General features: G+C 44.6%; 1 protein-coding gene across 3 annotated transcripts; it reads right to left on the bottom strand.

The window, feature by feature from the left end:
- Positions 1-41,216: 41,216 nt before the first annotated feature.
- LOC142784058 (uncharacterized) lies at positions 41,217-52,190 on the bottom strand. Of its 3 annotated transcripts, none has more exons than XM_075882715.1 (3): positions 51,388-52,190; positions 46,275-46,337; positions 41,217-44,118 (listed from the first exon to the last, which is right to left on the bottom strand). In XM_075882715.1, the coding sequence occupies exons 1-3, from the start codon at positions 51,542-51,544 to the stop codon at positions 43,877-43,879; spliced, it is 462 nt and encodes a 153-aa protein (XP_075738830.1). In that variant the 5' UTR covers positions 51,545-52,190; the 3' UTR covers positions 41,217-43,876. The 3 variants fall into 3 exon arrangements, with proteins under 3 accessions (XP_075738830.1, XP_075738833.1, XP_075738832.1); XM_075882718.1 differs by having other exon boundaries at positions 51,398-52,190; XM_075882717.1 differs by having other exon boundaries at positions 46,275-46,329; positions 51,398-52,190.
- Between the last annotated feature and the right edge of the window lie 19,899 nt (positions 52,191-72,089).

Raw genomic sequence — 72,089 nt, 5'->3', positions numbered from 1 at the left:
TGCGCAGTTACATCGCTGCATCTGACACCTACAACTTATTTGCATATTTACATTGCTCCCTTAGGACCTAACACACAAACTTGTTGTTTTCATTGTCACTTCATGAATATCGAGTGGTAAAGATACTGAGTATATGTGGAACAAGAATCTCTGCTTATTACATGAAGACATATGAGGCCTTCGATAAAACGAGTTATACCTTTATTGGGCTTGCGTACTCGTCGGGGCAATTCATACATGCAGCTTCAGCAAATGGTATCTTCCAGCCCGGTGACCATGCAATTTTTTTCTGCTCACAGCGCAAACACTGAGATGTACCCATTCGCAGATGGTCGCGTCAAGTGCATATTTACCTTGACTAAAATGTCGAATCAAGTTTTTTCATCGACCCGTCCCTGCCATGAGTGCTAATGTCTTCGCAAACAAGACACATTGTTATTGACACTGCACACACCACACACAATATTCTCAGTTGAACCAATATTCTCAATACCTTTCAATGCACACTACATGCCGTAATCAACAGTGCACATTTTTGAAGACTATGCCACTGTTCCTCACACAGGCCACCACGTGTGTTCACTTCTTCAAGATAAACAGACAGCGTGGCAAATATTTTACCACACAGCTAGATGTTTGCTGACACATACTACAGCTAATGTCGACATTGTAACGTGAAGTGTAAGCTTTGAAAAATTACAACTTGCCCCAAACACCGCACGACTGTACCGGGCTGAGCCACCAGCGGGAGTGTTTTTCCAGCCACACCTTTTACATGTGCCAGTGACATCATTCTGTGACGTACCTCGGTAGGGGACTATCGCTACATACTTTATGTGAATGAGGGTCCTGTTAGTGAAAGCAGGCATTGTTGATTTCGTAGCTTGTTCATTCCCAACTGGACCTTCACTTGCACGAGTTGTCTGACTGATATTCAGGCGAACTTTTGTGCAATAAATTATACAGTTAGGAGTCTGTGCTTGCTCCATACTGTTTGTTGTTACTGGTGTTTCTTGTTGTTACTTTGCACTGCTCATTACTGCTCACCTACAGAAACTAGCCTATCTTGCTGCTGTTTTGGACAAGATGCAGCTGGCAATTGCGATAGTGTTCATAACTCTAAATTCTCAAGCAAAAATTATCGTTTTATATTCAGTTAGTTCCATTCATATCAGTACATTATAAGAAATCATTGATTAAACATTAATCTGTGTTCCTTCACATAATGCTCACAACTTTGATATCAAATTGAATGGTGTTTATAAAAAACATGGGTTTTAGCTAAACTTCATGCTCTTTTCTTGAAAAGCTGACAAAACGCTATTGAATGCTTACTTGCCATGAATTGGACTGTGTTTGAAATACATTGCAATTCTTCACTGGACTGCCAGTACACTTCACATTGGGGGAACACTTATTAACCATGGATTGATTAATTAAGAACGGAAAGAAAAAAGCGGCAGGCCGGGATACTTGATATTGGCATTCGTTTCGCTACCCAGCGCATTATCATGCAAACTTCCTATAGAGTGGTTATGCGTCTTGCATGTGTGTCTGTAAACCAAGAACTTTGGGTAGAACTATATTTATCTTACAAATGGTTGCAGGACTGTGGAGGCTGTAGGGCTGCTTAGGAATGGTGGAATCCCTGGACATGTGTTCAACCTTGCTGCATCAGCTCCTTGGTGTTTTCACGGCATATTTACAAATGTGTTGGGTGAGTAAAGCAAGCAGGTTTCAACACAAAAAAAAGTATAATATGGCAGCACCTCTTGTGCGTGCCTTACATCCCAAGTATATCAAATATTTATCTTGCACCTTGTGGCCTGTAATTTTTAAAGAGACACTTCTTTTTGCTTTATATTTGAGTCTTGATGCTTCGACAGCAATGTATTTGTGTTTGACAGCAAGTGTTCTTGAACAAATAACTGATCTCAATAATGACAAAACACCCTTCATACTTGGTCCTTAGCATAAGCTAGCACATACCTGTAGCAGATTCAATTATTCATTTTTTGCTGGGATGATAATGGGCAACTAGCAAAGGCAAGTTCAGATTGGAGTGGTCGGTGACGTCTATTTAGGCTCTGCCATATTGCTTTGGAACCAGAGTTACTTGTAGCCACATATACAATGAAGCCACATGACGTGCATTCTAAATGAGATTACCATATCAAATTTTGCTGCATCTCAATGTGTGCCAAACAAATGCAGATATCATTAGCTTGCCACTATAAAGGGATACTAAAAAACCAACACAAGGTTGAACTTTAGTCGTGGTGTTGCAGCTGTGTATGACTCTACAATGGATGCATAGCCGTGATAATTTGTCTATATGTCGTCACAATAGTAATGTTACACACATTGTACGATACAAAAGAGGTGCTCGCTTATTTCGCTTTTTTTCGCAATGCTTCTTTCTTGTCTCTTCTTGCCATGTGCTCCTCCTCACTGTACAAGGAGCAAGAGTAGTGGGCGCACATACACGTATTAAAAAAAATGTTGTATGGTGAGCACTGAGAAGCTGAACACTTCCGAAAGGCTCAAAGAGGTAAAGGTATTGTTTCTAGCTACTTTTTGGGCACCCACAGCTAGTGGTGCTGCTGCAGTTAAAAAATGAGTTAAATGTTAAAAATTAATTGGAGGTGGTTTGGCACCCATAATTGCAGTTACATACAGAAGTAGGTTTCAATGCGTAAGCAAAATCTGTTCACTCTAAATCAATCCTAATGATATCTGAAATTCAGGAAATATTCACAGAAATGCTCAGGAAAAGGCTAAGTGGTTGCCCCTTGAACGTGAAGGAGATACCCTTCTTCTAAAAGGTCAATAGACAGTCTAGTAGTCTCGATATTACATGCACTATAAAATATTCTGGTGTGGTGCTTTTCATGCATGTTATAATGAGAGGGGTTTTAATAGAACTGTTGTCACTTTGCCCTGCGTTGCTGAAATTGTTCACATAGTTATAATACATGAATCACTTTATGCCTTTTGATTTTATACAAATGGTTTGCTTACCCAGTCGGTTTAACTCGATTTGGATAAAAACATAAATGCTCTAAACTTTTTTTTATTATACAGCAGGTTTATTTTTAAAATACGCGACCATTGATGTGAACACAGTTGGTGGCGTGCTTGATTAATCCTTCACTATCACCACTCTAACTACACCTCCGACAGTGCATAGTGTGACAAAAGTAATGGTACTTAACATTACAAGCAGCATACACTTTTATGTCTCAAAATGTGTTAAAAAGCCTGGTAAAAATGTGTGTACATTTTTTTTTCGCTCCAACTAAATATTCTGGTCTACTCAAAGTAGCTTCTGCTCTTTTAAGGTCCTCAAACTATTAGGTGTTCAAAAGAAGTATCAATGCCATATATGCTTTCTTTGTCAGCCTACTCACCACTCTAATAATGAGAATTACGCGACAATATTACCCAGTAAAATATAGGGATGTTATAAAAAGTAATGTCAATTCAATTGTCAAAAAACGTTGCCAAGTTACGTTTTTGTTCACTTTTCTTTTCACAATTTTGTTAAAGTTACTTTTTATAACATCCCCTATAGTTTCTTTGGCATCATTTTCTGCTAGTTCTCATTATAATGTGTTCAACAAAGACAACAAACCCTTAAATTTGTAGTTCTTTCCTTTACTCATGAATCTGAAACAGTGAATCTCAGTAATCTTAGCAGTGTGTGACTTGTTTTTTTTTTTGATCAGTTGTGCATGTGTTCAAATACATGCATTTAGGTGAAAGGGTGAACCATTGCCACCTCCTGTGACTAGCAGATTTTCTGAGAACCGACAGATGCATAATGCTGCCAAAGAAGTATAGGGATATTGGAAGTAATCGTAACGTAATTGCAATCGTAATGTAATCACCAGTAGGCAAAAAAAAGCTGTCCCACACTCGCCATAATGGTAACAAGCAGCGCTGACTGACTCTTCCATGTATAAATGCACATATATACCGTACAAAATGGAAGAGGGATAGCCGCCATGGTAGCTCAGTTGATAGAGCATCGGACATGTTATTCGAAGTTTGCAGGCTTGGTCCCTGTACAGGGCAGGTTATCTTTTTTTCCTTCTACTTTTATTTCTTCACAATTACAACACTTCTATTCTTCTTGAAGACTTTCTGGTGTAAAAAAGGTACCTTATAATCTGAAGAGGCAAACAGAATGTGCCAGTGCACGAGTTTGCTCTTGTAGTGGTTACAAGTAAGATATGTTTTGAAGAATAAATCATTCTGCCACTTGCCTAAAGAATGGCTACAGTACATGGCACTGGATGCACTTTGTTATTTTTGAATCAAGCTATCTTGTATTCTATTTTTATAAATTACATGGAATACACATGCGGTATCACACACTTTAATGCCACAAAGATTATGCAGCGAACAATGTTATAAATGCGAAATTGCATAAGGATAAGGTGAAAACTGCACCCTCAACGAGAATGTACAGGGAGCACAGGGTGCAGGCGTCATTCCTTCTGCCCGTGCTTTTCAAGTGCGAGCTGTTTTCACCTCGTTCTGACCAACTAACTAAATTGAGATGTGTTGTTATAGTGCAAGAGTATGCTCCACGGGAAACTAGGTTTGTCTCAAACTCTGTGTGTGTCTTTCAATCTATATGGTGCTCGGTTCAAGAGTTCATGCAGACCAGATCGTGTAAAATAGGACCGTGTAAAATGGACCGTGTAAATAAAATAAAATGGACCATGTAAATAAACAGGATCGCGTAAAATGTCGTTTTCGTGTGCAACTGTAGTTGTGGTTGTGCTGAATGACCTTTCTTTATATACACTACATAACAAACTTGCTCCTTTAGAGTCGAGTGCATCTTTGGATCGATTGTACATGTTTGCATATGCGAGGACTTAAGTTTTATACGAAATTCCTCAGTGTGCCACGAGGAAATGTGTGTTCAGCAAAAATTCGCATATCATTATATACAGCTCTTAAAGCCTCGTCTACAACTTTGTGCAGGTTGACCTTGAGCAGAAAACGAGAAGCGGCAGCAGCCCCCAGAAAAGAGCAAGCACCCTCCAAGCTCCCGAAGCTCTCTTCGACAGGAACATCATGGTCACTGTGTGGCATTGAAAACCATTGCAAGGAGTGCCTTATCAGTACACTGTGCTGCTCTTTCATCGCAGAAGACGAAGTTGACCACTCCAGAGGAACTTCACGCTGTGTATTGTGAGTGCTTCAGTGGTTTTGTTTTTGTCCAGCCAGCAGTTAAGAAATCATGTGTCAGATTCAGCCGGGATGGCTAGAGGGAGTCGGGCAGGCATGTTTGGACATTTGTCTAGCCAAGTAGTGCCAATTTTCGCACTGGTCCTGTTGGAGTTACTGCCACAATCACAGAAGCTACGTCACCTCTCTAAATGTACAAATGTGTCGGGGAAGATTAGCTGCATTAGGTTTTTCTATAACTGATAGCTGCCAACATTCTTCATTATAGAGGAGTTTTGTTCCTCACTTATGGGTGTAAAGCCCTCCACAGGAAAAATGCAACACGTCTACTTCCAGAAGGCTCCAAGGCCCTACTTGTAGGTTTTTTCGGCTTGCATCATAAGCACCTCATTTTGGCGTACATGAACATTTTATAAACATGTACAGCGAAAAATTTGGGTGGCCGGTCGTTTTGTCGTTATCGTGTTCCTCGCAGTATTCTTAAGCATGTTGTGCATTACGTTGTCAATCTGGTTCATGTGCATAGAAGACATTACGAAGTTTCAGGCTACAGTCTAAAAAACCTGGAAGCAAGCTATCAATAATTTTTTAACAGAGTTGCTTAATCTCATACATGATACATCACTAAACTTTCGTGCGTATTCATCAATGTAAGCTCGTCTTAGTGTTATCCAAAATGAAGATGTGAGTCGACAGATGGAAACATCTAGTGGGGTAATCAGGGTGAACAGTGGAAGTGCCTCGCCCGTAGGGGAGCCTGCGCAAGTAGGCGTTTGGTGTGTAGCGACACCACGGACCCGAGCTAACGGGGGAGTTCTACTCCCTCCCACGCCTAGCCGTGCGTGGCTTTGCCGTGTCCGTGGAAAAGGGGATCCTGGGGGTCGTCTGGGTGTTGTTTGTAAAAAGTAAAAAGTGTTTCAAAAATACTGCCTCTTCTACACCAAATTTGGTCTAGGTATTAAGTAAAGGTGATTGTGTGTAGTGCATGAAGCTCAGTAATATTAGTGCAATTTTTTTGCCACATCAAAAGCAAGGAAGCAGTTCTCTTTATATGGCAAGTTATATGATTACACTTTGTCTTAAAGTAGAAATGAATTTTTGAAGTTTTATTATGATGGCTGTTTTCTGCATTTGATATACGACAGCTTTCGTTCCGAAGTTCTCCATGGCCCTCAATAGGAGACTTCAAAGATCATTTTCCTCATTTAAACAAAAATTGTAATGATAACACTTGCCATATAACAAAAACTGTTTATTTGCTTTCAACTTACACATAAAAGTAATTTTCAATTAGACAAACACACAGCTCAAGTTGCATCTCAATGTGGACAAAAACGATTATATAGTGATATTTGTAATCTGGACCTAACACTATTTTTTTTCGTGAAATATAACTTCTGTGCAGTGAGTATTTGTGGCTCAAATATTCATACAAAGTGCAGTATTGCCATACAAGAAATGCAAACGATAAACAGTTTGGCTGAATTCTTCAAAGCCTAAGTAGGGGAAAAATTGCACTAATGTTACTCGGCTTCAAATACCTCAAGAAGCACCTTTACTTAATATGTAGATCAAATTTGATATGGCAAGAAAAAGCGGTACTTTAAAATTTTTCTCACAAATAACACCCGCACGACATTCTGCGAAATTCTGAAGGTACCCACGTGACCACTACTTTTTTCTCTTCAAAACAATTCTGCAAATAGCTATTTTTAGAAGAGTAAATTACCATCATTTTTTAAACTATGCATCTGTGATGGTCGCCAGGCAGTATGGTTTTGTATGTTTGGTGTAGAATAGCCCAGTGCGAAAAACAACAAATGTCTGAGCATCCTTTGACGCTCGGGCAATTTCGAAAGCATTTGTTTGTTAGCAGCAATTCAGTTAAGCCCTTGTCTTTATGCTTAGGCCCAGAAACAAAACACAAGTAACCAAAGTAGTCCTAAGAGTCATGCAGTCTCGCTGTTCCAAGGCTTGTGGAGCCTAATTTAGTGCAAGGTTCACCATTCTTTAATAATTCAGATTCAACCAACAGGTTTTGGAGGCACTGTGCATTTTCAGCTAACTTGTTTTACACCAGTTACTTTGATAAAAAGTGGGAAGTAGAGGTAAAAATACCATTTTAAAGGCATTGTAGATAATAACAAAAAGGACTGCTTTCTTTTTTTGTGTGGTGCTTTGCCTGAATGCTGTGCTTTTTGTGGTATAGTTCATTGTCTAGTGAACATAGGCCTTAAAAACTAACATTAGCCATGTTGAGGTCGATTTCTTGGTTATAGTCATAGTAGCCATATTAAAAATATATCACTTCAAACTTGATTGTTCTTTTGAAGATGTTTTCTCGCATAATGATATTTCAGAGTCTTAGTCAATTTTGGTATAAGAAAACGTGATGTCATAACAGGGTCACTTTTTGTAGAGTAGTTCAGTTCTACCTTACCTTTTACATTCCTAATAGAGCAGTTATTTTCAATATCAATATTTAAAATGGAATGAGCATGCTGTATGTAGTAAGGTGTAAGCACTTACAGATAGCACATGCACCCAACTTTTCTGTTGGCAGTTTATTTCTGTTATTCTTGTTTTATATGTGGGGTTTCACGTCTGAAAACCACGATATGATTATGAGAGACGCCGTAGTGGAGGGCACTGGAAACTTCGACCACTTGGGGTTTTTTAACGTACACACAAATCTGAGCACACGTGCCTACAGCATTTCTGCCTCCATCGGAAATAGAGCCGGGATTTGATACCGCGACCTGCGGGTCAGCAGCCGAATTTCTGGTACTCTTGCTCCCCTATATGTGTGCAGTTCGGTTAGAGTTATCTGGCTTGCACAGATTTTTAATGGCACCTGCCTTGTCCTGCTTGCTTTCATGGTATTTTAACCTTCATAAGTTGCATAGGTTTAACTCTCAAAATTGTTCATGATGCCAATTTTGTGCACAAACTGTATAGTATAAAGGCAGCAGATGTACATGCACACACTATTAAATGTACATTGAGAGCTTTCACTTGCAGTTCCTAAAGTTTTACTGTGCAGGAAGCATTTAAACCATAATTTCATAAGGACATAATAATCGATTATCTCTACCATTGAAAATCATGACAACCTAGTTATTTTCACTGTGATAAGCATGCTGTTTTCTTTGATGTGGCAGAACTAATTTATACACTCATTCCTTCTATTATTCACATTTGCATAACATGAAGGATTGTGTGCCTTACATTTTCAGTTTCATTCTGTGTGTTATATTTCTTGTGCATGTGAACTAATGTGCTAACATGTGTCTCTGACATTATTTGTGCCAATTATTTTCATTTCCAGGTGCCTTTGAAGGACACATAAGTTCTATGGCAGTGACCTTCCAAATTTACAGTGGTGCCGGAGCCTGAAGCAGCATTTCGCCGATCTCCACAAGGCGTTCATGAGACAAACACAGCGCCACACTTTCACAGTGCTATGATTATTATTTATGTTGAAACATTTCGTTCTAAAATTGCTGTTACATTGTGTTTCGTGCCACCATCCTGTGGCTTAGGTGGAGCTCGTGAAATTACGGTGTAGTCACCTCATTTGTGTACCATCAACACTGCAATGTCACCATTCACAGCTGGAGCATACAGACAAATAAAAAAATATACTGATTGTAGCAGGGCTGGTGTGTACAATAATGCTTCTCTAATGATAATAATAACTTTATAAGTTCTTTAGGTCTTGAATAGAACACTGCATTAATGTGTTGCAATGTAACCACCATTTATGACCGCTAGCATGTTAATTCAGTAGTTTTGTCATGTATTTTATTTGAAAGATAATTTTGCTTCCACATCACGACAATTAGAAAGATGCCGATGAACAATCCCTCATTAAGTAGCCTCTTAACACATTTGTTTCTTTCAAGCCTTTGTTTACTCATCAAGGCTGTTTCAGATAGCAAACATATTTCACCTTCATGCAACATATTAAGAATGAAATATTCATATATATTTCTACACTGTACTTGCTTTTGTAAACAACGTGAATGGCCAATTGCTTTTACTCGAGATCTAGGATGTCCATTTGATCTTTGCAAGATGCAGCAGATAGATGCATGGTTTCTGCATTATGCTGATTTCCGTAAGCTGCTTATCGGGTAATTTAGCATGATATGGCACTTTCCGTAAGCTGCGGATGTCCGCATCTTTTCGCATGATATGGCGCTTTCCGTAAGCTGCGGATGTTCGCATCTTTCCGCATGATGCGGCTTTCCGTAGTCCAATAATTGCGTATGTACGGATCCGTATATGCGGAACGTTTCAGTAGGGACATCAACAACATCATATCATCTGCGAACAGATCCCTCGGTTTCTTAAAGCGTCATTTGCGTCACGCAGCGCTAGACATAAAACTTCTGGCTTACAAATCGCTCATTCGACCTAAACTAGAATATGCAGCGCCCATCTGGAGCCCGCACCAGATATACCGAATAAACGAAATAGAATCTGTACAAAATCGTGCCACTAGGTTCATTCACTCTTCACATTCATACGACATAAGCATATCCTCCCTAAAACGTGACACTGATATTACTAATCTTTCTGTGCGTCGCCGCATCGCCAGCCTCTGTTTCTTTCACAAGTTCTTTCACAGTTCCCTTAATCAAGCACCTTACATCATCCCACCAACGCGCATACCTCACCGCACAACCCATCCTTTTTCAATCACACGCGCACACGCTCGCACTACTACTTTTGCTGCCTCATTATTTTTTCGCACAGCAGTGGACTGAAATGGCCTTCCCCGTGACATTGCAGCCATCACGTGTTCATCAACGTGTGCGCAAAACATAAATACATATTGTTGGTCAGAAGATCACTCTCTGTAACCTTCATTTGTTAACCCACCCCTTAAGTAATATCCCCTCACCGCTGTCTTTAAGGTAATAAAGTGAAGTGAAGTGAACGTGAGGGAGCACTGGAGTCATCGTGCGCACTGGCGCACGAGCGAGTTTGTCACCGAGGTATTTTTTATTTTGCGGTAATTTATAGTTAGCAGCAAAACACTAATACTTAACAGATATAATGTTCGAAACTCTTCAATCAGAGATTTTGCAGACCGATCTACAACTCTCTGATAAAACTTTTTTATCCATATTCATCCCTTTTGGTCGCATCGTAATTGCGAGTGGCGGTATGCTTTTAAATTCTTGCTAAATATAGCTGGGGCACCCTGTATATGAAAAATATAATACTGATGATTGAGAAAAAAATACAAACTGTAAAACATGTGTATGTTCCATATAACTTTACAAAAGCAAGCTTTAAAGGTTACGTGAACTGCCCTAAAATTTCTTTTTTTGGTGGAGTAAAACGTCTGTTCCTAGCATTTCAAATACTTTAATGTTGTTGGCACTATGTAACGGATGCGTTGCGTCATATGGTACGTTGTATAGTATAGTGGGAGGAAGGACAGGAAGGTTAGCCAGTTCTCAGGCCGGTTATGAATAATATTTGTACGTGGGCTGGTTTCCAGGGCTGATTAAGACATCGTAGTAATTGGTTAAACGCGTCCACGTTCAGATGGTTTTTTCCATGCCGGTATAAAATGTTGAAACCATAGGCTGATACACGACATGGTCATCCGTGGTGAGAGGACTTGAGCCGTTGACTTTTCCGCACTCAGTATTCGGAGCTGTGCTGAATGATCTGTGAAGCAAGTAACCTTTTTTGCACCAAATACAGTTGTGGAACATGCGGGCTGTTAACACTACATCAAGGCCTTCTCTGTTTAACTGAGCATGATTGCGCTTTTCTAGCGTCAGAGATACAGAACCGGTAGGTGCCTTTATATTGTGGTCATCACGTTGAGACAGCACAGCTCCTGTACCGTAAGGTGAAGCATCGCATGAGACGAGCCGCTACTCGTGTTCGTCGTAGTGTGCCAGTACGGTCAGACTGACGAGTAATCTCTTAGGTTGTGAAATGCTTCTAGCTGCTTTGTCTTCCATCTCGAGGTAACGTCCATTCGAAGGAGCTGCTGCCACCGATAGCGTAAACGGTAGAGTACCGGCACACAGAACAGCGAAAAAAAAGGGGGGGAAACAAGTTGGGAAAAACGGGTTCAATCGATTGCCACAAGACCCAGCTTCCGCGAAGTAGTTGTAGTGATGGAAGGGAACCAAGCAGCCGGTGCTACAAGCGCAAGTAGCCACCGGGTGCGATATATCCTAGCAGAAAAGTTACAGCATGTGATAATCGCTGGGGACTCGAATCTAAATCGATGCCCAGAAGCAATCAAAGAGAGGGAAAGAGGCGGCAAGAGGGTTTCACTAGGTACGTTCCCTGGACACAAGCGGGGAAGAATGTTGACGCAAGCGAGCGCAAAACTCACAAATAAAGCTGATCTACGAAACCTCATGATATGTGCGGGTGATCTAAACGATGTCTTGAATGAAAAATCAGCAAGGCTAGCGACCATATCGGTGAAGGGGGTCGATGGCATGCGCGCCATTTCTCCTCAGGTACAGGTAGTGGCATGCGCAATACCAGAGGTACTGGTGCGTGATGGCAACCTGGAAGTAGCGGTTGTCGAGGCAAACAAAGAGATTTGGCACATGAGGCGAAAGAAAAGCTTTGGGGTAGTGCAAATAAACAGAGAGGTGCATAGGTGGGGTAGTTTTCAACAAGACAGAATCCACTTCCATAGGAGGCTGGGTCATTAGGTGGATTGGCGAGTTGCAGGATGCGCAGTAGCTTTTTGGGAGGGCACGCGGGCCCTTCGTGGTCCAGTATAGCTGGTAGCAAGAAAAACAAGGGGGACTTTTTGACAGGTGGTATAGCCAAAAACGAGAGAAAAAATAGAATAGAGGAGAAGGTGCGTCTTGCAATTAGTTGCATCTACATGCAGGGTGGCAGAAAGAAGTCAAAATGGTTAGAGATTGAGGAGCAGTTAACAAGGAACATAAAAGTGTGTATGTGGTTACAGAAACACCTTGGGAAGAGCCACAACAGATTATGAATTATACTTTGGAAGGATGCAACAGTATCATATACGAAAGGAAAGGTGGGGGCTTTGGAATGCTAATTTATAGCAAAGCCAAATCGGATAGAGTGAAGCAAAGATGTTCAGAGCACCTCTGGGTTTTGCGCTCAGTATGGGGAAAGAAAACGTGGCTAGGTGTAGCTTACTTGTGAATTGGGAATAACTGCAAGAAATAGCATTTAGAGATAGCGTATTGCATAGGTGCCAATATTGAAGGGCTTGGTCATGGGGCTGAAATAATCCTTCAAGGGAACAGGATTGCTCACAAACAGGACTTTGACGGATGCTCAAACACCAATGGCCGCGTCTTGCTAGATCTCTGCGAGCACCATAGTCTTGAGATAGTTGGCGTGGGGCCTAACTGTGAGGGGCGGATCACGTGGGAAGTGGGACGAAGGCAATCGAGCATTATTCAATGCCTCACGACAGAGGGAATCTATGACAAATTTAGAAAGATAAGAGTAGACAATGAAGGTATTAATAGCTTGGGTAGTGATCATAAACGCATAACATTACATATAGTATATAAAACTCATTATCAGAACACGTAATCAAAGATTGCAAGCTCATATATAAATGACACACAAATAAGAAATGTAGCAGGAGGAGTCGAGGATGAAGTACGAAAACAACCGGGGCGAAAGCTGAGAGTATAGTGAGCTATTACATTTAATGACGACGGAGATGGAAAAAGAGAAGAAAACTCAGATTTATCCAAATTTCCACGTTATCCACATTATTCACGTCTCAGATTTATTCATATTTCGGAAATTATTTCTGGATTCGCTTTTTTAGTATTTGTTAAAATGGGCCTTATGTTGAAAAACGTTTAGAGTCTTAAATGATATTACATACCGCATCGAATGAATATCCGTGCCAATTTCGCGAAACAGAGCCACCAAAATTTAGACCATTTTTGTGGATAAGTTTAAATCTAGCTTCGCTAATGGATCAGCTATAAGTCTTTTCCTACTTACTGCATAGTTATGAGATGAGCCAAAATAATGTTCGATAGTTTCTGATTCTTCGCAAAACAGACAAAGGGGGGAAAGTGTCAGACCAGGTGTGTGTAAATAAAAATTTATTGGGGGAACACGGCACCGGACGGAACCTGAAGATATCAAGTTTTTTTGACGGACTCAACTGAGGTTTCCGTGGAAATTTGACGTGCTGAAAGTCTGTTCATTTTGTGATATTTTCCAAACTATCTTTGGAAAATATTGAATTTTCTATATCCCCCTTTTCTATTTACTATTTCCCGCCTTTGTCCCTGGGCTGCTTTTTCGCCTGTTTCCTTGTTCTTTTCTTCTTCGCCCCTGTTTTCTACTGTTTCTCTCGTCGTTCCAGGATTTTCCTTCACTATTTTCTCGCAGCACCGGGTTGAGAGTTTGTCTGCTTTTCTTTAAACTTGGCTTTGATTTTATCCTTCTCTTTTGGCTTTCGTTCGCCCACAGCTTCGGCTTTGCCCTTGTCTTTTGACTTTCGTATTGCTCTGGTGGACATCTTGAACTTTAGATCTTCGCCGTCTTCTGTTGTCAATGCTTCACAATCTCCGGACTTCTTTACATGTGGTGGAGCTTGTTGGAAAAGCGGGTTAACGTGTTCTTTGGGGACTGTAGCAGGCGCCACTTCTGGCTTCTATAGACCCGGAACGTCGTCTGTTTTCACCGTGGCGCTGCCAGTCGAGAGCTGACGATGACCAGTCGCGTAAACTCTGCAGCCGTACTTGACGAAGGTACGATGGAAACGTACCTCGAAATCCTGCCACGATGTGATTTGGGAGCTCCTCGAATGATACCAATAATTCGCCGCTCCAACCAGTCCGGAATTGGCAGTTTCCAGCGTGTAGGCAGCTGACCACGCATGAAAATTAGACGTTTAACGAATGCTTTCGATCTATTCACGCGCTTCAAAACCATCTTCGGAGGAATTGACGGCACTGATATTGCGACTTAAGTCGGTAACCATCCGGAACGTTGGCGCTGGCTGAGGTCGTGCTGCGCCGTCAAAAGACAGTCGTTCCAGCAGCGTTGATAGCAGACGGTACTTGAAGCATTTGTAGAAGCTCAGGAGCCGTGATCGTGTCTCCGAGGTTGGAGTCCGCGTCTCCACCACCAATCAGATTGACATCTTCGTTGAAGCGTTCCATTAGGCTCACGTTAACAGGCTTCGTAGACTTATGGAACTCACACTTTCTCTCCGTGGCGATTGGATGGCGATACCACTTCTTGGGCTTTGGATCTTCACCATCCATGGTTGTCTGCTGTTGACCTCGTGGCGTCCTTGAAGCACACGAGACCTCGTAATAAAGAAAATAATTTACTCACACAGGCTATAGTGACACGCCACACAGGCTACCAAACGTCACACCGGCCACAACTGCACGAGAGTTTCTCTGAAGGTCGTCCTCTTCCTTCAATACCTATCAAAAGGGCACGTGCATTTCTAACACACAAAAGGTATTTATTTATTTAGTCAACACCGCCGACTGCTATGCGAAGTATAGGCACATAAAAAGGGATGCGTCGAAACTTAGGAATATTGAGAAAATCAGTCAATGTAACACGTTTTGCACCTTTTAGACATAATGAGCTAGTTTCACTACTGTTTGGCAATTAACCGTTAGTCTAATATCACAACGGGCCGCACTCCCTACATTAACCTCTTCACGCTGTCTTCACAGTCACTGTAGTGGTCGTCGTTGAGGTGGTGTCGCTGCGCGTGTCCCGATGAAGGTCGCGATGGCTCGCCACCGCGTGCACCTCGGTTGTGACAGGTCGGCAGGGAGTAGTGACGGCGAGTTCATACCATGTTGTTACCGTGCCTGGCTGGTGGTTAGCCAGCCGCTTTCAGCTGCATCATCGCCTCTGGTCGCTCCGGGACACCTGCACCAGGCTGCTAGGGCAGCAGGTTGCTGGTGCACCAAGGAGTCAAGGTCGGGATTTCGGCGCCGCTGGAACAGTCACATAAGGTCGCTCGAACAGCAGGCTGCTGATGCACCAAGGAACTTGACAAACTGCTGACGCCGATGATGATGACGATTAGTAATATCGTGATAGTGCTCCTTAGAACACTGGCACCTACCCACTCATGGGGATCGGCTATGATTCGGGTGGATCATACATACTCGACTTATGATTAATATTTAGCAAGAGCTAAAATATTTTATATATAGTATATATATATATATATATATATATATATATACATTTCATACAGTCCGGCGATGGCGTAGTGGTTAGAGCATCAGCCTCGCATGCAAGAGGTGCGTGGTTCAAATCCCGGTACCGCGCAGTTCCCAACCGAATTAAAAAAAATCTGCGTGTTGATGGAACTGCATTAAGAGGCCTGGGGTGCGGCCTCACCAGTAACCAACGCCGGGATCGCACTCCCTCACCAGAAAAGAATTGGCCACCCTGGTGCAGTATCTGGCCAATACCTCCCACATGCATACGTAAAATAACTCACGGCCCTCAGTTCCCAGCAGCTGCGAAGCAACTGACCACGGCGGCAGTCAGATCTGCAAGGCAGCAGAGGGTGCTAAGAATCTCTAGATCCGGACAGGCTGCCATTGGAACCTGAACTTGGCAACGTTTAACGCTAGAACCTTATCAAGTGAAGGAACTCTAGCTGCACTATTCGAGGAGCTAGAGGGTGTTAAATGGGATATAATAGGGCTCAGTGAGGTTAGGAGTACAGATGAGGCCTATACGGTGCTATAGAATGGGCACGTCCTTTGTCATCGGGGCTTGGCAGACAGAAGAGAACAGGGAGGGGGGTTCCTAATTCACAGAAACATAGCTGGCAAGATAGATGAATACTATAGCAATAATGAAAGGGTGGTAGGTATCGTATTACACTGAATAAAAGATACAAGATGAAGGTAGTACAGGCCTAGGCGCCTACATCCAGCCATGATGACGCTTCAGTTGAAAGCTTCTATGAAGACGTGGAATCGGCAATGAGTAAGGTAAAAACACAGTGAATTATAGTGATGGGCGACTTTAATGCAAAGGTAGGTAAGAAGCAGGCTGCAGACCAGGCAGTAGGAGATTATGGCATCGGCACAAGAAACGCCGGAGGAGAGCTACTAGTAGAATTCGCAGAACACAATAGTTTACGGCTTTTGAATACCTTCTACCGAAAACGAGAAGACCGCAAGTGGACATCGAGGAGCCCTAATGGCGAAAATAAGAACGAAATAGACTTTATAATGACTGCACACCCAGGAATCGTGCAGGATGTGGAAGTAGTTGGCAAGGTACGCTGCAGTGACCATAGAAGTGTACGGTCTTGAATTCACCTAGACTTGTAGAAGGAACGACAGAAACTGATACGCCAGAAGCCAATCAATGAGCTAGCACTGAGAGGGAAAGTACAGGAATTCAGAGTGTCACTGCAGAACAGGTACTCGTCTCTTAGTGAGGAAACCAACCTTAGCGTAGATACAATGAATGATAACCTGACGAGTATCATTACGTAGTGTGCAGTGGAAGTTGGAGGCAGGGTAGTTAGACAGGGCACTGGCAAGCTTCCCCAGGAAATAAAGAAACTAATTAAGAAGCGTCAAATCATGAAAATGTCAAGTACAACAGACAAAATAGAACTGGCAGAGCTTTCGAAGTTGATTAATAGACGTAAGGTATGCGATGTAAGAAGGTATAATATGGAGAGAATTGAACACGCTCTGAAAAACGGAGGAAGCGTCAAAGCAGTGAAGAGGAAACTTGGGATAGACAAAAGTCGGATGCATGCACTAAGGGACAAAGAAGGCAAGATAACTATCAATATGAATAGGATAGTTAAAATAGCGGAGGAGTTTCACAGAGATCTGTACAGTAGCCGAGACAACCACGACCCTAATACTATAAGAACTAGCAGTAACCCAGATGACACCCCACCAGTAATGATAGAAGAAGTCAGAAAAGCTTTGGAGAGCATGCAAAGAGGCAAAGCTGCTGGTGAGGATCAGGTAACATCAGATCTGCTAAAAGATGGAAGACAGATTGTGTTAAAAAAACTAGCCCCCCTGTTTACGAGGTGTCTTCTGACGGGAAGAGTACCAAAGTCTTGGAAGAGCGCTAACATCATCTTAATACATAAGAAAGGAGATGACAAGGACTTGAAGAATTACAGGCCTATCAGCTTGCACTCTGTAGTATACAAGCTATTTACAAAGGTAATTGCTAACAGTGTAAAGAAAACATTAGAATTCAATCAACCAAAGGAACAAGCAGGATTTCGAACAGGCTACTCAAGAATTGACCACATTCATACTATCAATCAGCTAATGGAGAAATGCTCAGAGTATAACCAACCACTATACATAGCCTTCATAGATTACGAGAAGGCGTTTGATTCAGTAGAAATATCAGCCGTCATGCAGACACTGCGGAATCAGGGCGTAGATGAAGTATATATAAACATTCTGGAACAAATCTACTGGGGAGCAACTGCTATCATAGTGCTTCATAAAGAAAGCAACAGAATACCAATCAAGAAGGGTGTAAAGCAGGGGGACACAATCTCCCCAATGCTATTTACCGCGTGCTGACAGGAGGTTTTCAGAAGCCTAGAATGGGAACAGTTAGGGATAAGAGTTAATAGAGAATACCTTAGTAACCAGCGCTTCGCTGATGACATTGCATTGCTAAGTAACTCAGGGGACGAATTGCAACTCATGATTACGAAGTTAGACAAAGTGAGCAGAAAGATAGGTTTTCAAATTATTCTGCAGAAAACGAAAGTAATGTACAACAACCTGGGAAAAGAGCAGCGCTTCGAGATAGGTAATAGTGCTCTTGAAGTTGTAAAAGACTATGTCTACTTAGGGTAGGTAATACCCGACGAGCCAAACCACAAGATTGAAGTAACTAGAAGAATAAGAATGGGGTGGAGCACATTCGGCAAGCACTCTCAAATTATGACAGGTAGATAGCCACTATCCCTTACTATCCCTCAAGAGGAAGGTATATAACAGCTGTATCTTGCCGGTATTTAGCTACAGAGCAGAAACCTGGAGACTTACAAAGAGGGTTCAGCTTAAATTGAGGATGACGCAGCGAGCAATGGAAAGAAAAATGGTAGGTGTAGCCTTAAGACACGAGAAGAGAGCAGAGTGGATTAGGAGACAGACGGTTGTTAAGGATATCATAGTTGAAATAACCAAGAGGAAATGGACATGGGCCGGGCATGTAGCGCGTATCCAGGATAACCGCTGGTCATTAAGGGAAACTAACTGGATTCCCAGAGAAGGGAAGCGGGTTAGGGGGAGAGAGAAGGTAAGGTGGGCAGATGAGATTAAGAAGTTTGCGGGCATAAATTGGCAGCAGCAAGCACAGGACCGGGTTAACTGTCGGAACATGGGAGAGGCCTTTGTCCTGCAGTGGACGTAGTCAGACTGATGATGATGACGGTGATGATGATGATGAAAATATTTTGAGATAATTTTTCAATATAACGTTAATGAAGAATGATTGTAATTTTGGGTTACAATATTTTGTGTAACCTCTCAGTGTCTGAAAATCGTTTTACTAGAAAGGCTTAATAAAGAATTGTTAGTAGTTGAGTAGCAGTCATACAGACACTTTGGAATCCGGGCGTCGACGAAGCATATACAAACATCCTGCAATAAATCTACAAGGGATCAACTGCTACCATAGTGCTTCATAAAGAAAGCAACAGAATACCAATCAAGAAACGTGTGAGGCCGGGGGATACAATCTCCCCAATGCTATTTACCGCGTGCTTACAGTATGTTTTCAGGGGCCTAGAATGGGAACAGTTAGGGATAAGAGTTAATTGAGAGTACCTTAGTAACCTGCGCTTCGCCGATGACATTGCATCGCTGAGTAACTGAGGGGACGAATTGCGATTCATGATTATGGAGTTAGACAAGGAGAGCAGAAAGGTAGGTCTTAAAATTAATCCGCAGAAAACAAAGTAATGTACAACAACCTCGGAAGAGAGCAGCGCTTTGAGATAGGTAATAGTCCACGTGAAGTTGTACAAGACTATGTCTACGTAGAGCAGGTTATAACCACGGAGCAGAACCGCAAGATTAAAGTAACTAGAAGAATAAGAATGGGATGGAGCACATTTGGCAAACGCTCTCAAATTATGACAGGTAGATTGCCACTATCCCTCAAGAGGATGGTATATAACAGCTGTATCTTGCCGGTACTTAGCACTGGAGCAAAAACCTGGAGACTTATAAAGAGGATTCAGCTTAAATTGAGGACGACGCAGCGAGCAATGGAAAGAAAAATGTTAGGTTTAACCTTAAGAGACAAAAAGAGAGCAGAGTGGATTAGGGAACAAACACGGGTTAAGGATATAATACTTGAAATCAAGAAGAGGAACGGGACACGGGCCGCGCATGTAGCGCGTAGACAGGACAATCGCTGGTCATTAGGGAAACTAAATGGATTCCGAGAAAAGGCAAGAGGTTTAGGGGGAGACAAAAGGTTAGGTGGAGAGAAGAAATTAGGACTTTTGCGGGTATAAATTGGCAGCAGGAAGCACAGGACCGAGTTAAATGGCAGAATGTGGGTAGCGGCGATGAGAAGAGAGACGTGAGATAACGTCGAAGGCGGCCGATGGAGCCGTGCCGATCTCGCCACTTTATTCCACGGCTGAAGCGGGGCCGCGGTGGCTGTCCACGTCCGACACACCAAGTGCCTAGCTTGTTCTAATCCTCGCGCAGCTCGAGCTAGCATCAGCTGCACGAGAGGCGCGGCGCGGTGATCAAGAAATGATGATGGTGATGATGACACCACAGGGCTCCCCCCCTAGCGCTTTGCGCGATTTGAAGGCATATGAAAAAAAAGAAAGATAGTGACAAAAGCTATATACATGAACGACAATCCATAAAGTGTTCATTTGGAAAGTCCAGGTTATCAACGTTGATGGGCCATGGGTAAGCAGCGGGTCTCTGGTGGGCGATACTGGGAATGGCGCAGCGGACGAGGGTGGCTACGCAGGCACGCTGTTGGAAGGAGCGGGCGAGGGTCGTGATGAAGGGACACTTTTGTCGATAGCGAGTACCAACGACAAGGCGAAAAAGGGTCAAGGGCCGAGAACAAACACGAGCCGTTTCGGTGCGGTCGATTGTCGCGCGCACTCGGACACTGATGCTTAAAAGATGGACTGTAGCATGAGCGTAGTACGGCCAGTCCAGAGGGTCTAGTTAAATGGCGGAACATGGGAGAGGCTTTTGTCCTTCAGTGGACGTAGTCAGTCTAATGATGATGATGATGATGATGATGATCTCTGCCCACTCACCTTCCACTCTTCTTCCTTCCTCCCGGTTGGTACTCTTTTTTCGTCACGATCATCATCATGTTTTCTTCGCTTGTGGCCACATGGTAATCATCCTCACCAGCTTCCTCCTCGTACTTTTATGGCCCTGTACCACTATCCATATAATCTCACTGGCAAATATATTTAGTGAAAAAAAACATTGTGCAGAAATAGGTGGATGGAATATTTAAAAGCAACGCCTCCTCTATTTAGATGCTTCCCGAATGAGAACAAAAACAACTGCCACACCCTTTACCTAATTCATTTTAGATTATTGTCGGTCACTAGCGCCACTTGTGGCGGACGGTGCAACAAATCGATGTTTCGCATAGCCTCCGGAATGGTCGTGTATATTTGCAGAACTTGAATAACTCTCGACTGACGTGCCCCTATGGGCCACAAAAAACTCCGTGTTGGTGGATGGATAGAAGAATCGATATAGCTGTACCCTTTAGATCGGGCAGGGGCTATTGCCACGAAGCTGTAATACTTAGAGAACCGAAAACTATATTTATTTTTTTACTTCAAATAATGAGGTTGAGGACTCGTACTTTGCAGTGAAGGGTTTGATTTTTAGTCGTACTTTGACTTTAGCCACCAATCAGATAACCTTCTTATGATTAATTCTACCTGCTTAAAGTCTATTTTGCCCTCCCTGTCCCTAAGCCCCAGTGCTTTGAAAAACTCTGCGCCATCATCCTGAACTATAGGGTTAAGCCCTTTACAGAACATTATCAAGTGTTCGGCAGTTTACTCCTCCTCTCTACATGCTCTGCATACCGTGTCTACCCCTTTGTATTTGGCCTGATATGTCTTGGTTCGCAATGCTCCCGTCCTGGCCTCAAACAGTAGAGAATTACCCCGAGTGATATCACAGATTCTTTCCTGGGTAATTTCCTGTTTAAAAGTTCCATAGATCTCTAGTGCGGACTTCTTAATCATGGCCATTCTCCACATGTCAGTCTCAGCGTCCTTCACCTTCTTCTTAACTGATATTTCTTTTTGGTTTGGCCCCCTTCTGTTTTCTAAGTATTTACCAGTCAATTTTCTGGTTCGCTTTCTCCATTTTGCATCAACATTTTTCATGTACAGTTAGCTGAATACCTTCACAGTCCAATGCTCATCCCCCATTTCTCTCAATCGCTTTTCAAATTTTATCTGGCTGCTAGCTTCCCTGCACTCAAAAGATGTCCATCCCATATCACCTTGTACTCCCTGATTTGGTGTATTCCAGTGAGCTCCTAAGGCAAGCCTACCCATTCCATGTTGCTTAATTTGAATTCTTGCTTGATTTTCTGATCACATGCACAAGACCACATTGCCGAACGTCAGACCAGGAACCATGACTCCTTTCCATATTCCTCTCACAACCTCATCTATTTTAATTCTACAGTGCCCTTTTTTTCGTAACTGCTGCATTCCTGTTACCTTTAGTCGTCACGTATATTTCGTGTTCTCTTAGGCGCTCGGCCCCATTGCTTATCCATACACCCAGATATTTGTATTTATCTGTTATCTCTAGCGTGACCTCCTGTATTTTAAGCTCACTACCTTCATTATCATTAAAAAACATGACTGATAATGTTTTCTTACTGAATCTGAAATGTAACCTATCTCCCTCATTACCGCAGATGTCCATCAATCTCTGCAAATCTTCCTTGTAGTCAGCCATTAGCACTATATCATCTGCGTACATGAATGCTGGTAGTGCCTGTTTAATGAGTGTCGGTCGCGAGTGCCACCACGCCATACTTGCTAAAAACTGAAGGCAGGGGGGCACTGCTGGCAACACGAGCCATTGGTGAGGCATCTTGGTAAACATTAAGGAAGGAAAAACACAGAAGGGAGCATCACGTCACGGACCCAGCCTTGGCAAGCCAACACGTTCTGTAGCTGGCCCTTTTGCCGTAAGATCACGCAATTGACGAGACGTGCCGAGATGTTCTTCTTTGCTTCTCGGTAGTTTTTAGTGGGAGAGCAGCAGTTTTGCTGCTTCACAAGGCGCCCAGCTGTTCCGTACGCTACTCGGGGTCTCCGCGTGCACTTCTGATCGTGGTATTGTTATGCTTTCCTCACTGCTTTTTCCACTTCGTTCGATCCGTGCAAGCGAGAAATTTGTGCGAGCCGCGAAAAGATCCCGAACCAAAGTTAGACGTGCACTACAGTTGAATTAGCGAGTGCATTCTGAGCATAGGACACATGTATTATTCACAATTTTGTGATGAATATTGTTACGTAGCTGACATATCAGTGGTCAGAAGATGACAACGAAGAAGTGGTCTGTCGGTTGTGCGTGCTGTCCTCCATATTAGTCGATGCTATATGCATCAGTGTCAATATAGATTCTGAATAGACACGCCTCGGGTCATTTTTACGTAACATATTTGTGGTGAAGGTTCTGGGTACTTCCCTGTCTTCATCACGAAGCTCCGCAACGGCCGCATCATCATAGGTCCGACCATGTCACAGGTTGAACAACCATCGTCTTCACCAGCTGCCCCTTCCGTGACTTCTACGTACGTCGTTCTACCTCCTGCTCGTGATCCCGGTGCATTTTCCGGTCAGGGTGGCGTTTACGTCGACAAATGGATAAACCGGTACGAACGGATCAGTGCAAGCTATAGGTGGGACCCGACTCTTATGCTTGCCAATGTGCTTTTTTACCTCGATGGCCCACCGCGGGTGTGGTTCAAGAAGCACGAAGCGAATATTACAAGCTGAGAATCCTTTAAAGAGAAGATTCGCGACCTTTTTGGTGACACCATTGGGCGGAAGATCAAAGCGCGGAATCAACTGGCGGCTCGTGCACAGACGTCGACGGAGTCGTATGTCGCGTACATCCACGCCTTCATCGCCCTATGCCAACAGATTGACGAGCACAGATTGACGAGCCGAGTGAGTCTGACAAAGAGGCCCATGTGCTGAAAAGTATAGCAGACGACGCCTTTATTCTTCTAGTGTACAACAACGTTGCCACCATCGACGCCATCGTTACAGAGTGTGGGCGGTTCGAAGAAGGAAAGAGCCGCCATATTACTGAGTGATTCACTCGGCTGCCCAACACGGCCGCAACCTCATCGTGTAAAGCCGTCGGCCAGTCCCCCACGTATAACAACTTCACGCGCATTGTTCTTCGGGAAACCGAAATCACCTGTCCGGTTCCTCTTCAGCCATCTGTTTCGCAACGCTCGCCTCTGAACAAAAACAGTCGTCAGTGACGTTAATACAAGCTGTGTTGAGGCAGGAGTTTGCGAACCTTGGCCTTCCATTAGCATGTCTCTTGACTCACCCTGAAGTCCCGTCTTACTCCCCAGAACACGCTCACCATTTACCTCCAACAATGCCCTTCCGTAACCTTTCGAAATAGTGAACACACGACGACCGGCCTATTTCTTTTTCCTGCCACCAGCCTGGGCACGTTTCTCGCTACTGCCACCACCATTGGTCAAACCAACCACGTCAGACCTTCTCTACCTCTGCGGACATACACCGACGACCCCTCGACGTTCAACCGCCGCACCCTTCAATTTATATTCGTCCTCATCTTACGAGCCTTCCACTGACGCCCCTTTTCCCGGTCGCCACTACACTGACGCCCCTTCGTCCAGTCGCCGCTACGTCGTCAATCCCACTCTCCGCCACCTCCGCGCTTTTCCTTGCCCAGCTTCTTTGGATGATCCCAGCAGGAAAACTAGATATTGCAGCTTATAGAGGTCAAGCTGCATTACCAATGATGGCCGAAAATCCTCTACTGGCGCGTCTCACGCACCACAGCCTGCTTGATGTACAAGTCGACCATATTCCTGTGAACGCCCTCATTGACACAGGTGCGCACCTGTCTAATATGAACGCTCCTCTACACCGCCGCTTGCAAAAGGTTATGATGCCATCTACAAAGCAGTGAATATGCGTTGCCGATGGCGCTACTGTACCAGTATTCGGAATGTGCACTGCTCGTGTCAGCATTGCCAGTCGTCACGCCTTGGTCTTTTTTGCCGTGCTAGCCTGTTGACCTCATGACCTCATACTTTGCCTTGATTTCTTTTCGCACACTCGGCCCTAATTGATTGTTCGTCTGTTGCCCTCATTCTCGAGCTTCCAATCTTTGCCGACTACTTTGCAAAGCCTACCAGCCGCTTGAGCCCAACCACTTTCGTTCGCCTGCCCCCTCGTGCTGTCACGTACGTGTGTTTGTCATCGGCCCCTCCCGTTTTGATTGATGATTGATATGTGGGGTTTAACGTCCCGAAACCACCATATAGGTATGAGAGACGCCATAGTGGAGGGATCCAGAGATTTGGACCACCTGGGATTCTTTAACGTGCACCCAAATCTTAGCACACAGGCCTACAACATTTCCGCCTCCATCGTAAATGCAGCCACTGCAGCCGGAATTCGAACCCTAAACCTGCAGGTCAGCAGCTGAGTACCTTAGCCACTAGACCACTGCGGTAGGGTGCCGCTCCCGTTCCGGACGGTGATTATATCGTTACGCATATTACTGACGTTCGGCGCACACGTAGTGTTACTGTACCCCATACCATCACGACCACAGCGGATAACTGTGTGTTCCTTCCGCTCCTTAACTTTGGTTTCCCCCCTCAAGTGTTGCCCTGCCAGATGTCTCTAGCCCAGCTAACTGTCATAACAGCAGATGATGTCAGTGTTGTCACTGCATCTGCTCCTGATAGAGGCGCAGTCTCAAGGTCACCCAGCTTGATTGATTGATTGATATGTGGGGTTTAACGTCCCAAAACCACCATTTGATTATGAGAGACGCCGTAGTGGAGGGCTCCGGAAATTTCGACCACCTGGGGTTCTTTAACGTGCACCCAAATCTGAGCACACGGGCCTACAACATTTCCGCCTCCATCGGAAATGCAGCCGCCGCAGCCGGGATTTGAACCCGCGACCTGCGGGTCAGCAGCCGAGTACCTTAGCCACTAGACCACCGCGGCGGGGCGGTCACCCAGCTCAGACGATGCTAATTTTGTAAATATGATTGGATTGGAGCTTTCGCCTCACCAGGCCGACGCTCTCTGCCAGGTTTTGACCTCATACAGTGACATATTCGACACCAACGATCGTCCATTAAGTCAGCTAAATTTCACTCACCGAATCAACACTGGTGACTCTGCGCCCGTTCACCGTCGGTCGTACCGCGTGTCAGCATCTGAGGGAGAAGTTATTCAAAAAAAGTGACCGAAATGCCTACGAAAAATGTAATCAAACCATCATCGAGCACTTGGGTATCTCCCGGGGTATTAGTAAAGAAGAAAGACGGCTCTCTGCATTTCTGCATTGACTACCACCACCTCAACAAAATTACCAAAAAGACGTGTACTTTCTACCACGCATTAACGATGCTCTCGATTGCCTCCATGGCGCCACCTTCTTTTCATGTCACGACTTCCATCTGGCTACTGGCAAATTGCTGTAGATGACATGGACCGAGAAAAGACCATCTTCGTTACACCTGACGGTCTTTAACAATTCAAATTCACGCCCTTCAGTCTCTGCAACGCTTCAGCGACCTTCGAGATAATGATGGACACGCTCCTACAAGGGTTCAAATGGTCGACATGTTTGGGTTACCTGGACGACGTGATAATTTTCTCACCTACCTCCGCAACCCACCTTGAATGCCTTTCGACAATTCTATCTATAGTTGGACGGGCCAGCCTGCAGCTCAATTCCTTGAAGTGCCACTTCGGTCTCCGCCAGATTATCGTGTTGGGTCACCTTGTTGACGCTGCCAGCGTACGACCAGACCCGGCGAAAGTACGCATTTTAACAAACTTCTCACTCTAACGCTATGTTCATGATGTTCGCAGTTTTGTGCCCCTCTGCTCCTACTTTCGCCGGTTCATGAAAAACTTCGCGCCACTCGCACGGCCGCTCACCGACCTTCTCAATTAAGACGGTCCATTTTGTTAAGGCCATCTTCAAGCTGACGCCTTCTCTCAGCTAATTACCGCTCTAACAACACCTCCTATTCTTGCACATTTCGACCCTGATGCTCCTACAGAAGTGTGAACAGACGCGAGTGGTCATGGAATCGGTGGAGTTTTGGCACGAATTCAGCGGGGCAACGACCACGTAATCGTGTATGCAGGCCGTCTTTTTCAAAGTCTGAACGATATTACTCTATAACGGAACGGGAATGTCTCGCCCTTGTCTGGGCGGTTTCGAAATTCCGTCCTTACTTGTATGGCCACCCTTCCCGTGTCATCACAGATCATCACGCGCTGTGTTGTCTTTCTTTTCTGAAGGAACCCACTGGACGACTTGGCCGTTGGGCATTACGCCTACAGGAGTATTCCTACTCGGTTGCTTATATGTCTGGACTTCCCGTCTGGACGCCGATTCCTTATCCCGCTACCATGTTGATCAGCCCAACAAATCAGACATCGAGCCTAGCCTCAGCGTCATGTCAATGTCCCAGTCTCTTCAGATTGGGGATGAAAAACGTCGTGATGCTCTCCTGCGACAACTTAATGACCGTCTCGAATCTTCTCCGAACGACGCGTCACTTCGCAAGTACGTCCTCCTGAATGGCACGCTGTACCGTCGCAGCCTCCAACCAGATGGCCCTGAGCTCCTTCTTGTCGTGCCAAAACGTTTGCGTTCAACCGTGCAGCACAAGCTTCACGATGAATCAACTGCTGGTCATCTGGGTGTATCTGGGACGTACGGCTGTGTGCGTCGCCGCTTCTTTTGGCGCGGTGTCGCCAGGTCCGTTCGCCGTTACGTGTTCTCCTGCGATAAATGCCAACGTAGGAAGCGACCTACTGCACTTCCAGCTGGACATCTTCAACCGATCTCTATTCCAACCGTACCTTTCTTCCGTGTTGGTACTGATTTTCTCGGTCATTTTTCCGAGTCGAAATCGGGCAAAAAGTGAGTCGCTGTTGCTATAGACTACGCGACTAGGTATGCCATCACTGGAGTGCTACCCACGAGCACCGCTACTGCCGTTGCGGACTTTTCGCTCCGCGACATCGTCCAACACCATGGCGCTCCGCGCCAACTACTCACGGAAAGCGGCCGCGCATTTTCGTCCCGAGTAATCGACAATCTTCTGCGTTCTTCCTTCACGCAGCACAAGTTGACCACTTTCTTACGTCCTCGAACAAATGATTGATTGATATGTGGGGTTTAACGTCCCCAAACCACTAGATGATTATGAGAGACGCCGTAGTGGAGGGCTCCGGAAATTTAGACCACCTGGGGTTCTTTAACGTGCGCCCAAACCTGAGCGCACGGGCCTACAACATTTCCGCCTCCATCGGAAATACAGCCGCCGCAGCCGGGATTTGAAGTCCTCAAACAAATGGCCTTACCGAACGCCTAAATTGCACCCTCAAGGACATGCTCGCGATGTATGTGTCCTCCGACCACTATTACTGGGACCTGGCTCTACCTCACGTGACCTTCGCGTACACTTAGCGCCACGACACCACTTGTTATTAACACTTTTATTTGCTCTATGGCCGTGATCCGACGTTACTACTCGACACCCTACTTCCAACGACTACAACGCCGTCAAACGAATATGCACGCGATGCTATTGCTCATGCCGACCACGTACGTCAGATCGCCCACTCTAAACTTTCGGCTTTGCAAGCCACCCAGAAAGCCATCCAGACAGCCGGAATGTTGACGTTCGTTTCTCACCCGGTTCTCTCGTTCTTCTGTGGTGCCCAGTTCATCGAGTTGGCTTATCAGAGAAGTTGTGGTCTCCCTACAAGGGTCCTTACTGTATCATTCGCCAGGCAACCAACGTCACCTATGAGATCGTTCCTGCATCTGAGACCACAAGACTGCGTGCAAGTACACCCAGGGATGTTGTGCACGTCAGCAGGCTAAAACCTTACCACCTGCCTACTCAAGACCGTAATTATTATGCACCGAGACAGCGCTTTTGCCGCCAGGGGGGGGGGGGGAGTAATGCTACGTAGCTGACATATCAGCGGTCAGAAGACGACAACGAGGTAGTGGTCTTCCGGTTGTGCGCGCTGTCCTCCATCCTAGTCTATGCTATACGCATCAATGTCAATATAGATTCTGAATAAACACGCATTGTGTTATTTATACGTGACAATATTATCAAGAATTAGCCTTCCCGGGAGTGGATAATCGCTCGGCAGCCGTTAAAATTCTGCGTGCGGAACTTGGCCACCAGCGTTTCTGTGATGTATCGGTTCCGATGTCGTGGTTGCCAGGTTAGGTTCATGTGAAGTGTTTTATCCCTCAGGGGGCGCTACCATGTGCGTGTATGTGGGAAGAGAGGCCGATGGTATACGGTTTTGTAGAAACACATCTCAGGGACATGGAACAACCTCCGAACAATCCGGACTACGCGTGGGAATATTGTAATAGAACAGAAGGCAGCAGAATGGGGGGTGGTAATTGGGCATTCATTCATAAAAGTACAGATTGCCTAAGGGTCGAGCAGGAGTGCAAGGAACATTTATGGCTAAAAGGGAAAGTGGCAAGTCAAATAACTCTCCTTGGTTTTGTGTACTTGTTCACGGGAGCAAAGGCCAGAGAGTAAAAACCGGCAACGGTAGAGTGTATATCAAAGGACATTCAGGAGTTAGGAAGAGAGTGCGAGATAATTATACTAGGAGACATGAATACGCACGTAGAAGATATAGATGAGTATACCGACCCGACAGGCAAAATGATCATGGATATGTGTGAAAGGCTTGATCTGATCATTTGCAACAGTACCGAGAAGTCTGAAGGGCAAATAATGTGGGAGGTAGGAAGGCTGCAGTCGACGATAGATTATGCACTGGTGTCACATAGGATGTATGATAAGCTCAGAGGAATGCACATAGATGAATGTGGCTCCAGAAATCTGGGTAGCGATCACAAACGTATCAAGCTAAGTTTTGGAAGAGCAGTGAAAGTGGAAAGAAGAGAAGATGAGCAACGACAGGAAACGTTTTATCCAGAAATGCAAATTGAAACACCCACTAAACAAATTGAAGAAATAGTAATGGAGGATGATAAAGCAGTGTGGACATACACGAATTTAATTAGACTGTTTGAGTTAGAGCTTGCTAAGACGCGTCACAAGTCACCCCGGAAAAGAAGACACAAACCCAAAAGTTGGTGGGATGAGGAAGTTAAGAGAGCCATAGCAAAACGTCAGGAAGTCTCTAGGGAGCACAGACAAGCTAAGTAGCGGGGTGAACCGACAGATGATGTTGAAAGAAAATGGGAAACCTTTCTAAGCTGTAGAAGGGATGCACTCTTCTGATGAATGAAAAGATTAGAAGAAAGGGAGCTCAGTAGCTGGCAGTAGTGGACAAAAAAGATGGAAAGGCAGCTGCGAAATTTTGGAACCTTCTACACTCCCTAAGAAATGAGACGAGCCTAGAGCAGAGGTATATAACTACAGCCCAAGGTGCTAGGCTAGAAGGGGACGAAGATATTGAATATATAAGAACAAGGATGACAGGAAAACTTCAACAAAGATGTGCTTTATGCACCACAATAGACAAGGATGAATCAAGTGGTGCAATGGCTCAATTGTCACAACGAGAGTGGGAAATGGCTGAGAAAAGGTTTCCTAGAAGTACACCAACAAGCCCAGATGGCATTCGAATTATGCTGATAAAGCCATTAGGTCTGAAGTCTAAGCAGGCTTTAAGAGAGGCAGTGAGCAAACTAATAATCGATGGTGAAGTTCCCGATGGATGGAAACTTAGCAGGATGAGCATGATCTACAAAGGAAAGGGGAACAAAGCTGACATAAACAACTACCGTTTTATAACAGTGACATAGTGGTCTACAGACTGGCGATGAAAATTATAAAGGAAAGACTGCGGGCATGGATAGAGGATGAGGGGGTGCTGGGGGAACTGCAGAATAGATTTCGGAAACACAGGAGGTTGGAAGACAATCTTTTCTCACTGACGCAGTGCATCGAAATAGCAAAAAAAGAACAAAGGCCCCTGCGGCTAGTATTTTTGGATATCAAGGGAGCGTACGATAGCGTGGTTCAAGAGGAATTGCGGGGAATACTGGACACACTAGACGTGGAACATGTAGTCACTAATCTTTTAAAGGATATCTATAAAGGTAACAAGGTAATTTATAAAGTGGAAAAAACAGGTATCCAAGCCTGCAGAGTTCAAACGGGGGCTTTGGCAGGGGTGTCCCTTGTCACCCTTATTATTCATGATGTACCTACAAGGATTAGAGGCCAAATTAGAGGGAAGTGGACTGGGCTTAAACCTCTCTTTAGTCAAACAAGGAAATCTCCTTGATCAGGCACTCCCAGCATTAATGTACGCAGATGATATAGTGCTAATGGCCGACAACAAGGAAGATTTGCAGAGATTGATGGACATCTGCGGTAATGAGGGAGATAGGTTAGATTTTAGATTCAGTAAGGAAAATTCAGCAGTCATGATTTTCAATGATAACGAAAGTAGTGAGCTTAGAATACAGGAGTTCACGCTAGAGACAACAGATAAATACAGATATTTTGGCGTATAGATAAGCAATGGGACCGAGTACCTAAGGGAACACGAAATATACGTGACGACTAACGGTAACAGGAATGCAGCACTGATGAAAAATAGGGCACTGTGGAATTACAATAGGCATGATGTTGTAAGAAGAATATGGAAAGAGGTCATGGTTCCCGGGCTGACGTTCGGCAATGCGGTCTTGTGCATGATATCAGAAGTTCAAGCAAGATTAAAAATTAAGCAACGTGGAATAGGTAGGCTTGCATTAGGAGCTCACGGGAATACACCAAATCAGGGAGTACAAAGGTGATATGGGATGGACATCATTTTAGGGCAGGGAAGCTAGCAGCAAGATAAATTTTGAGAAGCGATTGAGAGAAATAGGGGAGGATCGTTGGTCTAGGAAGGTTTTCAGCTACTTGTACATGAATGTCGATACAAAATGGAGGAAGCGAACCAGGAAATTGACTGCTAAATACATAGAAAACAGCAGGCGGCCAAACTAAAAAGAATTATTGGTTAAGGAGAAGGTGAAGGAAGCTGAGATCGATATGTGGAAAATCGGCATGATTAAGAAGTCCGCACTAGAGATCTATCGAACATTTAAGCAGGAAATTGCCAAGGAAAGAATCTATAATAGTACTCGGTGTAGTTCTCTACTGTTTGAGGCCAGGACGCGAGTATTGCGAACCAAGAGATATCGGGCCAAATACGAAGGGGTAGACACAGTATGCAGTGCGTGTGGAGAGGAAAAAGAAACTGCCGAACACTTGATAATGTTCTGTAAAGGGCTTCACCCTATAGTTCGTGATGCTGGCGCAGATTTTTTCAAAGCACTGGGGTTTAGGGACAGGGAGGGCAAAATAGACTTTTGGCGCGTAGACTTAACTAGAAGGAGGTTATCTGATTGTTGGTAAAGTCAAGGCACGAGTGAAAATAAATCCTTCACTGCAAATTACGAATCCTCAACCTCACCATTTAAAAGAAAAAAAGATAAATCTAATGGTTAGTTCACTAAGTATTACGGCTAGGTGACGTTAGCCGCTGCCCAACCTAAAGGGTACAGCCACATCCATCCATCCATCCATGCGGCATTGTACAGAAAAACGAGTCCTTGTTGGCTACCGGCTGCTGCGTACCTTGTATCGGCCGGAACTTCAGCGTCGCGCCCTGTGTGCTCCGTGTCGCGCCTCCGCCGCACAATACAACATATTAGCGACGATGATCTGAACCTACGTGCATCAGGCGTCAAGGTGGGCATGCAGCCTTCTTCGTCATGCTGTCGACTGAGCAGCCGTGCAAGCTATCACACCACTGCTGTATTTTCTGCGTCTATTCTACTTTTCTACACTATCTGTGCCAGTCCTGTCACGAGGCCTGCCGTCGTACGCGTCTCTCCTGAACTGCCGTCTCGATGCTTTCTTCGGCAAGCATGAACGCGGCTATCCCTCCGCCTCCGTTCCTTCAATGCCCCGGTGTACCGCCTATTTTATGGAGGCAGTGGCGTCCTGTGTTACAGGTTTACATCAACGCCGCTGCCAGGAACGCCACGCCGGAGCACAAAAAGGCGCTGATCCTGAACGCTTTGGGTGTCGAGGTACTTAACACCTACCTGCGTGCTGCCGAAGATGAGCTGGGAGCTGACCAGCAAACTCGGGAGACGATGCCGGACGTGTACGATGCCGCCCTTGCCCTGCTTAATGAAATCTGTGAACCGCAACCGGGCGCGCATGTCTGCGCGCACACTTCAAAGCCCTTCGTCAGGGTCCAGACCAGTTGGCGGTAAAATTTATACGGGAGGTACGCCGAGTAGCCAAGCTTTGTGAATTCGGCGCGGCGGGTGATATCCTCGCATTCGACCACATCGTCTCTGCCATCACGTCACCACACCTGCAACGAACTTTTTTTAAGATGGGCAAGGGCTTCACACTAGAGAAGGCGCTAGACGTAGCGAGAGAGGAGGAGCATGTCGACCACGCGTTGCTACAGTTATCTGGAGCGCAAGTCGACGCAGCGGGGCTTTTCGATTTTCGACTTGTGACTACCCGCGGGCTGCCAGAGCCAGCCAGAGCGCGTTCGTTTTTCTCGGTCTGCTCTGTCCCTCCCGCGGCGCACTTCTGGTTGGCGTTCGTTTTTCTCGGGTTGGATGTTCTGGCGACGCGCGGGGAGCACGTGGGTCACCAGAAGCTTCCAGGACAATTCAGTCGCGGAAGCTTACTGGAAGGTTTTGAGCAAGTCTCAGGCTAGCAGACGCCGAAAAGGTACGATTCGTGCTCGGTGCCATCTTTGTGAGGCTTCGACGGATTGCAATGTGAGAACTTGAGGACTGTGCCTTCGCTTGTCATTTGCGCATGGCGTTATCTTCTAAAGCCTGTTCCACTTTGCGAGATGAGGCGATTACGAATGGGAGCGAGTGTTTGAAGCTACTGTTCATCGCATTTGTTATGTTTCTCGTGAAGCTTCCTCCTGTGAACAACGCGGGGAACTGTTGCCTGTTGCCTGCGTCATGCACATGCCTTAAATGTTATGTACGTAGTACACCTTCGTACGCACGCATGGAGACAACTTTGGAGTTAATTTTTTTTCGTAGTAGTCGTTTGTGATGCTGTGCCTGCTTTCCGTGCACTTAGCAAAGACGATTGTGATTGAACTAGCTCACTGCGTCGTATGTTTGCGTAGGTGAACCTCTGAGAACCTCTGTTCTGACTACTCGATTGAACGTCGATGTTGATAGAAGGCCCTATATCGCGACTGTTGGTGATCCTCGCTGGTGGCGAACGGCGTGCGAAACCATTTTCATCTATGAGCCAGCATATGTGGTATTATATTATACAATACGGTGCGAGAAAAAAACGAAGAATGGATTGAGAAATGTATACATTCGTTCGTGGCCGATTTCATCGTTGGATTTGTCTTTTTTTACCTTTTTGTAGTAATGCCGAGTAGTACGTACTATGACCTAGTAGGTCGAATCAAAGCTGATATACATGACATTCGTTAAGTGCCACTTAGGAATAGAAAACAGGCCAAGGCAAGTTCTAAAAATGGATCGAGAACGTGTCATGCAAATGTTTATTTTATATACGATCCGCATTCGTAATACCGATACCTGCGCATATCATAAACTTTAGACAAAACGTAAGTTGGTCAACGTGTGTTTGCGGCGTATGATACGCGATAGCTTAGCAGGTATATATCTTCAAGCTCTTTTGGGGACGCGATCAGTTCCGTGTGACTTTGCGTCGTGTTGTGCAGTGACTGATACATGTACTAAACAGACGTGAGGTTGTCAAGCCGTCATAGTCGCGGCAGCTCGCCTTGCATCGTTCTCGAGGCAGCGTGCGCCAGCTGGCTGTTTCGTTCACGGACGCGGCGAATGATCGTGCGAGCGTACGATGACGTACCCCGAATGCATACGCTCGAGGATATTATTTCAGCTTTTTGGTGAGCTTAGCTACGTATTTCAAGCTGACAATGCGAAAAAAACTAACATACACGTGGCGCACTGTTTTTTTGCTGCCATGATGGTAGAGTTCGTTTACGTTTACGCTGGCTGTCCTGTGTTCGAGTTTGCGACCTTTGGGCTGTCGCCAGGCGTGTGCGTAGCCAGCCTACGTCATTTCCTATGAGAACAGGATGTAGCAGTAGCTTTCAGTAAGCCCACGGGTAGCCCGTGGGTCTTCAGAACCAACCCAGGAATCCGAAAACTGAAGAGCCCCAGTGTCGTCACGTCCTATTCAAAATGGCGACTGAGCCCGCCGAGCGAGTCAAGATGCTAGGCCAAATGGCGGCCGTCCTTTGCAAGCTCCGTTGCAAGATGGCGCCGGCGGTACTTCTGCTGCGTGCACCTACTCGCCCTCCACTTCTGCGGACACCTCCTGCCCAGCTTTACCGCCAGCTCGCGCGGGTGCCTGTCACCGCTGCGGATTGACGCGGCATTGGGTCAACTCCGACGCATGTCCTGCCAGGAGCCGAGCGTGTTCGCGGTGCGGACGTCTTCCGGTCACCAAGGCCTATCGACGGTGATCAATACAGTTACTGTCCTGCAAGTGGACGAAACGGTCACCACTATTGGACTTCTGCACCTTCCCGTACAGATCAATGGATCCACTTTCAACATGCTCATCGACCCTGGGGCAGCTGTGTCAATGCTCAACGTGCAAGATTACAAGAGGTACTTTTCGCATATCAAGTTGCTACCTTCGCATCTCATTCTACAGCATTACCTAGAGCAAGCCATGAAAATCATGGCTATTTCAAGGACAGTCTCGTACAACGGCAACTGTGCCACGATTTTCTTCTATGTCACGGACAAAGGCACCTCGCTCCTAGGATAAGATGCCATCTGAGCTCTGAAAATAATCATCAGAGGTGAGACCCTCACTTGACCTCTCGTCGACTCCTCGGCGGTTCCGGTGAATGCGCCACCGGAGTGTCACCGCCTGTTTTCGTCGGACATCGGCACCGTCCAGAATTACGTTCACCGTGTCAAGCGTCGACCTGGTGCGCTGCCTGTAGCGGCCAAACTGCGTCGTCTTCCCTTCTTGCTAAGGCAACAAGTTGCCGACGAGCTGCAACAACTAGAGTCGACTGGCATCATTGAGAGGGTGGATGCTTCGGTCTGGGTGTCTCCCTTGGTCGTCGGCTGCAAGAAGGACAACTCCATCCGACTGTGCGTCGATCTCCATGAGCCGAACAAGGCCATTGTAGTGGACGCGTTCCTTCTTCCTCACATCGAGGTACGTTTACAACAGCTAGCAGGTGCTAAAGTTTTCTAAACTCTATCTGGCCCCCGCATACCACCAGGTTGAGTTAGCTGAGGAGAGTTGTGATTTTCCTACTTTTGTAACGTATCAAGGGCTTTACAGATTTCGCAGCGTGTGCTTCGGGCTGATATCTGCGTCAGCTATTTTCTGAAAAATGATGAGCGATGTACTGAAGGGGTGCCCAGGTGTTGTCTGTTACTTAGACGACATTTTAGTTTGCGGCCTTAAACGTGAAAAGCATGATGTGCACTTGAAAGGTGTCTTTCTGGAATATAGATTTCTGTGGGATGAAGTGTAATGACAAGTGTGCATTTGCTGCTACTGAAATTGCATTCTTAGGTCATAACATAAGTCCTCGCGGGTTATCGCTGGTTGAGTCTGAGGTTGCTGGCATACTTGATGCCTCTGTTCCCACTGATGTTAAAGCACTCCAATCCTTTTAGGCTTAGCTGGATAATATGCAATGTTTCAACCGCATTATGCTGATGTTGATGAGCCTCTGTGCCGCATGTTCCGGCAAGGTCAGAGTTTTAACTGGTCCGCTGAGGCCAATGCCCGTTTCAAGCAGGTTAAAAAACTACTTGCTGACAGCCCAATCATTATTATTTTTGATAACAATCTTCCGGTGGTGGTTAGCACGGATGCATCTAATGTCGGCTTCGGAGCAGTGCTTCAACACAGAAAAGAGATGAGCTTCTAACTGTTGCTTTTGCATCTAGAACCTTGTCCCCGTCGGAAGGCCGGTATTCAGCAGGGAAGCGCGAAGCTCTTGCTTGTTTCTTTGCGGTGGGAAAATAGCATTTGTATTTTTGGGGTCAGCATTTTACATTACAGACTGACCACCAGGCTTTAACTACTTTGCTGTTAGCTGGCGTGGTGGGGCGACTCCCCTTGCGAATTTCTCGATGGTGCGCCGGCTGTTATATTATAACTTTTCTGTGCAATATTGCAAAGGTGCCGATAATGTCGTAGCGGACGCAATATCTCGACTACCAGCCCAGATTCCGCCAGCACAGGCGCCGGAAGAAGAGATAATTTCTCTAGTTGCTGCATGCTCAAATAAGGACGAGTTACAGGCAGCCACTGCTAATGATGGTACCTTTCAGCAGCTTATTCAATTGCATTGCTGAGGGTGGGCCTCCAAAAAAGCATTTGACTTCAGTACCTGTACCTTACTTTGCCGTCAAAGATGAACTGCCTTATGTCAATGGGCTCATTTTCTGCCGGGAACGTGTTACAGTTCCAGAGTCTTGCTGGGGGCAATTGATTCAGTTAGCCATTGAGAATCATCCAGGCATAATTCGTACAAAGCAGCTGCTTCTTGACAGGTATTGGTGGCCGTGCCTTGACAAACTAGTGGAAAGTGCGGTTCGGAACTGTTACATCTGTCAGGCTGCCGACAAATCGACAAAACCTGTCTTTGCACCCTTACAACGAGTTTCTTTTCCTGAGAAACCATGGGAGAAGTTAGACATGGACATTATTGGTCCTCTTTGTAATGTTCCCTCAGATTGTAGTTTTGCGGTTACTTTGATTGACTATTACTGCAAATGGCCTGAGGTTTGTTACGTTCGAGAGGTTACGTGTGATGCAGTCATCACCCTCTTGCCTTCAGTCTTCTGCCGTGAAGGCTTTCCAGCATGCTTAGTAACAGAGAATGGTCCCCAGTTTATGTCTCGTTAGTTTGAAACTTTTCTTTACGAACGAGGTATTCAACACTTCTGTTCTTCCAACTACTAGGGACTCTTCACTCGACCGTGGAACGGAACGGACGCGTTTTTCTATCGCTCCTCCCAGTTCTTTTACGCTTCCATGAGTTTTTGTCCACGGCGCTTTCGTTGAACAGACCTACTTCGGACTTTCCGGTGAGGACTTTCACAGCCAAGACTGTAAAGTGTTTCGAAACGTCAAAGTGCTCTTCTACACAACTTTCTTCTCACCAGGCATGGCCGATGTATCGGCGTCTCCGTGACACCGCACCAACGCCGCTGCAACTTTCGGCGCTTGGCCGCGTTCGTACGAACGCCGAGCGCGTTGCAGTGATATTCGCTGTGTGCCTGATCTACACTGCTCAGGCATGGCTTCTCCGGTTTCTACCATTGAATATGCAGCAATGGATGCTGCAGACACCAACGAATATCCAGTGGATCCGGACGATGGTTCTTGGTTCACTGTTACCTGCCGACGCAAGCCAAAGAAGCAATGAATTCGGCACCCGAGCCCTTGCCAGCCAAAAATCAAGTTACCCCGCGGCCACCACCCTTAGCTGTGGATGACTTCGAGGTGATCTTCCGACCACGAGGAGACCTTCGCCTCAGTGAATGGGCACATCACGTGTTGGCACGCGCCGTCTGCATGACTGCTGGGCTGCCAGGAGAAACAGTCAACAAGCTCCTTTTTCGCATCCAAGCGGAACGCAATATAGCCATCGCAAGCACACCAGACGAAACTATTGCTACAAAGCTGCAAGCCGTCACTGCACTAAATCTAGGATCGCAGAGGTATAAAATGCAAACTTATGTAGCCACTCCTGACAATTCTTGTAAGGGAGTCATCATCGGCCCCGAAAAGAATACTTCACCCACAGAACTCCTCGACAACATCTACGCACCCGACGCCGAAGTCTTGCACACCCGAATGATGGAATCAACAAACACGGCGTTGATGACTTTTGCAGGCCTTCAAGTTCCACGTTATGTTTGCTACTACCGCGCGGAATACCGATGCTGCATTCACCGACCTCGCAAAAAAGTTTGAACAATCTGCCTTGCACTTGGACATCGGGCAGACGTATGTCCAACCCCGACAAAACGCCGATGCCAAGCACGTGGAATTGAGACACCAGCGCCGGAGCACAGCTGTACTACTCAATGCTTCCACTGCAAGGGTGACCACCCAGCTACGCACCCCAAATATCCTGCGAGAGAACAGAGACCTCCAAACAAGCATTACGTCAAGAAAGCACTGGAGGCGAACGCGTTAGCACCACCACCTACATCACCACCCAAGGGACATCGGCCCATGCAGGTCCAGAATGAGGCACAATCAAAGAGCAGAGGGAAGTCTCAGGACAGGGCCTTGGAATCCTTAAACAACACGCCGGGAAGCGCACCCAAAACCACCACTACCACCCTGGGACTGATCCCCCCAAAAAACAGAGCCGCGAGTGCGGAGAGACCAGAATAGCCGCCAGCCAAGAAGCCAGCGCCCGCTGGACAGACGCCTCCGGCTAAGGTGACTTGGGCAGCAGGGCCTCCCAGCCTGAAATCTTTACCTAATTCCTCCCATCCGCCCTCATCACAAAACCACCCTAACGTACCTCTCACATCTAACGCACATAACTGCACTAAGCAAGAGCTGCAAGATGCCCTCACAAAACTGAGAGACTCGCTTAAAGCTGAAGTATCCAGCATGATCACTCAGGCAATTAATGATTTCCGAGCAGAACGTAGGAATATGTTAAAAGCCCATACCCAAGCACTTGTAACAGAGCTAAAGCAGCACATACAACAAAGCTACGCGTCATTTAGTACAGTGCCCCAAGTCTCATTGCCGCTAGCTACAAACCCTAAAAGTCTGACCAAACGACCCCAACCTTACATCCGCCCCTCACTCTTAGCTCAGGACACAGTCCAAAAAGAGCAAGATGGGCTCCCCTAGTCCTGCCTTCACCACCCAGGCAGCACGCCACCGTTGGACCAATCTTGGACCAACATCGGCTAACATCGGCACCGACGTCGGGCCGACGTCGGAAGTGCAACTTCTTCCAATGTCGGGCCGACGTTCAAGCCAATGATGGGCCGACGTTTTGCCGATGTTTTAGCCAGTATGCAACCAACATTGGGCCGACGAAGGTCCATCGTATTGCCGTCGTTTTGCCGACAAAGCGGCCAATATTTGGCCAACATTGGGCCATATTTCAGCCAATCACATGCCATTTTTACGCCGATGTTTGCTGCACGACGAATATTGGCTACGGATGTACGACCAACATTGGACCAATCCAGGGCCACATTGCAGCCAATCAAATGCCGTTATTACACCGATGTTTCCTGCACGACGAATATTGGCTACTGATTGGCTTGCCATTACGTAACCATTATTAGTAGGTAATTTTTCTTACCGGAAGATGTAAACAATATGCCTCGATGACCCGCTCTTGTAGCTTTGCAGCCCTGTATACTTGGGGCAACAGAAAAATGCTGAGAACTGAAAGCAGTTACTCGATCTATTTCATCTTTTATACCTCATTCCCTTTGCTAACACTAGAAGCGTAGTTTATTTTTTTACCAATTTATCTTTTGCAATAGCGAGTGCTTTATTTGGTACTGGTATTTGGTACAGTAGATCGAAAAAAGTCGTTAGGAAGTAAATGTTGAAAGCGTATGTCCCCCACTTGCAATCCCCACATATGCCCCCACATGGTAATCGAGAATATTCATAGTTTAGAGCATTTTTTGTAACTAAAACATGGTGATGGTGCTTCCGAATCAGCATAAGCTAGCCGAACAGTGCACCACCGACAGTCTGCAGACTATTTATTCTTTGTTTTTTTATTTATTTATTTGGTACAACAAAAAATGTATACATTGAAAATTATATATACACAACTAAAAAAGGCCCGCTCTACTGCAGGTCAGGTTGCGTTGGGGGCACAGTGACAGTGGTGCTGTCAAGGCCCTGGCTGCTGTGGCTGGGCAGGAAGCCAGCTGCCGCGAGCAGCCGATAATCTGCACTCAGAGTGGGGATCATCGGGCTGCTCCACAACAGATGCTTCTCTGAAGCGCCGCTTTCTGCCCCCACAGCGATCACCAGACCCTGGCAGCCACCTCTTAATAAAGTTGAGGGCCTCCGCCTGGTCGCACCCTGCTTTTTGGCAGATGACATACAAGAACAGAAATACCATGGTACACATGAAGCACTGCAGTACAGAGAATACACAAGGGTACACACACATAAAACAATGAACAAGTCTAACCTGTCACTAATCTACAGAGCCTCAGGTTCACAAAGGCCCTTTTCCCTTTTATGCCATGAAGGCTGTACAGCACTTGCACGTCATGTGCCAATACAGCCTTCATGGCATTCACACCAATTTCTCGGAGGCCACGTCCCCCAATCAGCAGGAGGTGCTTGCACTGTAAAAAAATGCAAGAAGCATAGATGGGGTGGACGCAACAGCACATCGAAATGTTTTCATGATAAAAATCTGCAAGAAGAGGACACTGAAAACAACAACTTGAATTTTTGGGCATTACAACATTTCATTGTTTTCTTACGCTAACTTCAACTCACTTGACCTAAAATGGTTTCCACATCAGCCCTCTCACACTCAGTGTGAGAACTTTTCAGAGTCCTTCTCTGAATGCAGTTTCGCTGTTATGAAATCAAATACAACACTGTTATAACCCTCAATAAATATTCATTCTAGCTATGAAATAGTATAATTACTTTGTACAGTGCTCAAGTTCCAATACACGTTTCTTCGAGGTTACAATGTCTTTGCCTGAATGTTGACCAGGAGTAGCTTCTATAGGTGAAAAACGATAAAATATGTGGAATTCAAAAAGAAGCTTGGACATGTTTTTAATCAATGCATTGTAAGCAGAGCACAACAAGATAAATGAACATGATCAAGGTGTACTAAGAGGCAACCTTAGAGCGACCAAATCTTGGTCATAGATGAAACTGATAGAAAAATAAAGGTCGCACTAGATGGTCGCACCATTTGCTGTTTATATTTTTCTGTGATGGCCAACAAAGAGGCATGTCGCTATAGAAATCTCATCACAATAAACAAAGGTGCATTTTTCTTCACACTGCGAAATTGGGTGCATGTTAGATTTTTAAAAAAGTAAGAAAACGGCTAACACAAGGCAGGGTGAACTGTAGCTCAAAGTAGAGAGAGCCGCAGCGGACACGAAATAGGGTGATAAATGAACAAAATTACTGAATGTCTGTTTTAAGCAGGCTATTGCTAGTCACTGCCCATCAAACACACGATGCCGCCTACATCGTCTGCTAGCTTAATTCACACACTTAATTCGAATTGACGCTGTGGTCCTATCAAAGCTATACCGCGCTCCGAAAATTCTCTCAGCACCCCGCCCAATCCTGCGGTGGCACTTCAGACACCTCATCGCTGTGCTTGAAGAAGAAAATGAAGAAAAGGAAAGAAAAGACTGCGGTGGAATGTTTGCCAAATGCCAATCTGCGACATTCCTGTGCCCCGCTTCGGCTTTTTCCGTCCCTGCCACGTAGAGACCCTTCTCCTCTTAACACTGCGCATGAAGAGAAAGAGGGGAAAAAAAGCTGTCGCAGAGAGTTGGCTCTCTCATGCCGATCTGCAACGCGCCGGTGTCACGCTTCCCTGTTTTTCGTTCCTGCTATGTAGAGACTCTTCTCCTTTCAACACCACGCATGAAGAGAGAAAAAAAAAAAGCTGCCGCGGAGTGTTTCTCTCTCGAATGCCGATCTGCTTTTCTCCAGGTGGAGACGCTCCTCCATTCTCATCATGTGCTGGCCACGCTCCGGCTGCAGCGCAGATGGTAACAGTGGAAACACAGTTGTCTTCGAAGAGTGTCAGCACTGGACATTGCCGCGCGCAACTTCTTTTGCCAGGAGAATACTGAAGCCGAAGTACAAATGCTTTGCAAACTGCACGCAAAACTTGTTGACTCGTTGCAAGGCCGACGTGTACAGACACGTATTGACTACTTTACTTAATGACGGATGTCCTGTAATTTGTGAATAAAACTTCTCCATGCACATGCATCACTGCATGGTGAGCCCTCCGCTCGTTTACCGTATTTACTTTATTCTACCGCGCCCTCGATTGTAATGCGCGCCCGGTTTCCACGACAAAAAAAAAAAAAATCACTAAGACATCGGTTGCAACGCGCACCCTTTTTTCTCGTTGGCCCGCTTGATCACACCACTCGCGAAAACGACTCTTTTTGAGAGCATCTTCCATTTAAATATGAAGTACGGGGGAAGCTTATGCCTATCTGACGTGCAACAGAGCATTGCTGTCACTTTAGTTTTACCGTGGCCCGATGTCAGTACACAAACTTGCTTCGCCCCCTTTTCCTAGACGGTTGTGGTGCCAGGCATGTCGAAGTAAAGAGGCGTGTGATCGGCATTCCCGATTTGCCCAAGCAGGTAGCCGTTGTTGTGCCGCAAGTTTAGGAGGAACCTCTGAAGACTCTGAAGCTTTTCTTCGTACTCCTCCGGCAACTTCCGGCATATGCCCGTTCGCCTTCGGAGGGAAAAGCCTTTTCTCTTCATAAAGATCGTTAGCCAGCACCTGCTCGCTTTAAAATGGCTCTGCATTAGCCCTTTTTCTAAGGCTAACTGCATAGCCTGCACTTGGAGCAGTTCTGTCGTCACGGGCCGCTGTGCCGCTCACTGCTTAATCACATACTCGCCGAGCAGCTCTTCAATTTGTGGAAACCGACCCTGCTGTGGTCCACTGAAGCCTTTGCGTGAATCTTTGCTGTCGACAATATTCTGCTTTTGTTTCCGCCAGTCCCGCACGCACGTTTCGGGAACTCCGAATGACCGCGATGCGGCCCGATTTCTGTCCGTTCCGGCACACGCGACGACTTTTCTTTTAGAAGCAGCATTGTGGTGCACTCGTCGAGTTTTTGGAGTCGGCCCTACCATGCCGTCGATGCTAATGTACTACAAGATGACGAACTCCTCAGCACACGTATGAAGTGCCGCGCATGGGAAACACATAGGCAAAAATGACCGACGCGCCATGCCGACGCACGTAGGGGGCGGCCATTTTGTAAGTGGCGATGACAATAGAATGACCATATTCATTTTTTTTTCGTACTCGATTCTAACGCACATGCGATTTATGAACTCTCTTAACCGGAAAAAAGGTGCGTGTTAGATTCAAGTAATTACGGTAACTTTCATTATTTTGAACTTCTTTTAATTTGAACAAATTTTCTGGCCTCTTTGAGTACGAATTATTCATATTCGACTGTAGTACAGTGGCTCATGAGATAACCTGACTAGTTTGTTTCCCGAAACACAGTATCTTAAAGCAGTACTAAATTTCTGCATGTTACATAGGCATATTAAAAATCAAGAAATATACACCAAAGCCACAGCCACAGCTTTACTCTGCACAGCTGCCTCTGCTGCCTCCACTTCTCCAATTGTACCAGCAGGCAGCCGGAGAAGGTCAGAGGGGCCCTGTGCTGGCTGGGCGTGCTGAGGCACGGACAAGAGCCGTGCTTCAGCTGTCGCACCTCTTGCAGAACCTGTCTTTGTTGCTGCCGGATGCCAAGTTGGATCCGCAGGATCCGTAGCAATAGAGCTGAAACATACAAGAGTACATACCATATTTACTCGCACAATTTTCATCCTCACATAATTTGCTCACCAGTATAATTAGCCAGCCTGCTTTACTACAAGAAACTTTTTGCTCGCATACTTTGCCCTCCCCAACCAGCCCGAGCCACCTTGCCAGCACACACACAGACACATTTGACTTCATGATGCTCTGGTCAGGCACATCTCTTGTCGAGCAGGCGAGTGCAGTCTTACACAAAATGAACTGAGTGCAAGGTCCCTTCTTCCATGAACTTTTATGCTTTACCTAGAATATCGAACTTGAAAACTGAAACCTGTTTATGTGTAGTCCGAAATGCCTAAAGGTTTGCCTCTTATCTTCCCACCTCTTCCGCGGCAAGAATGTATTCCCGAGACACAGCACAGATGTTGAACGCGTGCAAGGACCTGTCACATCAACTAGATGAGGCAGGTTTTCGCACTCATTTTTTTTTTTTTTCGGTTTCGCCATCTGGCCATTGCGTTTTTACCGTTCCTTGTGATAGGCTACAATAATTATATACGAGGCAGATTGCTGTTATAAAGCTTACCGAAGAAAACTGAAACCGTGCTACCGCTAAGCACATCAGCGTGGAGTTCTTCGACATGCAATATTCAGTATGGGAGCCAGCAGAAGAGTGCGCTGAATAAGACTTAGCATAGAAGCTTGGGTGTGTTGGTTAGATATCGGAGGGAATACAACGCAATAGAAGACTGGGACAAGGAATGGACACACACACACATGAAGGGCGACACACACAGCCCTGTGTTGGCATTGCACTTCCTTGTCTGCATCTTACTTTACGTTGGGTTCCCGACAATTATTGGAGAGTACTTATGTTCTCTGGTATAACCCTGTCGTGGGAACTGGTTTTTGTGAGCACTGTTCGGAAGAACTTCAAGAAAATGGGGGCATTTGAACAGGCTTAGCAAACAAATGACAATCCGCTTTGAGACAGCTGTGACAGCGCCTGCAACATATATTCCCAGTTGAGCTTTTAGGCCAGCGATTCCTACTAGCTTCGCACATGACCGGATTGACAAAAAAAGTACACATAATACGCGAGTATATACCGCATTTGACTCTGTAGCTTTGATGAACCAGGCAGATACACAAATTTATCCAAAACTCCATTGATTCTGTTGCAAAATTATTCAACAAACAAATTGCGATGTTATCCATGTTACTATACGATTGTGGCACTTTACCATTGCAGCTTTCCAGGAGGCACACATAGTGCAGCGTTAGTTCACCACTCGCAGTTAATTGTATGCAGTAGGTTGCTCACAGCAACTGACTGCATGTAATGGTGAACATCTTGCATGCTTGCACCGCTGTTTCAGCATGCTGGCTGCTTCCCATACGGCTATCAATTGATGTTCACAAAATTGGGAAGATGAAGAAAGACTACACAGTGCCCTCTGGCCACCCAATACTCCAAACCTCTAGCCAACAAACAAACAAAAAAAAACAGAAGTATGCAAATGAATATTATTCCTAATGCAGCTGGAATGGAGTGTAGTTTTCACCAATTCTGTGTGTTAAGTCAATATGGAGTGAGTTAACTCCATAAAGTAGCTTTTCTCATAACAGTGTTCACTCTATTGTAACACAAGGAGTGACTTCATAGCATCTAGAAGGAAAAATAGAATCTTCAGTATTTGATAGAAATGTGAGGCTCTACCTTAAAACATCAATAATCTGGAAAAAGAACTCATTACATTCGAAAAAAAAAAGGTAGCACAGTTGATCCCCTTTACAAGAGACACTGATGTAACAGACAAACGGGGATAAGAGGCACCAGTGTGCAGGCTGACATTTGGCCCATCATGCATCAGGCACTCCGTAGATGCGCCTGTGCAGCCGGGAGCCCTGCAGTCAAGCATGCTGAGCAAGACTGTTGACCACTGTACAATGACACATTGCCACAAATTTTCAAAACTTCATTTCACAGACTTCTGCAAAAGCTTCTTACACTCTTGCATAACTTTTGCACAAGCTTCTCTCATTCTTGCGTGATTTTCGTCAGAACATATAAGTGTTGGAAGTTGTATGTCCCCAAATACTTGCACAATACAAATAGCATACATTAAAGTCTATCACTTAATACGTGCATAGTGTAACAATGAAAGGAAACTCACGCATGGTTTGCTCCGAGCCTTCCCCCTGCGGTGCCTCCTTGTGCCTTGGAGAGCACTGTACAGCTAGAGCAAAGTAGCATCAATACAGTGTTAATGGCAGGTTAACAAGACAACAAAACTAAACCCCATATTCATAAATGCTCCCCCGACTCGACTTTCACCCTTCACTTGACAGAGTTGAGCACTGTGCCGCTGCTCGTTTGAAAGCGACGCTGCGCTACTCGAGAATCACAGCAGATTATTGCTGACATGCAGCGACTTTCTCTGCTTAGAGACGGCGCTCCCATCAGCCATCTCAACTGAAGGTGAAGCGTTGAGTGGAGGGACGTTCTAGAATACGGGGGTAAGATTGGTTGCAAGAACACTACAATAGACACACTTAATTTTCACTTTCATCTATATTGTACAGCCACACACATTCTGCATCCTTATAATGCAACATATACATACAGGCTTATAAAGTAAACACTGTAGGCTGCTCAAATAACACCTACACAAAAAATTACCCAAACGTGGCCATGCGCAAAGTAGTTCTATTTGAAACTCACAAAACTTTTGCGGTGATGGAGAATAAATAAGACAGGTTACGCTTGGAGGCACATGAGACCTTCGCAGCTTTCATAAAGTACAAAAAACAATATGATGTGTGTGTGTATGTGTATGTATGCATGACGCTTCAGCCTTTACATACGGTTTCTTGAAAGAATTGACTATGAATTTTATGGCACCTGTGTCCTTCAGCGCAATTGAAAGCCTGCTGATCAGTGTGTGTAATTGTGGAATAGTTACATGGAAAATGGCGTTAAACACCTAAAATCAAATTTTTCTAGCTAGGAAATATGCAGCTGTGTATACACAACACATGCTGCAAAGAGTGGGAGATGACCACAACAGTGATTTGAGTGTAAGCGGCAGTATTCCGCATTCATGCACCCCGCCATTTTCAACTGTTGCCCAAAAGCAGCACCACTTCAGCGTGCTACTTTTTTTTTACATCATAAACATCACGGAATACAGCCAGGATGAAAACAACATATGCAATTAAATTTTGAGCACTATTTATGGTGCGCATGATTGATTGATTGATATGTGGGGTTTAACGTCCCTAAACCACTATATGATTATGAGAGTTTTGTTGAAAAAACAGGTCACTGACCAATGTCAAACAAAACAATGACGTTTCGGGACCCGTACGGGTCCCTTGTTCACAATGGAATGACGGCTGAGCAACAGGTTCTTATGTAACGTTGAGCGCATGACGCAAAGTCCGGGAGTACACGTGGTTTAGTGTGCCAGATGATCTATTGATTGTGTTACTTGTCGTCTGAATGATTAGTGATTCGAGGTTCAGTCTGGTTGTAAAATTCTTCTCCGTGGCTACGATGCGTGCGTTGTCCCAGCTTATCTCGTGGCCCGTCTTCTCGGCATGCTCTGCGAGTGCATTTGTCACTGTGTGGCTCTTGGCGACGTCATTCTTGTGTTGCATAAGACGTTTGCAGTAATTTCCACTCGTGCCAATGTACACCGATTCGCAATCGGCGCATGGTATCTTGTAGACCACACCAGGAAAGTGTTGCCGAGGGAGAGGATCCTTCACATTTAGCAACTCAGCCTTAAGCTTGCTTGCTGGAACATGCGCGATCTGTACACCACGTTTTCTGAATAGACGGGCTAGGGCTTCGCTCATATTTCGAATATAAGGAATCGATGCACGCTTTTTTGTAGACGATGTGTTATGCATAGCCTGACTAGTTGACTGCAGTTTATGCATGACGGATTTAGTTCTTTTCCTAATAAAAATCTTGGGGTATCCATTCTTGATCAGGTCATCTTCAATGGTCCGGAGTTCCTCCTGCAGGCTTTCTTCATCGGAAAAAATGCGAATCGCTCGTTGAACTGAAGACCGAATCACTGAGCGTTTGTGGGCTACCGGGTGGACTGACTCGTAGTCGAGGTATCTACCGGAGTGCGTTGGCTTTCGGTACACAGCCAACACAGCCGAAAGCCAACGCATGATCATATGGTAACGAAACGAGTGCTACCTTATTACTGGCAAGTTGTCACTTATATGTACAAATAAATTTTGCGAGCTAAGAAAAGTACAAAAGCACAGCGAGGCTATGATGTGGTTCAACCTGTGGATTCGCTTCATTTATCACGCCATACGATGAAGCTTCCTTTGGTAAAACTGCCCAGATAAGAAAAAAAGTTTGCTGTCCAATACAGCAACTATACAAAGTGTGCACGTGGATCTCGCAGCGCCTTTTCGTCACTTCCGAAATGCGCCACCAACATGCCCGGGCACCAACCGAATCTATCGCCTACAACTGCCATGTTGTCTCCTAGTGCTTGCACCCGTTTAGTTTTGCCTCACGATGCAAGTTTGAAAAATTATGAGCTGCTAGTGAGGCAAGTTGATTCAGAAGTCCACGCAGAGGGAGCAGAGCTTAGGGTGTTTCTTCGCTGAAAGTTATAACCTGAAATTGAGAACGCACATTCCGATTTTCCTAAAAGTACCAGCGTATTTGGCTGGTGCAGATTAACAAAAGCTACTTGAAGAAACTTTGCAATATTTGCATCTTCAGGTGACACTTCATTACGGGTAAGTGCCATAGCCAAGTATTTACCTGCAAACAGATATAGCTTACCAAGATACTGTACATACCAACTTGTCCGCAGTTAAAATGATGATGGCGAGGAAGGCGGTTAAAATCGTGATGGCGATCGCGGAGATTTGGTATTGCTTTGAAACAAACTATAAAGAATGGGAAACAATATTTGTTCACTTTGAAGTATAGCCGATCGGTTCAAGTTGGGCGTCAGGATTTTTTTTAATTAGTCAATTAATTGTATACACGGTCTCTATCATGTTCAGTGACTCCACTGTACATTAGCGTACAACAAAAGCAAAATACAAAGTGAAAAGTGTGTTAAAGCATACGCGAAAAATAAAGTGATGACTGGCATTACCGCGGCACACACCATGCAAAGTCGCTATCTGCCTTGTATAATATTTTCCTCGACTATTTCCACAAATTGCAATCAAAGAGGCTCAAGCTCAACATCAGCATTGTTTAAAACTCTTGGGGGGGGGGGTGGCATTGCTACTTTGGTGGCGTAGGCCGTGACAATATATTCATAATATTATATCTCTTGTAAACTTGCCTAGCTCTGCACGACTAATTTTCGATGGGAGCTGCTGCGCTTCGCACATCCACTCTTAAAATTGCGGCTCGAGAGATTTTGAGCTTTCACTTGTTTTTGGGCCAGGCAATTTGTAGTGAAAGCAAGATAATAGGCCCTCATAGGTTGTGGCGGGCAGCCGGTGTACGCCGTGGCTGGTGTATGTGTCGCACATCTTGATTATCTGGTCTTGTATGAAGTGAACGAGCGAGGCCTTCCTAATCCAATGGGCTCGTTAAAGTAAGACAACAAAAAACCACAATGCTTCCACATCGTTCACAGCAACAGATGACGAGCCCCCAACAAACCGCACTGCAGCACGTGAACTGCCGTAGGTACCCAGGGAGTTACCCGGGCATGGCGGGAGAGGGCGACAATGGCAGAAGTGACATCACAAGAACACTATGTATAAAGGGGACATTTAAAGACTTTTTTCCCATTTATAAACTTCGTGCACTGTTCTGTCACAATTTATAGCTCAGAATAGTTGTATCTTGAAAAGGGCACTAATTCATAAGCCCAATGGTTCAAGGATGGGTGCATTTAGGGGGCCCATTCTACGTTTTACTTATGCCCTTCAAGAACTTGCTTACAGGGCCAAAGTCCTGTTTCAGAAAGAACACGCTAGTGCGTGGCCAGCAGTCCGTCAAGCATTAGTGCTGGTGAGATTTGGAAATGCAGCGCATGAGCGTCCTCATCTGCTACTTCTCTGCTGATGCTCTCGGGGCTTACTTGTGAGGCACGGTCCTTCGCACTTTTCATTTTCACACTGTAAATCAACTGATACCAACTCTGCCTTCCATTATTTAATAAACCAATATTTCATGGTCACGAGGACGAGCTTAAAATGTTTGCTACATCAAACCTGAACAGCATTTTGAGTCATCGAAACTTTCTAGTTGCAGCGAGCATTATGCGAAAAATATGATGTGCTTTACGGTGGCAACTTGCAAAACACTGCAGCAACGATTAAAATCATGCATTTTTTGTGCTCACGGGAAATCCCTGAAGCAGGAGGCACTGGGCTAGATAAATTGCGCAGCTAAAATACGGATGCGCTTTCCAATGCTGTCATGCGTACAGGCGGAGAAATGGCAGACAAAACTGGGCGCACCCCGATTCTATGCGCATGCGTCCCATTCACAAGTCTCGCTGCCAGTTAGCACCACATGGCTCACTGTCCATGAGCTCGCTTGTTTCCTGTAACAGTGGACCATACGGTACACCTATTTAAAAACGAGGATAGAATGTATATAATGCAGCATCTGATGAAGCCATGACGATGTGTTGCTGATGAAATCTGGAACTCTAGTTAGTACCCTTATTGTTAACCAGCCGACCGACTAGCAAAAAGATTTGCGACTGAAATGATGGCATCTACACCTGCCCTTAAAGGGGCACTGAACAAAGTTTTTGCCGCCGAGATTTTCAGCCAAAGCAAAAGATTGGGCCATGAAATTCATAGACAATAATAATTTCAAGCAGAAACTACGAAAACATACTGAATTTAATGAGCCTTTTACAAAATGCCGCGTCTAGCTCTTAGACACGGCGTTTTCTAAAAGGTCGCGACATTTATTTTTCAAGTTTTTTTTTGTTATTCAAGACAAATCTACGGTGCATGGTTCACAGAAAACAAAATTGCCTCGGTAAGATTTCTTTGCGAGCAGCTTACCAATTTTAAGGCAGGAGCGTTGATTCGTGAACTGAAGCATGCGAGTGATCGATCTTGCCTGCTATTGGCTAGGCGACAAAGGCTTTACCTTATGTCCTGGTGTAGCTAATTCACGCAAATGGAGCAGAAAATGTGCATTATCATTTATTTCACCTAAATATCACACGTATGTGACTTATTGTCGGTGACAGGTGATCAGGATGAAGTCGACAAGTTGCAAATCTGAACAAGAATTCACTCGAATGAAAAACCAACCTATACTCACGTGCACGGTGAAGTCGAACACGTCGTCCGTCAATGTTGTCGCTGATGCCCGAAGGAAAAGAGAAGAGGACAAGCGACGGGGTCGTCTCTTTCTATAAAGTCGGCGGAACTGCCAGAACGGCCAACACAAAAGGCATCGGGTTGACATTCCTCCATCTGGGCATCAGTCGCTCCACCCGGGCATGCAGCTGCTACTGGTTCTACTACTATCCTCTTCCCCGTGCCTCTTCCCGACATTGCAGTGTTGCTGCCATACTCGCGAACCTTTTTAAATTAAAGCACGCAATCATGTATTATCGTGCGCCATACTAAACTTAAAAACAGTGCGCCGGTACATGAGATCACGAAGCGCGGTCCACGCCATCACAAGAGCAATTAGAGAAATGAAACAAAGAAAACAAAATTGTATAAAATATTTTGTCTCAATACGACCCGCAATCCAGTTTCCTGCAGCGGCTTTTGGCTCTGTATGAACGGCCAAGCCAGTGCCAAGCCAAGCTTGCGTCCCTGATCAGCTGTTTGTTTCCATCGAGAATTCAACAGTGAACTGGCAATTTGTTTAGATGATATTGCTAAAGGGCTTGAAATTGAATATTTCTCTACGTACTACTGCTGTACTTTTCCTCTCTGTTTCCTGATCACAGTGATGAGATTGAGGAGGTTACAATTTAGAAAACAGCAAGTGCAGCTCAAGCATTGCTAGTATCGCTGTTTCGGTAATAAAATGTTACAAAGATTTTGCCCCGCGACCTGCTTGCCGTGTTCGAGCACCCAGTAGAAATTTACGATGCCGCGTTTGAGAGAGTTGAATAAAATTGCAATATTACGAAAGAAAGGCTCTGAAGCAACATCGCATTTTATCAGGCCTACACCTCCCACACCTAGACGAGTAAAACTCGTCGATATTATCTTGCAAAGCTGTGTATAACATTTAAAACACATTCTTTAGCCCACGATGAATTGTTCTCTCGTGTGGCTTCTCCATTTGGTACTGTCATGTTACCTTACAAAGGCAACTTTCCATATTTAGTCTCTTTAGATGTTGCAAAAGCTTGACACGTGGTGTGTATGCTATACTGATAATTCTCCTCGTAACCTGGGTCCGCCTCTTTAAACAGCGTCGCATTTTATTGTTCGCAATTGTGTTTATTTTATACTGTAAGCGAGCTGTGTGATTTCATCAATATTCACGAGTGTTCACTGACTATACAAACACGTGCGTCTTATTTGGTGCGGTGCACGTTTGTATGTAGCAAAAAATGTCATTTCGTCAGCGTGTGTCTGCATACACTTGCATGCCCTGCAGTACGTGTACATAATTAATGCAGTAAGGACTGCAATGCATAGCCTTGCATGGGACATATATTCCATGCACCCTCAGAGAAATGGTGTTTGTTATGAGCCTACTGTTTATCATTACATTTTTTTTTTCGTTAAAGTTTCATCTCCATATAAAGCAGCTGTATCCAGGCACGAGCTTCAGCAGCTTCCTCGTTGTTCCATTTTAAATAAAAACACCAAGCCTACCCGAATCAATTATCTGTTTGCTATCATTACTGTTATGTGTTCTACGATGTACACAAGGACAGTAGTATACAAAAAATAGGGAGGGAATTGAATGCCCTGCCTGCATGGCTGAGCCGTTTCACAAGATCAGGCGCTGCGCTGTGAAGCTTCCTACCGGCCTGCAGAAATTCAAGGGAGCGTACAATAGCGTGGTTCAAGAGGACTTGTGGGGAATACTAGACACACTGGGTGTAAAAGATGGAGTCACTAATCGTTTAAAGGAAATCTATAAAACTAACAAGGTAGTTAAAAAGTGGGAAAAACAGGTATCCAAGCCCACAGTGGTGAAACGTGGACTTAGGCAGGCGTGCCCACTGTCACCCTTCTTATTCATGATGTACCTACAAGGATTAGAGGCCAAGTTAGAGGCAAGGGGACTTGGCTTCAACCTCTCTTTAGTCAAACAAGGAAAACTCATTGATCAGGCACTACCAGCATTAATCTACGCAGATGATATAGTGCTAATGGCCGACAACAAGGAAGATTTGCAGAGGTTGATGGACATCTGCGGTAATGAGGGAGATAGGTTAGATTTTAGATTCAGTTAGGAAAAATCGGCAGTCATGATTTTCAATAATAACAAAGGTAGTGAGCTTAGAATGCAGGAAGTCACGCTAGAGATAACAGATAAATACAAATATCTGGGCATATGGATAAGCAATGGGACCGAGTACCTAAGGGAACACGAAATATACGTGACGTCTAAAGGTAACAGGAATGCAGCAGTGATGAAAAATAGGGCACTGTGGAATTACAATAGGTATGATGTTGTGAGAGGAATATGGAAAGGGGTCATGGTTCCTGGGCTGACGCGGTTTTGTGCATGAGATCAGAGGTTCGAGCAAGATTAGAAATTAAGCAACGTAGAATAGGTAAGGCTCGCGGGAATACACCAAATCAAGAAGTACAAGGTGATATGGGTTGGACATCATTTGAGAGCAGGGAAGCTAGCAGCAAGATAAAAGTTCAGAAGCGATTGAGAGAAATGGGGGAGGAGCGATGCGCTAGGAAGGTTTTCAGCTACTTGTACATGAAAAATTTCGATACAAAATGGAGGAAGCGAAGCAGGAAATTGATTGGTAAATACTTAGAAAACAGCAGGTGGCCAAACCAAAAAGAACTATCGGTTAAGAAGAAAGTGAAGGAAACAGGGCCTGACATGTGGAGAATTGGCATGATTAAGAACTCCGCGCTAGAGATCTATCGAACTTTTAAGCAGGAAATTGCCAAGAAAAGGATCTATGATAATACTCGGGGTAGTTCTTTACTGTTTGAGGCCAGGACGGGAGTATTGCGAACCAAGACATATCGGGCCAAATATGAAGAGGTAGACACAATATGCAGTGCGTGCGAAGAAAAAGAAAAAACTGCCGAACACTTGACAATGCTCTGTAAAGGGCTTCACCTTATAGTTCAAGATGATGGCGCAGAGTTTTTCAAAGCACTGGTGTTTAGGGACAGGGAGGGCAAAATAGACTTTAAGCGGGTAGACTTAACTAGAAGGAGGTTATCTGATTGGTGGCTAAAGTCAAGGCACGATTGAAAATTAAACCCTTCACTTCAAAGTACCTGTCCAACTTTACTATTTAAAGGGGAAAAAAAATCTAGTGGTTAGTTCACTAAGCATTACGGCTAGGTGACGTTAGCCGCCGCCCGATCTAAAGGGTACGGCCACATCCATCCATCTATCCAGCCAAGAATATGCTCTCTGGCTTGTTGCTCCAGGCCTAGTCAGGTAGATTTTCTGGCCTCACCGTTGAATTGTTTGCTCGGGTTCTGGCTTGCAAACATTGCGGTTTTAGGCTTCGTATCATCTTGTTCCGTCATCATGTCCTCCAAGTGGAGGACATGTCGCAGTGTGAGGAGGAAGTACGACAAGGCGCTGATAGAATGAGCTATCAGTCTTACCAGGCAGGCGGGTGAGAGCGCACCGAGGCAGCTGACGCACACCAGCACTATTCGCTTCCTGTATAATACAGGTTAGGGAATTATAGAAACACAGAGCAGAAATCAACTCTTGTGCCTCTCTCATGCACTCACAAGGCGGAACCTGCTTCGAGCACTGAGGACCGAGCTAAGCAACATCATGCGTGACGATAAATCATGGTCTCCTATTGCAATAATGATTAAGGCACGCATGCAACTTAAACCATTGTCACGCAAGATGAATTCACAACACCATCGAAGTGAACCCAAGGCACGTGTTGATTATTATGTACGGTACAAGCGCTGAATTCATGCAGACGTTTAGTTGGCGCTGCAGTAGGCCTAGTTGAAGGAATGGCCACAGCTACTGCTGTGATGGAGAACGGGCTCATTAACATCTTCATGTAGATTAAAACGGCTTACCCCGAAATGGCTGGGAGTGTCACGCTATCCCTAGCAGTGGCACATGCAGTTGCATATTTAACGATTACAGAAATGGCGTACCAATTTCCAAAGCACCTATCAATACTTCCGTCAAGGCGTAGCACCAAACACTTTATCGCACATTTCGGAAAACATTCCTTTTTCTCCCAATCTGGTGGCTAGGCATGACTACGCCCAAGAATGAGCATGTTATTATGTATGTCGGAGGCATTTTCATCTGATCCCTGAAAAATTATTTCCCTAAACCCATGGAAAAAAAAGAAAATGGAATTTGCACCTGTCATCACATTGCACCCCATCACAGGAATGGGATCAGATTGGCCTGGCGCTCAATACTCCCTTACGCTTAATCAGAGCTCGGTCTGGCACCAGCTCCAGACAAAACCATTTATAATCTCCTGTCTGGCACATCTGTTTTACTCTGCTCTTTCTCAACCACAGTGCAGCATGTACCTGTGGTTCACCCCTGGTGGATCTTTTTCACTGTTTGTGAATTGCACACAAAGCCCTTACTGGTAGATCCTATTCCCAATTCTTCACTATTCTCACGGGAGGCCACTCTTTGGGCAGCTTACATCACGGCATGTGCGTGTCATGATGTCAGTGCCGTCTTTTTCAGAGTCGGCGCCGTCTTTTCTTTCTCTTTTGCTCCTTCCCTGTCCTGTGTTTCTGGTGTTGTGCTGCAAACAAGTGAAGATATTAAAGAACACCAGATGTTTAAAGTTTGCTTCTCATTAATATATCGTGGTTTTGGGAATTAAAACCCCAGATATATTGAAAGAAGATGCATGAAAAGGGAAGGATGATATTGGAAACTGGCAAAAAAGGGATGACAGACTTCTTAAGCTATGCTGCCATTGAGATTTTCAGCTGTTCACGCAATTCTCACACGTGGCTTTGATGCAGCTATGCACATATCACACAAGCATGCTGACTGTACAGTTAGTGTAACTGCAACCTTCATGTACCCAGCCTTCATGTACCCTCTATGACATTTCAGAACAACTGAGTCAGTGTTAGCATCAAGTTATGTTCTTCATGCTGTGTGATGAGTTACCATTCCTACAAAATGAAGTCCTGTCTACCTGGAACAAGCTGCAAGATATATAGCTAAACGGCCCTTTTCAGGGCCAGTCAATCTCTGTCCGGCTTGGATGCACCAACTGATTCCCTTTATCATCAACCCTCAATAAAACTAGCAAATGTTTGTACATGTGCAAGCAGTGTCATTCAATATCTTAGGAAATGCTTGTGAAGCAATTTCAAGGAGAATCGTTTTTATGATCTCATAGTGAGGCATTAGGAACACCTTAGTCACACCAAATGCCATTATTCAATGAGAGGAACAAGAGAAATATTTCACTGGGAACTATGAAGTAAACAAAAAAACAAATGTTTTCAGATACTGCGAGATCATTTCATAAAAAAGCTCAGAAGTTGCAATGTGTGGCCACATTTAATCTGTGCAAGCATCGTGTGGTTACAAAATTCTGTACCAAACATAGGTTCAGCTTTCTGGAATAGACCGCGCTGCACAAGCTAGCTCAGTGCATGCACTTCTGTACCCTGCCAGAGAATATTTTTACCACCAGTATATATGTTGTAACGTGAAGTGAAATGGTGATTGCATACTAGGGCGCGTCCTGCAGGACCCCAATAAAGTTGTTTCACTTGATCGGTTGGTGTGCTGTAAGCAGAACATTTCCAAGAAAAATCGTATAGTTTGGAGGAGGACTTAAGCAAGGAAAGGTGTAGATAAAACACTGGATTCACTGGCATTATCCTCACCAAGTATAACATTGTTTTTCTGGTGGAGCTTTGTGTCTGAACAGCGAGCAGGATAAGCTGGTAAAAACATGCAAAATGGGAAGTCTAGCACAGCAATCTGTGCAGTACTGCTCATTTCATGGAGCATTAATTTCACAGGCTTTGCTCATTGTTAGCGTTAAGCCTATATTATGTCCACTGCAGGGTGGAAGCCCAATCAATGTTCCCTGTCCTGTATGAGCCAATCTCATATTATGGCTGATAATTTCTCGATCTCATTGGAACTAATCGCCTGCCACCCTCTGCTACATTTCATGTGTCCTAATATAAATTAATTGACATTACTGACCTGTCATCCATCTTTTTTTCTCATTCCCAACTAATGCATTCATTTTTCATAAACTCTGCTTTCTTCCCATGTCTTAATATTATGCTAGCCTTTTTTCATTTTTCTGAAACATTATCTTTGCTCAGAAGCTAGAAGTTATCAGAAAGAACATAACGACATTCTACCTCCTGAGCATATGGCATCATCAATACAAAAATGTAATAAAAGTGAGAAAACATCCTATCTATATAAGAGGCCCTAAAATACTGCAGGAGGCAACAAATAAACTGGTATTTGTATAAAGGCAGTGACAAAAACTTTGACTACTGTCACTTATTCTGATTCTTGGGACATCTTTTTTAGTACATCATAACACATGATTACACATTTACAGAATTTACACAGACGAATTGCCACCACGTGCATTGAGGCCACCCTTTAGAAGTCATGTGAGCACAAGGATGAGGTAAGCCTTAAAAACCAGATTAAAAGACTAAAGGATGCTGGATATCCCAACAGCACCATAACACCCGTGTGCTAAACCCTCCTGCAGAAAGTCAAGTTAAACAAAACAGGACCAAAATAAAAACAGAATGACCAAAGATCTTTGCATGCTATACCGTACGTACATAAGGTGTTTCACAATATAAGGAAAATAGCGAGCCGATATGATTTTATCTTGTTATTTGCCATCCCTTGCAAGTTTTCAAAAGTGTGTGTACTAAAAAGCAACAGGAATAGCCATTATTTCACCATTCGTCACGAGAATAGGTATACTGAATGCCAATATAATGTTGTGTATGAGATACTATTGACACGTGGAAACGTAAACATAAGACAAACTGGGCAATGCCCCAATGTTTGAGCAAGACAGCATGCTTAAAATGTTAAGAATGGCTATGGTAGTCGCATGGCCATACACTGTAAAGAATGTAAGTGCAGTTCTATGTTTCATAAAACACTGTTTTTGAAAAAAGCAAGAACAAGAAATGAAAGAGAGACTGTGAAAGCATTTTCTTGTCAGGAAGGCCATGGATCAGTGCATCAGTATACCTTCACTCAATTATTCGGAGAGAGAGTATTCTTTTCTCAGTTAAGATTATATTATCATGGTCTCACATGTGTCGTTGTGCATGAGCACTGTTCTTGTACTCTGTAAAAAAGTGGGCGTAGTACCTTCAATAAAATTTAGTTGGCAGTCAGCGCTCTTTCCTGTCCTTTTTGTCTCTTCCTGAACTTCTCTCACTGTTACTAGAACACAACCACGATGAACCAACTTGCCCAGATTAAGCTATTGTTGACAAAAAGTCAGAGCATGAAAATACTTCAGGGGCTCAGAACCTCCTCACTACCCGTCTAGTTACGGCCCTGGTCTATGTGTTTCGAGAGTGAAGCACTAGTGGAGCTATCTAACTACCTAACGGTGAGGAGGGTTTGTGTATACTCGAGCTTGTTTCATGACATGGTGAGAGGTGGCAGGTTGTTGAAATAATATGCTGTGTGGGAGGTCAAGATTTTGATTGAGAACGCTGAGTATGAGCCAGTGACATTAGGCGTTCAAGACTTTTTGCGATATTCACTCTAGCATAGAACCTTGGTTGGTGGTTGACGTGTGCATTTGATCACATTGTTTCCATCATAATTTTTTTGCCACTTGGCGTCTACGCTCTTGAGTTGTACCAAAGTAATTAAGCATTTAGGTACAAGTATCTTCTGTCAGTGTTTCAATGAAGAGCTGAATATGAGTAATAGCTTCCATCGATACTTGTGGCATTGGTGTATGCACATTTCTTTTGAAGTTCTCTTGTAAAAAAGGCATTAAAGGTATGTTTTTCTGACTTTTTAGTGTTGGCCAGAACTGCTGGTGTGTCCGAACGGCTCTTCGAATGGTTGTGGTGTTGTCTTGTTCAGGGCCACAGAGCTTTCAGTCTTTTTTTATATTTGCCTTCACAGGAATGCTCTTTGCATGCTTCTTCAGTACTTTGTACTATTCCTAAAGCATTGACTTCCAGATTTTGATTGTGGTGCTTTAATCTAGTGTTCAACTTCACGCTACCTTCATTTGCAGGCAAAGCAAGAACTCAGGAGTATGGTAACTTTTGCTATGGGTTTTCCCTTCTTCAGTCTACTGTATTTTTGCCTGTGTTGTCTAAGCGCTGACAGCCTCGTGCGACAGCTTTTTTTTTTGTGCACTTATTGTGTGCCAATGACTTATTTGCCTCCTCAGCTAAAGACTTTTTGTATTATAAGAGAAAGCTCTGTCTGTCTTGCTTTTGTCATTTGCTGATGGTGTATCTTCAGTATCTTTTCTCAGTGTACACTATACTTGAATGGAAGAGCAGCATGACTACCTTCAGCTGTTAGCAGGCTTTTAGCTGCTGTAATACTGATTGATGCTCCTTTCTCGGGCGTTCTATTTTGGATGGTTGGCATGTCATTGCTTCTTTTAAACTTTAAAACTGCAGGTGCACCTTTTTCTGGTTACACCTGGTATATTTTTCCAGTGGTTATATATATATATATATATATATATATATATATATATATATATATATATATATATACTGCTAACTTGAGAAACAAGGCCTCTTTACGTTACGTGCACATCAGGTGGGAAGAGTACTTCTATTACTTGCCAAGATTGTGGCCCCTTATGGTGGGAATCATAATGCACTGTTGATGTGTCAAATTCACATAGCATAATTCCAAGGCACTCGATCAATATCCAAGAAAGAAAATTATGTTCTTTTGCGTGAGTTCCAGCAACTCATAGTAATTTGTATGTAAATGAATACTTCATCATTCTTGGCTGTCATGTTTTATGGAAGCACATGTGCTTCGTTAATAACAAAAAAACACCCACGCTCACGCCACTGCAGTGACTTGAGCGTGCGTGTTTTTTTTTTTTTGTTATTAACGATTTGCCCTGTGCATTCACGTTTCTTCTTTTTTTGTGTGTCGTACTTCTCGTATCGCGCAGCCTACCGTTTTGGGCACACGTATAAAAAGTACATAAAAAAGATGCGTTCCACGCCGAAATTCGCGTTCGCAACGAGCTGGGCACCGACAGGGTGCCCTACGACGCCCACACACTCCGCAACACCTTACCAACCGTTCGCTGCGATGTTGTTGGGAATTCGTGAGGTCGTTGCATGAATATAGCGCGTGCGTGCGTGCGCACGCGCGTCTGTGTGTTAGATCACGGCAACTGCATATGTTGTATGATTCAGTCACCATAACGCAACTGACGACCCCCGCTCTTCCCACACGTCAAGCAGCAGCAAGTGCCGTTAACCGTACTGTGCTGTGAACGCAAAACAGATTCGAATAGGTCGCGTAGATAGCTAGCCCGACACATGATACGATAAGATTTGCGTCAGATATTCGACGTCTACATGCACGCGTAAGACAGCGGTATCCGCAGCAGCTTTGTCATACGTACGGATAGCACCGCATCGGACGTCACGTCTGACAGAGAAACTTGATCGGTAATTTTTTCTCACTTAAAAAGTCTACCTTGCACAACTTCAACCAACGATTATGCATTTCAACGAGCTGTGCATGGTTTAATGATTGATTGATTGATATGTGGGGTTTAACGTCCCAAAACCACCATATGATTATGAGAGACGCCGTAGTGGAGGGCTCCGGAAATTTCGACCACCTGGGGTTCTTTAACGTGCACCAAAATCTGAGCACACGGGCCTACAACATTTCCGCCTCCATCGGAAATGCAGCCGCCGCAGCCGGGATTCGAACCCGCGACCTGCGGGTCAGCAGCCGAGTACCTTAGCCACTAGACCGCCGCGGCGGGGCATGGTTTAATGACGAAAAGATAGTTCTAATATTGTGCCCGGCACATATATTACTCTCTCTCTAACTTGAAAAATCGGCGCGTGAATTGGGGCCAGAACAGCGCCAAAAAGCAGCACACGCAGAATTTGGCTCATATTTTAATATTATGACATCGTGATGTTGACTTTTCAGCTGACGCCGGCAATAACGTTCAAACGGCGGGCCAATAATGCCGGTCTTATTGGATGGCTCCACCCATATTGGCTGCTACTTGTACAACCTGGCCCGATGTGTCCGTTCTAATAGGCCGGCACAGCCTATATGGGCGGAAAGTTCTGAAAGCTGGCCCAATATAACCAATCTAATAGACTGGCACAGCCATCATTGGCGGAATGTTGTTAATGCTGGTCCAACATAGCCGTTCTATTCGGCTGGCAGAACCAATATTGGGGGTACGTTGTCAACGCTGGTCCAACGTCGCCGTTCTATTTGGCTGGCATAGCCAATCTTGGCGGTACGTTGTGAAAACTGGGCCGTTCATGGGCCAGGCAATGCCGATCTATCCCCAATATTGGGCCAACCTTCTGTGCTGCCTGGGCACGTGCCAGTGGAACTTCATGGAGTTTCGACGAAAGAGTAGCTCCCTGCAACAGTACACTGCCACTTCCGTGCACCCTCCAGATATCGTGGCTCTGCAGGAGACACACTTCACACCTACCCTCTCGGGTTTCCATACATACACAGATCAACAAACACCATCACTTGTAGCAAAACTCGTATCTAAACTTTTGGCAACTATAGAACACACACTGACGTCATCCATTCCACATGTGCTTGTTGAAATTATTCCTCAGAAACGCAGTCCGCAGAGCTTGTTTATAGTAAACATCTACAGCTCCCCGAAATCTAGGAGGGACGACTTCGGGTACCTTATAGCGAAAACGTGCAAGCTAAGGGAACAAGTTGTAGTGGTTGGTGATTTTAACGCCCCACACAGGTCATGAGGATACCTATCAGCCACGCGTAAAGGTACCAACTTAGAAGGTCTCATCTGCCATCACAGATTTACACTGCTCACAGATCCGCAAGAGCCAACCAGAATTGGAACCAGCGCAAACAGAGATACGTGCCCTGGCCTAACCTTTGTAAGAGGATTAAGCAATTAAAACTGGTCAAGTCTACATGAATTGTTAGGTAGTGATCATTGCATCATTTCCACTACACTGCACGTCTCTAACCCCCGTGCTCCAGATTGAAAGGTCCGTCTCACTAATTGGTATACATTTAGAAAACAACTCGCTGAGACTGACAACAATGGGAGACCTTTAAATAAATGGCTACAGTGCCGGCAAGCTGACTGATAAAGCGATCAAGAGGATAAGCACTAAAATCGCAATTTCAGATGTCGACAGGCACCTTTTACACCTGTGGGTAGCACGCAGAAGCCTCATAAAACCCTGGCGTAGGCAGAGACACAATCACAAGCTTAAACTTCGCATTGCTCAACTCACGTTGCAAGCCGAACAATACGCCACAGAGCTCACGAGTAACAATTTGCACAACTTTTGTAAGTCACTTAGAGAGAGAGAGTGAGAAAGGAAAGTCCGGGAGGTTAACCAAATATTGGCATCTGGTTTGCTACCCAGCGCTGAGGCGGGGAAGTAGGGGCAAGAAAGAGGGTGTAGATAGAGGGGGTAGGGTAGACCTAATTGAACACTAAGCACTGCGTGCACGTGGGCCATACTAAGAGCCCTTGGTGACCCGAAAAGTACCAAGTCCTACACGAGCAGTACCATCCAAACACTTCTTCACAAGCAGGATTTGGACAACAACATCTTACAGACGCTTCAAGGAAAGTACATCACTGCAGGCCCTCAGCCAAAATATTAAAGCTACCCATATACAGAGTGAACACCGCTGGATGCTAATATCACTGTGCACGAATTTCGAGCTGCCCTTCTGAATATCAAGGGCAACAGAGCGCCAGGGAAAGACAACATCCAATACTCTCTCATACGAAACCTCAACGACGAAGATCTAGAACAGCTCACAGATTTTTACAACACTAACTGGAAATCCGGAACGTTACCCCAGGAATGGAGACATGCCGACATAACACTAATTTCTAAGTGCGGCAAACCCCTAGAGGATGAAAACCTGTGACCAATCTCGTTGACGTCTTGCCTCGGTAAATTAATGGAGCATGTCGTCCTCCAAAGATTGCAACCATACCTTGAGGGCGAGGTATTTTTTCCGGACACACTGTTTGGGTACCGGGCCCATCTTTCCAGGCAAGACGTACTTCTCCAACTAAAAGAGGAAGTAATGGACAGACTCAGTTGTACGCAAACTAGAGCACTGCTTGCTTTGACATCCGCGGTGCGTTTGACAACGTCTCGCATGACCTATTACTTGAGAATCTCGCGTCAACACGCTGCGGACGATGAGTTCGCGACTATGTGAAAGCATTCCTAAGAAACAGGACGGCAACCATAGGATTAGGCTCTCTTCGCAGTGACATCATTAAGCTCGCGGGTAAAGGCACGCCACAAGGATCGGTGTTAGCCCCGACACTCTTCAACATCGCTATGGCTAAGTTACCGCCTCTACTCGCCATCATTCCAAGTCTGCGACAAGCTTTATACGCGGACGCCGTCACTATATGGGTGACGAAAGGCTCAGACGAACAAATACAAGATGCGCTCCAAGAAGCAGTAAATACAGTTCAAGCATACGCACGAGCAGGTGGTCTAACGTGCTCTGCGAATAAGTCGGAGCTTCTACTCATTCGTCGTCCCCAGCGAAAGCCCGACAACCGCCCGCAAATCACAGTCACCTTAGAGGACCATGTAATTCCCTGCATACAGAAACTCCGCGTCCTTGGCCTTCATATAAAAGCAGATCTCAAGGCAACGCACACCATGAAAATATAAGAACAGCAAGTGTCTCAAATCACGCATATGATACACCGCATCACCAACCAAAGGCATGTACTTCCGGAACAAGACATTCTACGTATAGTTAATGCCTACATAGTAAGTCGCATCACCTACCACGTGCCTTATCAAACCCTAACAATTGCACAAGAGAGAAGACTGGACATTCTCCTTCGTAGAGCCGTCAAGGCGGCGCTTCGACTACCTACGTACGCATCCACAAACCGTCTCCTAGCCATGGGTGTCCACAACAATCTGAGGGAACTAACCGAGGCACAACGTAACATTCAGCTACGAAGACTCCGTAGCACCCAAGTGGGAGAGCGACTCTTGGTCAGGCTAGGGTACCCTCCGAATCGATGTGGATACAGCACACCAGGGAAACAGCTACCCAATGATTTCCGAGCAAGGATTACAGTCGCACCACTTCCACGCAATATGCACCATGAGTGCAACGCTCAGCGCCGGCGTGCAAGGGTGAAAAGCTTCACACCCCTCATCAATCAGTCTCCTCCAAACACTCTCTTATACTGCGACGCCGTTAGACACCACTCCCGCAGTTTTACAGTTGGATCAGTGGTGAACAATGATCACGACGTAGTAGCCTCAATCAGCGTACTTACAAAGAACATATCTAAAGGCGAAGAGTGTGCCGTCGCTCTGGCGATTTCCCATGCTGTCATAAACTTTCCTCACGCAGATGTTATTCTAATCTTTACAGACTCCATGGATACCTGCCATGCCGCCTTCACACGGGATATTGTCTCACAGCACACACACCGAGTTTTGAACACCACATTCCACACGCCACACAAGTTCCGACTTGTCTGGACCCCTGGGCACGCCTCTCCCCCCGTTATGACTGCGCTCATGCAGCTACCCGAGTACTCACTACCGGGATCCGGAGGAAGAGCTGTCCAACCCAGATGAGGAGGACACAAACACGGAACTTCTAAGATATCGAGACACTGTCGATTACTATAGATGAGAACGCATTCGGTACCCTCCACCACACCACACGCTCACACGAGAAGATGCAACTGCGGTGCGTCAACTGCAGGCGAACACGTTTCCGAACCTCTATTTCCTCCACATCCTCCATCCCACTTCTTACCCTGACAAATGCCCTGGCTCTGGATTTGGTTGATATGGGGGGTTTAACGTCCCAAAACCACCATATGATTATGAGAGACGCCGTGTTGGAGGGCTCCGGAAATTTAGACCACCTGGGGTTCTTTAACGTGCACCCATATCTGAGCACACGGGCCTACAACATTTCCGCCTCCATCGGGAATGGTGGCTGTGGAGCGGTACCGAAGTTATTTCACGTAACGCTGTAATGTCAGCGTCCGCCAGCGAGGCGCTCTGCCAACTCCTCTCCTATTCCTACCCTACAAGACTGGGAAGCCATGCTGCGTGATGAAAGCCCGAGTGGCCAGCGGGCGCTGGTTCAGTGGGCACGGGACGCAGCAGCGGCTGTTGGAGCTCTGGACTGAGAGCCCCACACGACATTTTTCTATGCTTGAAATAAAAAGTTTCTCTCTTTCTATCTCCAACTACGATCTCCAAGCCAATGGGCAGGTTGAGCGGTTCAACGGGGTCCTGAAAGAGTACATTCAACTATATCCCAACTAGAACAACGGCCTCTAAAGACGGTAATTACAGAGTACTTAGGTACTTACCGTTTTTCTGCTCAGGCTCCCGCGATGTTCCGTCATTAGCGTCAACCTCGCGCAGCGGTTGACGTCATTGATCTGCCGTTGCCTTCCACTTTGCAGTCAGTTTTGGACAATACCGTAAGGATGCGAGGTTTTCATAGGCAGGAGTACATGAAGAACTATGAAGATCAGACGCAAGGAGCCAAACCTCAAGTCATTCAGGTTGGTAAAAGAGTCAAAGCACGCTTTCTAGGAAAAAAACAAGTACAGACCCTACTGAAACGTTCCGTAAGATGCGGAGACCTCAAGTACGGAATTATTGGAATATGGAAGACGTATGATGCGGACTCCGCATAAGACATATGATGCGGACTCCACATAAGACGTATGATGCGGACTCTGCATCTTATGGAAAGACGTATCATGCGGAAAATACTGAAATGTGTGCATTTTACGTCTGAATCTAGTGCAAAGCAATATAATGTGTAAATTGAATAGACGTCCACATCTTGAGTACATGCAATACTGTGTACAAATCACAATATTTCTTAAATGTGCATGATGAGGGATTGAATCATCGGCATCTTTCTAATTGTCGTGATGCGGAAGCAAAATTACCTTTTAAATAAAATACATTACAAAACTACTCAATTAACATGCTAGCGATCATAAATGGTGGTTACATTGCAACACATTATTGCAGTGTTCTATGCAAGACTTAAAGAACTTATATAGTTATTATTATCAATAGAGAAGCATTAATATACACATCAGCCCTGCTACAATCAATATATTTTTTATTTGTCTGTATGCTCCAGCTGTGAATAGTGACATTGATAGTGACATAGTGACATTCAGATACAACCTGTTGGTTGAATCTGAATTTTTGAAAAATGGTGAAGCTTGCACTAAATTAGGCTCCACAAGCCTTGGAACAGCGAGACTACATGACTCTTAGGACTACTTTGGTTACTTGTGTTTTGTTTCTGGGCCTAAGCATAAAGACAAGGGCTTAACTGAATTGCTGCTAACAAACAAATGCTTTCGAAATTGCCCGAGCGTCAAAGGATGCTCAGCCATTTGTTGTTTTTCGCACTGGGCTATTCTACACCAAACATACAAACCATACTGCCTGGCGACCATCACAGATGTATAGTTCAAAAAATGATGGTAATTTACTCTTCTGAAAATAGTTATTTGCAGAAATGTTTTGAAGAGAAAAAAGTAGTGGTCACGTGGGTACCTTCAGAATTTCGCAGAATGTCGTGCGGGTGTTATTTGTGAGAAAAATTTCAAAGTACCGCTTTTCCTTGCCATATCAAATTTGATCCACATATTAAGTAAAGGTGCTTCTTAAAATATTTGAAGCCGAGTAACATTAGTGCAATTTTTCCGCTACATAGGCTTTGAAGAATTCAGCCAAACTGTTTATCGTTTGCATTTCTTGTATGGCAATACTGCATTTTGCATGAATATTTGAGCCACAAATACTCACTGCACAGAAGTTACATTTCACGAAAAAAAATAATGTTAGGTCCAGATTACAAATATCACTATATAATCGTTTTTGTCCACATTGAGATACAATTTGAGCTGTGTGTTAGTCTAATTGAAAATTACTTTTATGTGTAAGTTGAAAGCAAATAAACAGTTCTTGTTACACGGCAAGTGTTATCATTACAATTTTTGTTTAAATGAGGAAAATGATTTTTGAAGTCTCCTATTGAGGGCCATGGGGAACTTCGGAACGGAAGCTGTCGTATATCAAACGCAGAAAACAGCCATCATAAGAAAACTTCAAAAATTCCTTTCTACTTTAAGACAAAGTGTAATCATATAGCTTGCCATATAAAGAGAACTGCTTCCTTGCTTTTGATGAGGCGAAAAAATTGCACTAATATTACTGAGCTTCATGCACTACACACAATCACCTTTACTTAATACCTAGACCGAATTTGGTGTAGAAGAGGCAGTATTTTTGAAACACTTCTTACTTTTTACAAACAACACCCAGACGACATCCTGGGAAGTCCAGAAGGCACCAACGTGGCCTAATATTTTGTTCTCTGCGATATACTTTAGCATTTTTCTGTTTTCAGAAAAATACAGTAAATGAGCACAATATTTTTTTTTTCAAAACACATTTAGGACGGTTGGCAAAATGGCTGGGATGTTTGATGCGTAATTGCCTCACTGCCAGCATTTATTCTTCCGAAGCTCAAGCTATCACCTCTCTGTTACTGCCTCCCTCACATACAATGCCTGCATAGGAAAGAAAAAGAAAGGCAGGTCCGACAAAGTTCACAAGGCAAGATATTTTCATGTTGGATAAATTCATTACCATAAACAGCAGCAAAATAACATTCATTTTGAGTAGTCCAAGACACAAGCTATATACCAGCATACTAAGAGCCAAGCACAAACTTTTCATTTGAACATGTGTGGTGATAGACAGGAAGCACTTATTGCAAGACTGATCAGTCTGTAATTAACTGAATGAAGTACAATGCACTGTTCAATCCAACAGCAAATAGGCATCTTTGCTATAGCAAAGCCATGTGTCATTGATTCATGCACTAGATGGGACAATGCAAATGTAACAAAAAAGGTGAAAAAAGAAAACAAGGGAAAAAAAGAAGAAAAGGGGGGATGCAAAATAGGAGCAGTGTAGCACTACTTTTCCTTTGCATTCCCCTTTTCTTTCTTCTTTTTTCTTCTTTTCTATCATTTATCTTTTTTTTGCTTCCCTTACCCCCAACCTCCGACAGGAGAACACTTTGTATCAGTGCAACCTAATTTGAAAAGAAGCTAGGGCTGCACTCTTCAGCGTTATAGGTTTTTTTTCAGACAAACATTTCCAACAGGCACACACGCCTACACCAAAAGATGATGTCATTACTGACCCCATTTAAACTAACATGCCAAGGATGACAAGGTGACTTCTAAAAAATAGGTCCTCCTATCGCAACATCGGCCAGCCTGTCTGAAGCACCTCTACTGTTCACCCTGATTACCCCACTAGATGTTTCCATCTGTCGACTCACATCTTCATTTTGGATAACACTAAGACGAGCTTACATTGATGAATACGCACGAAAGTTTAGTGATGTATCATGTATCAGATTAGGCAACTCTGTTAAAAAATTATTGATAGCTTGCTTCCAGGTTTTTTAGACTGTAGCCTAAAACTTCGTAATGTCTTCTATGCACATGAACCAGATTGACAACGTAATGCACAACATGCTTAAGAATACTGCGAGGAACAAGATAACGACAAAACGACCAGCCACCCAAATTTTTCGCTGTACATGATTACAAAATGTTTATGTACCCCAAACGAGGTGCTTATGATACAAGCCGAAAAAACCTACAAGTAGGGCCTTTGAGTCTTCTGGAAGTAGACGTGTTGCATTTTTTCTGTAGAGGGCTTTACACCCATAAGTGAGAAACAAAACTCCTGTATAATGAAGATTGTTGGCAGCTATCAGTTATAGAAAAACCTAATGCAGCTAACCTTCCCCGACACATCTGTACATTTAGAGAGGTGACGTAGCTTCTGTGATTGTGGCAGTAACTCCAAAAGGACCAGTGCGAAAATTGGCACTACTTGGCTAGACAAATGTCCAAACATGCCTGCTCGACTCCCTCTAGCCATCCTGGCTGAATCTGACACATGATTTTTTAACTGCTGGCTGGACAAAAACAAAACCACTGAAGCACTCACAATACACAGCGTGAAGTTCCTCTGGAGTGGTCAACTTCGTCTTCTGCGATAAAAGAGCAGCACAGTGTACTGATAAAGCACTCCTTGCAATGGTTTTCAATGCCACACAGTGACCTTGCTGTTCCTGTCGAAGAGAGCTTCGGGAGCTTGGAGGGTGCTTGCTCTTTTCTGGGGGCTGCTGACGCTCCTCGTTTTCTGCTCAAGGTCAACCTGCACAAAGTTGTAGGCGAGGCTTTAAGAGTGGTATATAATGATATACAAATTTTCGCTGAACACACATTTTCTCGTGGCACACTGAGGAATTTCTTGTAAAACTTAAGGCCTCGCATATGCAAACATTTACAATCGATCCGAAGATGCACTCGACTCTAAAGGAGCAAGTTTGTTATGTAGTGTATATAAAGAAAGGTCATTCAGCACAACCACAACTACAGTTGCACACGAAAACGACATTTTACACGATCCTGTTAATTTACATGGTCCATTTTATTTTAATTAGATCTGGTCTGCATAAACTCTTGAACCGGGCACCATATAGGTTGAAAGACACACACAGAGTTTGAGACAAACCTAGTTTCCCGTGGAGCATCCTCTTGCACTATAACAACACATCTCAATCTAGTTAGTTGGTCAGAACGAGGTGAAAACAGCTTGCACTTGAAAAGCACAGGCAGAAGGAAGGACGCCTGCACCCTGTGCTCCCTGTACATTCTCGTTGAGGGTGCAGTTTTCACCTTATCCTTATGCAATTTCGCATTTATAACATTGTTCGCTGCATAATCTTTGTGGCGTTAAAGTGTGTGATACCGTCATGTGTATCCCATGTAATTTATAAATATAGAATACAAGATAGCTTGATTCAAAAATAACAAAGTGCATCCAGCGCCATGTCCTGTAGCCATTCTTTAGGCAAGTGGCAGAATGATTTATTCTTCAAAACATATCTTACTTGTAACCACTACAAGAGCTAACTCGTACACTGGCACATTCTGTTTGCCTCTTCAGATTATAAGGTACCTTTTTTACACCAGAAAATCTGCAAGAAGCATAGAAGTGTTGTAATTGTGAAGAAAGAAAAGTAGAAGGAAAAAAGATAACCTGCCCTGTACAGGGACCGAGCCTGCAAACTTCGAATAACATGTCCGATGCTCTATCAACTGAGCTACCATGGCGGCTATCCCTCTTCCATTTTGTACGGTATATATGTGCATTTATACATGGAAGAGTCCGTCAGCGCTGCCTGTTACCATTATGGCGAGTGTGGGACACCTTTTTTTTGCCTACTGGCAAATACATTACGATTGCAATTACGTTACGATTACTTCCAATATCCCTATACTTCTTTGGCAGCATTATGCATCTGTCAGTTCTCAGAAAATCTGCTAGCCACAGGAGAAGGCAATAGTTCGCCCTCCCACCTAAATGCATGTACTTGAACACATGCACAACTGATCAAAAAAAAACAAGTCACACATCGCTAAGATTACTGAGATTCACTGTTTCAGAATCATGAGTAAAGGAAAGAACTATAAATTTAAGGGTTTGTTCTCTTTGTTGAACTCATTATAATGAGAACTAGCAGAAAATGATGCCAAACAAACTATAGGGGAAGTTATCAAAAGTAACTTTAACAAAATTGTGAAAAGAAAAGTGAACAAAAACGTAACTTGGCAACGTTTTTTGACAATTGAATTGACATTACTTTTTATAACATCCCTTTATTTTACTGGGTAATGTTGTCGGGTAATTCTTATTATTAGAGTGGTGAGTAGGCTGACAAAGAAAGTATATGGCATTGATGCTTCTTTTGAACACCTAAAAGTTTGAGGACCTTAAAAGAGCGGAAGCTACTTTGAGTAGACCAGAATATTTAGTTGGAGCGAAAAAAAACGTACACACATATTTACCCGGCTGTTTAACCTATTTTGAGACATAAAAGTGTATGCTGCCAGTAATGTTAAGTACCATTACTTTTGTCGCACTATGCACTGTAGCAGGTGTAGTTAGAGAGGTGATAGTGAAGGATTAATCAAGCACGCCACCAACTGCGTTCACATCAATGGTCGCGTATTTTAAAAATAAACCTGCTGTATAGTAAAAAAAATTTTAGAGCATTTATGATTTTATTCAAATCAAGTTAAACCGACTGGGTAAGCAAACCATTTGCATAAAATCAAAAGGCATAAAGTGATTCATGTATTATAACTATGTGAACAATTTCAGCAATGCAGGGCAAAGTGACAACAGTTCTATTAAAAACCCCTCTCATTATAACATGCATGAAAAGCACCACACCAGAATATTTTATAGTGCATGTAATATCGAGACTACTAGACTGTCTATTGACCTTTTAGAAGAAGGGTATCTCCTTCACGTTCAAGGGGCCACCACTTAGCTTTATCCTGAGCTTTTCTGTGAATATTTCCTGAATTTCAGATATCATTAGGACTGATTTAGAGTGAACAGATTTTGCTTACGCATTGAAACCTAGTTCTGAATGTAACTGCAATTATGGGTGCCAAACCATCTCCAATAATTTTTAACATTTA

This window comes from Rhipicephalus microplus, unplaced genomic scaffold, assembly GCF_043290135.1.
Source record: "Rhipicephalus microplus isolate Deutch F79 unplaced genomic scaffold, USDA_Rmic scaffold_13, whole genome shotgun sequence".
Classification (NCBI taxonomy): domain Eukaryota; kingdom Metazoa; phylum Arthropoda; class Arachnida; order Ixodida; family Ixodidae; genus Rhipicephalus; species Rhipicephalus microplus.
The sequence above is the reverse complement of the archived record's forward strand: the minus strand, read 5'-3'. Positions and strand labels throughout refer to the sequence as shown.

Bases quoted from the DNA above. Each gene is read 5' to 3' on its own strand.
- LOC142784058 (XM_075882715.1), bottom strand. From the start codon at position 51,544: ATGTCAACCCGATGCCTTTTGTGTTGGCCGTTCTGGCAGTTCCGCCGA. The intron at 46,338-51,387 runs GTTGGTTTTTCA...ACTTTGCTCTAG, and splicing joins CACCGTGCACGTGAGTATAG to CTGTACAGTGCTCTCCAAGG. The intron at 44,119-46,274 runs GTGAGTTTCCTT...TGTATGTTTCAG, and splicing joins AGGCTCGGAGCAAACCATGC to CTCTATTGCTACGGATCCTG.